The following is a 72,089-nucleotide window of genomic DNA, read 5'->3' as shown; positions in this document are numbered from 1 at the left end:
CCACACCACCACACACCCCACGCCCACACACCCACACCACCACACACCACCACACACCTCACACAACCACACACCCCACACAACCACACACCCTCACACCACCACACACCCCACACCACCACACACCACACCACCACACACCACACCACACCACACACCTCACACCCACTACCACACTCCCACCACACACACCTCACACCACCACACACCCTCACACCACCACACACCCTCACACCAACTGGCCAGCTTTAAGCGAGGGAAACTTTTACCGGGGCAGTATCCCCCCACCCCCCCGCTGTTGTTATGTCAGGCCGGGTTAACCAATACCTGCCTTCACCTGTAACTATGTCATACCTATGTTAGAACAAAGGTGTTGTGTCGGCCCATTAATTACCTGTGTTACTCTTGTGTTAGGTGTTATGTGACCCAGTTATCTGTCCCTCTGATAGTCTCCAATCCCTCTAATCCGGCCTCCAATCGGGCCTCCAATCCCTCTAATCCGGCCTCCAATCCCTCTAATAGTCTCCAATCCCTCTAATCCGGCCTCCAATCCCTCTAATCCAGCTGCCACTAATCAGACTGACATTCCCTTTGGCCCGGCTGACAACATTACTCCTAATCTGGCTATTTCTATTTCTAATCCGGCTCAAGTTTAATATCCGACCGCCATTACCACTAATCCACCGTCTAGCTCTCTCTTCGTGACAAGTGTGAAGGTGCAAGAGAGAATTCAATGAAGATTGACATATGAGAGAGAGAGGAGCCAGGGTTCAGCTGCAGCAACAGTTCTCTAGTGGGTCATTAGTTATCTTGTTCACCCCCCACCGGTACAGCGGCGGGTGGGGGAGACGTCTTGGCCAATACGCTAACCATAATCTACCACCCACGACCCCACCACCACCCACGCCGTCCCCACCCGACCCCCACCACCACCCGACCCCCCACCACCCGGCCCACCACCACCCGACCCCGCCACCACCCGACCCCACCACCCCCCCACCACCCGGCCCCCACACGACCCCACCACCACCCGGCCCCACCACCGACCCACCACCCGCTACCACCCGACCCCACCACCACCCGGCCCCCCCACCACCACCTTACCACCCGTCTCCTACCATGACCCCCACCCGGCCCCACCACCACCCGGCCCCCACCCGACCCCACACCCCCAGCCCCCACCACCACCCGGCCCCTACCACCCGGCCCCCACCGTCTCCCCAGGCTTGAGTAATGTTCCATAAACCCTTGAGTACGATGGCTTATCCCTGTACTCATGGCATTTAAGTCACTGTATTCAAGGCATTTAAATCACTGTACTCAAGGCATTTAAGTCACTGTATTCAAGGCATTTAAGTCAGTGTACTCAAGGCATTTAAATCACTGTACTCAAGGCATTTAAATCACTGTACTCAAGGCATTTAAGTCACTGTACTCAAGGCATTTAAATCACTGTACTCAAGGCATTTAAATCACTGTACTCAAGGCATTTAAATTATCGTACTCAAGAGGTTAAAGCTTACAAGACTCAAGACTTTCTCCAACAAGCTGGACGTATTTTGGGACTTTTCTTTGTTGACGGTCTTGAGAGCCTTGGGACTTGTACTACTGAAAGACCTTTAAAGACTCAGATGAACCCAGAGAGTCTTGGGAGGGAAGGAGAGGGAGGGAGTGAGGGTGAGGAGGGAGTGAGGGGGAGGGAGGAGTGAGGAGAGGAGGGGGTGTGAGAGGAGGGGGTGAGAGGAGGAGGGGGAAGGAGTGAGGGTGAGAGTGGATTTATGAGGGGGGGTGAGAGGAGGAAGAGGGAGAGTGAGGGAGAATAGTTATGAGGGGAGGGAGTGAGGGGGAGGAAGAGGAGTGAAGGAAAACTTTACGCGGTTACAAACAAACTTACACACTTGGTCAAACTCGATAGGTGAAGTTTAAAGATTTCTCAAGAGGATACAAATATTCTGGAACACAGCCCGAATGTTCCTTTAGTTACTTATATACCACCTGACTCAAGGAACACCGCCCGAATGTTCCTTTAGTTACTTATATCCCACCTGACTCAAGGAACACACTAACTTATATCAGGTAACAATACTTCAAGCTCTCCTACACACCTGGCTGAAGCTAACAATTAATTCTTTATTTACCTGTGAGAACGACAAGAATTTCTCAGAGGTTTAAATTGCCACAGAGACTCTCAGGTAATATTATTTTAATATTTTATAGCCATACAAGATAACGATGTTGTGTTTACTGATAGTTAGGTTAGGTAAGTGGTAGGTTAAGTTAGAGGCAGGTTAGGTTAGAGGTAGGTTAGTGGTAGGTTAAGTTAGAGGCAGGTTAGGTTAGTGGTAGGTTAAGTTAGAGGCAGGTTAGGTTAGAGGTAGGTTAGTGGTAGGTTAAGTTAGAGGCAGGTTAGGTTAGTGGTAGGTTAAGTTAGAGGCAGGTTGGGTTCAAGTGGGTTAGTGGTAGGTTAGTTAGAGGCCGGGGGTAGGTTGGTGGTAGGTTAGGTTAGAGGCAGGTTAGGTCAGGTTAGGTTAGAGGTAGGTTGGTGGTAGGTTAGGTTAGAGGCAGGTTAGGTTAGAGGTAGGTTGGTGGTAGGTTAGGTTAGAGGCAGGTTAGGTCAGGTTAGGTTAGAGGTAGGTTGGTGGTAGGTTAGGTTAGAGTTAGGTTAGGTTAAATAAGCAGGTGTATCTAATCTTCAGGTGATTCGTTAGTTAATTTAAAAGGATATAATATAATTTAAGTAAAGGTTATCTCACTATGAACACACACACACACACACACACACACACACACACACACTACACCTTCCGGCAGTCATTGTTCTCACTTCACACACGACTCACTAAAACATTTCTTACTGGGTTGGTGTAATAAAATAATATATAATAATAAATATACAATATTCCTCACAGTAAATATTTGATTATAAAAAAACATTTAATATAGATAACTAAATATTCCATCCAGCGGTCAGGACTAAACACTAATGAGTTAAATCTTCCTTACAGTATTAATTACACTCATTAATCATTATACATCCTTCACCAACTATTAATATTTCTATCCCATCATTAACATATAAAACAATTCCAAACCAGCGCTAATATTAACCTTTTTCACCCAGCGCCCAACACAACCAACTCTTCATCAACAATACTCTTCAACCAGTGTTATTTTCAGTCATAATATACCATATACGTTACACAACCCGACGGTCACATTAATATTCATAACTTCCCCAGAAACATTAACATTCTGAATTAAATACCAAAGTCTTTTAATAAGTCTACAGCGGCCAAAACATGACGTCACTCACCCTTCGCCACTAACTTGTATCAACGCGCCATAATATTTCTTATAACTTTTCTTCCACTGCTAATTTCTAATCTCTCGTTTTTTACCCACCGATTAATTAACATTCCTGGTCCCTTTCACCCTCCCTCTCACCACCTACCTCCCTCTCAACACCTACCTCCCTCTCAACACCTACCTCCCTCTCTATTTCTCTCCCCAGCCTTTCGTTAACTATTTCTCCTTAACTTTCCCTCTACTCCCTCTAATTTCTCATCACACATTATACCCACTCAATTAACATCCCACTCACTATTCCCCCCTTCCCTCCCTCTCTCCCTCCCACTCACTTCCCTCTCCCTCCCTCTCCCTCCCACTCACTTCCCTCTCCCTCCCACTCACTATTCCCCCTTCCTCCCTCTCTCCCTCCCTCCTATTCACCCCTTCCTCCCTCTCCTCCCTCAGCCTCTCTCCTCCACTCACTTCCCTCTTCCCTCCCACTCACTATTCCCCCTTCCCTCCTCTCCTCCCCTCACTTCCCTCTCCCCTCCCTCACTTCCCTCTCCCTCCCTCTCCTCCCACTCACTTCCTCTCCCTCCCACTCACTTCCCTCTCCCTCCCTCTCCCTCCCACTCACTTCCCTCTCCCTCCCTCCATTTAACCAGATTTGCTACGTGCGTTTCCCCCTCCTAGAGCGAGCCTTGGGGGAGACCTACACAATAGCCACCATTATAACCTCGTGTTTGGTCAGGTCTGCTCAGTCTGCTTCAGTTTTCCCTTCCGTTCCCTTTTTTTCTCATTTTGTTTCGCTGTTTCAGAAGTTTCAGCGACTGTTTACTTTTGTATAGTTTTGCTCACAAGAAAAGAGGAAAGTATTACTTATTTTTCTTTTGTTTATGGCTTTTGTTAGTAATTATTTAGATATCAAAACATACAGGTATTTTTTTTAAGAGATTAATATACTTAGGCTCGTGGTCCCTTGAGAGATCTTGTATGTAAAGGTTTAAGGCGAGATTCTGGGGTCACCTAACTAGTCAAGAGCGGTGGAAATATTACATAAAATACAGCCATTATGTGTATACTCACCTTCGTCTACACACTCCCATTTGTACGTATACATACATACACACTACCATACATACTCATACAAACAAAACATTAAGCGACTGGTTAAGGAATACAAGGGCAGGTAGGTTGACAGGTACACACGGGCAGGTAGGTTGACAGGTACAGGTACACACGGGCAGGTAGGTTGACAGGTAAGTACACACGGGCAGGTAGGTTAACAGGTACACACGGGCAGGTGGGTTGACAGGTACCAGTGCACACGGGCAGGTAGGTTAACAGGTACACACGGGCAGGTGGGTTGACAGGTACAGGTACACGGGCAGGTAGGTTAACAGATACACGGGCAGGTAGGTTAATACACACACGGGCAGGTAGGTTGACAGGTACACAGGGCAGGTGGGTTAACAGATACACTTGGGCAGGTAGGTTGACAGGTACAGGTACACACGGGCAGGTAGGTTGACAGGTACACACGGGCAGGTAGGTTGACAGGTCAGGTACACACGGGCAGGTAGGTTAACAGGTACACGGGCAGGTGGGTTGACAGGTACAGTCACACGGGCAGGTGGGTTAACAGGTACACACAGGGCAGGTGGGTTGACAGGTACAGGTACACACGGGCAGGTGGGTTAACAGGTACACGGGCAGGTGGGTTGACACAGGTACACACGGGCAGGTAGGTTGACAGGTCAGGTACACACGGGCAGGTGGGTTAACAGGTACACACGGGCAGGTAGGGTTGACAGGTACACACGGGCAGTTGGTTGAAGTCAGGTACACAGGGCAGGTGGGTTACAGGTACACGGGCAGGTGGGTTGACAGGTACAGGTACACACGAGCAGGTGGGTTAACAGGTACACACGGGCAGGTAGGTTGACAGGTACAGGTACACACGGGCAGGTGGGTTGACAGGTACCACGGGCGGAGTGGGTTGACAGGTACACACGGGCAGGTAGGTTGACAGGTACACACGGGCAGGTGGGTTGACAGGTACACACGGGCAGTAGGTTGACGGAGTTACACAGTGGGCAGGTAGGTTGACAGGTCACACGGGCAGGTGGGTTGACAGGTACAGGTACACACGGGCAGGTAGGTTGACGGTACAGTAGGGCAGGTGGTTAACAGGTACACACGGGCAGGTAGGTTGACAGGTACAGGTACACGGGCAGGTGGGTTAACAGCACAGACGGAGTAGGTTATGGGTACAAGTTCACGGGCAGGTGGGTTAACAGGTACACACGGGCAGGTGGGTTGACAGGTACAGGTACACACGGGCAGGTGGGTTGACAGGTACACTTGGGCAGGTGGTTGACAGGTACACGGGCAGGTGGGTTGACAGGCACACGGGCAGGTAGGTTGACAGGTACACACGGGCAGGTGGGTTGACAGGTACAGGTACACACGGGCAGGTAGGTTGACCAGGTACCAGGGCAGGTGGTTGGGTAGGTACACACGGGCAGGTAGGTTGACAGGTACGACTTGGGCAGGTGGGTTGACGGTACAGGTACACACGGGCAGGTGGGTTGAGTGGTACACACGGGCAGGTAGGTTGTGGTACACAGCGGAGTAGGTTGACAGGTACAGGTACACACGGGCAGGTGGGTTGACAGGTACACACGGGCAGGTAGGTTGTGGAACGGGCAGGTAGGTTGACAGGTCACCGGGCGGTAGGTGACAGTGTGAACACGGGCAGGTGGGTTGACAGGTACACACGGGCAGGTAGGTTGACAGATACATGGGTGGAGTGGGTTGACAGGTACAGGTCACACACGGGCAGGTGGGTTGACAGGTACACGGGCAGGTAGGTTGACAGGTACAGACACACACGGGCAGGTGGGTTGAGGTACAGACACACGGTGGAGTAGGTTGACAGGTACACACGGGCAGGTAGGTTGACAGGTACACACTGGGCAGGTGGGTTGACAGGTACACACGGGCAGGTAGGTTGACAGGTACACACGGGCAGGTGGGTTGACAGGTACACACGGGCAGGTGGGTTGACAGGTACACACGGGCAGGTAGGTTGACAGGTACACACGGGCAGGTGGGTTGGGGGTACACTGGGCAGAGTGGGTTGACGGATTACACACACGGTAGGTTGACAGGTACACACGGGCAGGTGGGTTGACAGGTACACACGGGCAGGTGGGTTGACAGGTACACACGGGCAGGTAGGTTGATCAGGTACACACGGGCAGGTAGGTTGACAGGTACACACGGGCAGGTAGGTTGACAGGTACACACGGGCAGGTGGGTTGACAGGTACACACGGGCAGGTAGGTTGACAGATACACAGGGCGGTAGGTTGACAGGTACACACGGGCAGGTAGGTTGACAGGTACACGGGCAGGTAGGTTGACAGGTACACACGGGCAGGTAGGTTGAGGGGTAAACAAACAACGGTAAAATAAATAGTATAGAAAATCCACAACATGAAGTCAATTAAGTTTACGTCAATTAGCGGCCAGCGGAACTATTGCTGTGTACACCAGGCAGCCGCGCACACACACGGCCATACACTGCGACACACACACACACACACACGGCCATACACTGCGACACACACACACACACACACACACGGCCATACACTGCGACACACACATACAGACTCACACAGCGACACATCCACCTCACAACAACATTATCCCTCTATAATGTCAGATGGTTGTGTACACAGCCTCTGACCTATGGGATAATGTTACAATGTTACCCAGCCTTTGTGACACTACACTACGGTATCAACTGTCTATTATTTAACAAGAGAACAATAGCAGTGTTACCAGCTGGTTTAAAAAATGACTTTGTTTATGTTTCCTCATGTGAACGATACATATTGCTGCCTCTCATACATCTGTTGATAGAAGAACTAGGGCGTGAGTTATAGTGAAGCCTTCATATAACGAACGAAAACAAAGTAAAGAGCAAAGAGAAGAAACAGCAAGAACGAAACACACGTATGAGAAATTAACAAAAGAAGTGAAGGAAGGAGGGTGGCGGGGGGTACAGGAGGAGGAGGGGATAGGAAACAAGTCAATCGTGAACCTATTCACTGACGGAACGCACCAAGATCATTTTCCCAACTGATGACACACGGTGAGACTTTCCGAGAACAGATCAGGTATAAAGGCTCGCAAGTTACCTGTAACGTGGAGGGCAGTGCAAATATCTCCCCTGCAGGCTCAATCTCCAGTCTCAATACTTCGTCCCTTTTTATTTCCCTCGCTGGGTACGTGTATCTCTGTTATTTCCCTCCCTCGCTGGGTACGTGTCTCTGCACCATATGACACCCTCAAGCAGTGCCATACAGACTCAGTTGTGGCGCGGAGTTAGATCTCTCACACACCAACATAAGGAGTCCCACAAACTACATGCCTGAGCCTTAACTCTCAAAGGCTCGTACGATTACTCATCCTCCCGCCTTAGTGGTGGCTGGGGGGTGCAAGGAGGTGCTAGTGTGTTGAACGGGCTGGGGTGTAGGTGGTGGGAGGATGGTGGTGGTGGGTCAGTTTCCGTCTCTGTTAAAAATCTTCAAAGATACTGAGGTAATTAAGTCAAGTTTGTGTCTGTCATTAGTTGTATTATTTACCCGGCAAAGACTCCTGTCCTGGCCGTGTAAACATTAAACTTAAGACGAATACAACTCCCACGATCTGTTGATGCTGTCCTGCTGCTCATAATACTAGCTTCTCTCTGTCAAGGTAACAGTAGTCCCTCTTGGTAATACTAGCTGCTAATAGAAGGTCCTGCTGATGACTTTAATTCAAGCGTTGATAAGTGTTGTTGCCAAGAGAACCTAACCTAACCTACCCTAACACATAACCTACCTAACCTAACCTAACTAACTTCCCTAACCTAACCCCACAACCTAACCTAACCTACTAACCTACCTAACCTAACCTAACCTAACCTAACCTACCCTACCCTACCCTACCCTAACTTTATCTACATTGTGTTCTACGACTTTTTCCCCGAGCCAAAATGCTGACTTTTCTTGTGGCGTTATCCGTACACCTCCTACACTACATCTGTGCACCATTATAGATCATTATGGCTACACTTCCTAATGAAATCCCAAGTTTAATAGAAAATTAAGATTAAACCGATAAGTTTGTGTGTTGGCAGGACAAGGAGCCTAATGACCACCTGCCTTAATGATTCCCAACAAAGAGGTCTCTTTTTTTTTTTCTTAACAATTGGGAAATAAAAAACAAGACTATCCCTAAATTTGTCCAGTATAGTTGAGGGTCAGTTCATACATATCCCAGTATAGTTGAGGGTCAGTTTATACATATCCCAGTATAGTTGAGGTCAGTTTATACATATTCAGTATAGTTGAGGGTCAGTTTACATATCCCAGTATAGTTGAGGTCAGTATATCATATCCCAGTATAGTTGAGGTCAGTTCATACATATCCCAGTATAGTTGAGGATCAGTTTATACATATCCAGTATAGTTGAGGATCAGTTATACATATCAGTATAGTTGAGGATCGGTTTATACATATCCCAGTATAGTTGAGGATCAGTTTATACATATCCAGTATAGTTGAGGGTCAGTTTATACATATCCCAGTATAGTTGAGGTCAGTTTATACATATCCCAGTATAGTTGAGGTCAGTTTATACATATCCAGTATAGTTGAGGTCCAGTTTATACATATCCGTATAGTTGAGGTCAGTTCATACATATCCCAGTATAGTTGAGGATCAGTTTATGCATATCCCAGTATAGTTGGTGTTTTTGTTGTTGGGTGTTTTGTTGTTGGGGGTTGTTGTTGGGTGTTTTTGTGTTGGTTTTCCGGTATAGTTGAGGGTCGTCATACTATCCCAGTATAATTGAGGGTCAGTTTATACATATCCCAGCATAGTTGAGGTCAGTTTATACATATCCCAGTATAGTTGAGGTCGTTTATACATATCCCGTTGTTGGGTGTTTTTGTTGGTTAGGTCAGTTTCATATCCAGTATAGTTGAGGGTCAGTTTTGTGTTGGGTTTTTGTTGTTGGGTTTTTGTTGGGGTGTTTTGTTGTTGGTGTTTGTTGTTGGGTTTTTGTTGGGGTGTTTTGTTGTTGGGTGTTTTTGTTGGGTGTTTGTATAGTTGAGGTCAGTTTATACATATCCCAGTATATAAACATGAGGAAATAACAGAAAATTGTATAATAATGACACAGAATTCTTAACGAAGGTAAATTTAACTTTCTCTTAAACAACTTAAGTGTGAACAAAGCTACAGAAGAGTTCATCACAACAACAACAGCTAAGTTCTTTATGACTGAAGGAACCTCTGGCAGTGTCAACATCTATACTATATAATATATTACCTGTTGATGATATGAAGATAATTATATATTTCAAGATATATTAAACAGTTGTACCATATCAGTAAATATATCGTTATTTTCCCTCCTCGTCCACACCTTAATAAAAAATGAAAATAATTAGTTTTTTCCCCTTTACTGCTTTTTAATTACTTCAGTAAATGGCATCCTGTGGCGTCATCACATCGTCACATCTTGGGCGTCACTTCAACACATCCTGGGCGTCACTGGCATCCTGGGCGTCACTCACAACACATCCTGTGGCGTCCAACAATCCGGTTACTCACAACATGTCCCGGGCGTCACTCAACACATTCTGGTGTCACCACAATACATCCTGGGCGTCACTCAACACATCCTGTGTCACCTCACATCATCAGTGGGTGGACGATGAAACCGGTGTAGAGTTACCAAAAAGGCGAGAAGTTACGTGTTATTAAATTATTAGAGCAGCGGTGGCGGCCGTGTGAGCAACAGCCCAGCATCAACCTCGTCAAAGTGGTGTGTCTGCCCGTCACTCGACCTGCCCTGTCATCATAAAATACCTCGGTAAAGGTAAGCCTACGCTCTGAAATTATTGCTATGTCGAGAACGAAATAAAATTACACGGTTTTATATGTAAAAAATGTGCTTCACCATGACTATATGACTGTTAAAATGTTCAGTTTTGTTATAAATACTGTAGTGGATAAAGACGTCACGCACCCAGCTTCAGTTCCTAGCACTGACCGACAAAAAAATTGAACTATTATATTTTCTATTTCTGGCATTGATAACTTGTGTAGTTAAAGTGAACCACCTGGTATCTAAATATACTACAACTGAAATATTTTACACAAATTCAAAAAAACACACACACACACACACACACACACACATGTCATCAATAATATTATCATTGTGTCTTTATTTTTCTCTATTGTTTATAAGAAATGAGGAAATAAACTTACGCTAGAAACAACTATAAGGGGTGAGGTTACTGATGGGTACCAGTGGACAATCAACTTGCAACAAAGTAATGGGTGAAGACCTGCCGCCCGGATAGCTAGTAAGCTATGGGTGAAATGATAAATTAAACTGTAATTTAATCGTCACTGCCTATGAACCAACCACATGAACTAAGAACTTAAATTTTCCTGCCTTTGGGACGATATGAAATCGTTCCATTATTTCCTTTGTTTTGCGGGTGGGCGTTTAGAGCCATGTTTATGTGTAAAAAAAAAATGGTTGCCCCTCGTGTAACGAGGATGGCTGACCCTAGGGCCAACTAGGCGTTAATTTGCTTAAGGTATAGAAGAAGCTTGCCAACACAACAACCACACCCCCGAGTTAACGAGCGTGTATGATCCAGTGTCGTTGAATAGTCCGAGAAGACCGACAATCCCGTCAACTGCACTCGCTAACCATTACCCCGGAAGACGATCCGCAAATCAATTCTATAGGTCCTCAATTGCTGCTGGGTAGACAGAGGCAAGTGGCGTAAAGAAATTTTCTGCGCCACCTAGCGAACCACATCATGTTGGGTGGTGGCACTGAAACACAGAGGTGAGTGTAGTTCCTAAATTTGGGATGTTTGAGCCTATTATTCATTATCTGAAGGATATATAGACTTATTTTATTTGTGTATATGACCTGAGGATAAGTTAAGTATCGTCAAGCATCTTTTGTGTTGAACTTACTGTTTGCCTCACGAAAATAACTGCTTCGGGGTCCCATCACTCCTGGTTGGGTGTTGTGACGTCAACATTGCCCCATGGAAAGTGAATTATCGCTAAGAACTCTACATGGAAGAGTAAAGAAAAGATAGTATTGGACGGAAGTTCTTTGAAGACCTTGGAGTTGGGAGAAGATGAGTCTATTATGTAGAGTGATGAAGCCAAGGGAAGCAAAAGTGAGAAAAATTCAGCTGGCAAGAGGACAGTGAAAGCGGAGAAGTAAGAGAGGAGAAGAGACAAAAAATCTAGGACAAAAAACGTGTGTGGCTGGTAATAACAATGGAAATAACAGAAAGGAGATAGTGGAGAATGGATCAAGAACAGAGCAAAGTATGGAATTTGAAGGAAGCAGACAAGAACACACACAAGGTGAAGTTGGTCGTGTCAGGAAGAGATTAATTTTTCCACAGTCATGCCTGATGACCTTCCTTGAAAAATTAAAATGGGCAGTACAACTAGGACGGGAGCATCGCAGCTTTGAGCCTCTTTTGAAAGAAGGCACACACAAGCCTTATCTTACAGTGGGGACCATGGAGGCTGTGGAATTGTTGACAACTGTTGGGTACAAGGGATTACTGATGGTTTTGCCAGAGGAGAGCGACATACTACTTACAAAGGTTATAATCTTCAGGTACCCTGTAATACTAGATCCAGAATACTTATTGGATGACGAAAGATTTGTTTGGGTCAAGAGGCATTTAATAAGGGGCGAAGAGAGAAGCCAGGTTATTGCTCTAATGAGAGGAAAGGTTCCAGAGAAAGTGTTCATCACAGGAGCAGGGTATAGGAAGGTGGCACTATATGTGGAGGGACCAATAATGTGTCTCAAGTGTTGCAGATGGGGACATAAGGCCTGGAGCTGTCAACTGGACCCACGTTGTAGATTCTGTGGGAGAAGCACGAATCTAGCAACTGTAAGGACAAGATCAATGCAGGAGAGAAAGTGAAGCCTTGTTGTTGTAATTGTGGTAAAACTCACAATGCTAGTTCAATTGCATGCGAGATGAGGCCACGTATGAGAAGTGACCAACAAAGGAATTATTCAGAGAACACTGAAGAAGTACGCTGTGGTCTGACAGTGACAAGACAGCAGGAGAACACACAGACAGTGGAGACAGTGATCCCTGAGAATGCCTGGCATGAAGATTCAAGAAGGATAAGGACTGCGCTTGTGGAAGGAACTAACAGGAACTATACTACAAAATGTAATCTGGCAGACTGGTGTACAGCTGTTCAGAAAAGTTGTATGAATCCACCCTGGGAAGAACGAGATGTAGAGTTAGACGTAGTGCCTCTCACAATGAAGAAATCATTACATGAACCAGGACAGTTAAGGGCTTTATATGGGAATAAGATTAGTAATTTGCCTAAATTAAACACATTGCATGTATATTGTGACGGTTCAGTTATGTCAGGGCAGGGTGCGGGATCCTTATAAGACAGTACACAGAACAAGGAAATGATGACATCAAAATTGGACTTCGGTTGAGCAGTTTTATTTCATCAACACAAGATGAGTTATATGCAATGTTAGTAGGATTGGAAAATGTTGTAAAGAGGTATAAAGATGCATATTTTTTTGTTGATAGTAGGGCAGCTTTGGATTCTTTGAACAGTGGGAGTCCAGTCTTTGGACACATTATTGGTTCATGTAGAAAATTAGTAAATACAATAAGGAAAAATGGCCATAATGTTCAATTTGTATGGGTCCCTTGGGGATTGATCTTAATGAAGTAGTAGATATAATAGCAAAAAGAGCCACGGAAAAGGCCGAGATCGACGTAATATGTACTAAAACCTTGAAGCAATTAAGGAGCAAATTACGGAAAATACAATCAATACAAGATAATTTCAAAAGGAATGAAATATACGAGAAAAGTGAACATTACCATCATGAACACAAAATTTACATATGGGAAAGATAGGAGTAGGTGGAAAGATTCAGTGTATATGAGGTTAAGATTAGGATATAAATATTATTGGGAGCTGAGAGAAGTGAACAGGATAAAGAATGTAGAGTTTGTAGAACACCCAGATCCCACATTATATACTGGAATGCCCATTGCTTAATGTATATAGAAATGCCCATATAAATAATGTCCCCATGCAAATAGAGTGGATGTTTGGAAATGGGAAAATCGATGAAATATTAAAGAAATATAGAAATTTTGCATCTAGAATATAACTATGTATTATAACTAATTATATGAAATATTAGGGATTTATGTGAGTCCTGAGAGGGACATTCCTGGACTGGGGATGACTTATGTCACTTCATCCCTTTAAGATGTATTAATGTTTTTTGTATCTTAATAAACGTATCAATCAATCAAAACCTAGCGAACGTTGAAGTGAGCGTGAAATATGTGAACAGACCGCCGGCACACCAGCGACATTTATAAAGCAAACATCCAAGTGATAGGTATGTCATGTGAACAGCCCAACCTAATAGTTATTTAATTCTTGGAAATTTGTCTTCAGGATTAGTTTTCTGCACAAGTATTAATACAGTGGTAGTGGTGGTGGTGGTGGTAGTATAATGGTTATTGAATTCTTGTGAGATTGTGAGGGTGTTGTAAACAAAATACTCATCACCAATCAACCACAGTCCTCCACTGAAGTGAATCGAATTCAGCGGCTGGAGGCGTGGTGCCGCCCCTTCCTATAGCTCAGCTGGCGGTGCCTAAAGAACCTTGGCGGCGTCCAAGGACTATCATAAGGAACTATTACTCTTGCGGGAATAATTCAATCTGTGGTGGAATTCTGTCGATTGAGAAATTATTGGGCAGGGTTTTTATCCATGTGTTTTTATCCTGAGGAGAATTTTGTCTATGCGCCACAATATCGTGTAAGCCTCCCCACTGCTATGGCTTACATACCATTAGTTCATGAAGAATTAGCATAATATATATACATATGGGTTCGTACCCTCTCAACCTGTTACTCCTACGGCCCACCCTCCATGGTCCCTCCCTCCCCTTCCCTTCCTTAACCCTGACCATAACCGGATACCCTGGTGGCTTATATCTTAACCACCACCAGATAACTTAGCTACCCGGTGCTCCAGTGAGGATTTTCAGCTTCTCGCCCTCAGTTACGACCGGTGTGTGAGGGTCGTTCAGTGGCTGGATTCTCAAAAAGTTCTTTCATTTAACTCTACGTTCACTAGGAATAAGGGAACGCATTTGGCTACGGTAGAATTATTAATATAGTTTCAACACTAATTTACCAGCCATTTCTTAAATGTATATTCATTCTCAGATCTCTATTTAAAGAGAAGGTATAGTTACGATTTTTTTAAGAATCCACACCCCGGTTTTTGTGAGTTCGGTGTAGCCTCTCCTACTTGTAACATCTTTAATAATTGTAAAGACCAAAAGAAAACAAAACTATCCAAACGAGCATAACCACACATCATTATCTGGAGAGAGAGACTTGTGCTCTCAGCTCGAGGCAGTTGCGTGTTGTTCATGTCAACATTACAAGAATCAGCTCTCGTGGTGGAATAAAAAAAAATTATTAAAGAAAGTTGTCAAAACACTGACCTGGTCTTATCTTCAGAGAGGACTAACCACATAGCTACAAGGTATATCCCGGTACACAACTTGTTTACTTGTTTCTTCTGTTATTTAATAGACAAGCACACACACACACGCTCATTAACCATCCAGTACAACCTATTATTCCCACTTGTACAGTACTTAGTGATTTTTTTTCGTTACACAGTTACTCAAGAAAAACACTGTTATATCAAGCGGAATACATTATTTTTGTCATATTTTTTTTCCGTTTTGTGACGCCCGTCTGTCTGTCCGGCTCGTAATTTTTGGTTTCCGAACTGTGACGCTGTTTCCACGCATCACCGATCATGTGACTGCCGGGGTGTTCACTGCGAGAACCAAGATCCTAATGTGGAGCCCATCCACCTTTGGTCTGGGCTGGTTCAATTTACCACTTTAGTGAAATACTGTACTGTATTGTTTTATCTGGTATGAGAAAACTTATAAACGACCCAAGTCAGCCTGAAAGCAGACAGTATCTACTGTATATATTCACTTCACCGCGTAAGAATCATCACTGTAGCCTCGTTTGATTGATTTGTTTATAATTTGCAGTATAGGAGTCATGACCTTGATTTTCAGGCTCAAATCCGCTTTGGACAGACAACCTAAATATTTAGCGAACACTCGGTGAACTGGCTGACACTTCTTCTTTGATTATATAATTTTTTGCACAGCTGTAGCCTAAATATATATGTATGTGTGAATTGTGCGCGCTAAGAGTGCGCGTGATTAATAGAAGGTTTCTTTCTCACGCCATAAAGATAAAATCACGAAATAAAAAGGCTGGTTTGGGGCAGTGTGGCCTGCAATGCTCGCCACCTCCACTTCCCCAACTGTAAGTTAGTTACCCATTCACACCTGGGTGAACTGAGGGCGCCCGGGTGCGTACAGCCAACCCAGAGGGGTACCCTGTATCCCACTCGGCCGCCTCACCCAGATAAAATAATAAACGCAACATTTAACCAATAAGTTTAATCAACTTCTAAACTTAAGACTAGAGATTAATATATGAAAAACGCAAATACTCCAACTGCAATAACAATAAGAATCCTTAATTCAACATTCATTCTTCAGCATAGCAAAATCTAGACTTACCGGTTCAAAAATATACCACTATTGTATTAACAAAAACACAAACTCCCCCGAGACCACATTACGACACACCGCAGCAGAATTATCGCAAGTCGAAATGGAACATAACGGGCCAGGTGAAGATAATGACAGTTATTGACGTATTATCATAATGAATGGCTGGTGACGGAGCATGAAGAGCTGTGTGGCGGTGTGGATATGAATTCATGACTACAAAGGAACACATTGGGTCACTAGATAAGAGGAGTGAATGTGAATGCCAAGGCCTGGGTGTGCCATTTCTCGATAAATGGATGGAAAATGGATTTGTCATTTAAATGTGAATGGTTAGGGTGTGTGTGTGTGCCTGCACATAGATAAGTCACCGGAGAATGGATGAATAAATACGCTTGTACTGCACTTTGCTGGCTCTCTCTGCTTTCTACAGCTACCTTGTGCCACTTAGTAATGACATCAGACAGATAAATAAATAGATGAATGCTTGCGTCTGTGTGGGTATATCACTATAAGTACACGAAGTTATGTCAACTGAAGGTACACTGTCCCTTACGTTCATCGTTCTTTAGCCTATTTATATAATTATCCATGACGTTCAACCCATAGACGGAAGCTGCTGAATTATGTAAGAGCACTGATGTACTATATTCGGCCTACGTGTTATGGTGGTCTATGTATAGTATGCATGTATGCAATATAATTATGTACGTGTTAGGAAGATGAAGTATAGTATGTATACGCCCATATATCCATTATGTTAAACTTGTGTATGTACTAGTTTAAACCTTTGTATATAGTCACAGTATATGCTGGACGTCAGCCTATGAATGTGTTGGATTTATGTGAATATTCATATTGGGATCACTTGAAGATTAGACACCCCAGCTTATTTCATCCGAAGGTCAACCACTCTAAAGTTAACCTAACCTAACCAACCTCCACACCAGGTACCATTAAGTCTTCAAGTATAAGTGTTGACAGACTTATTTTTATGAGAGTACAGATTTATGTGTACATATGTGTTGTGCGTGTACGTGGTGTATGTATGTACGATGTGAGTGTATTTAGGTACGTGTATATTAAATTACGCACAGTGCCTCTTACACCATTACCACCGCCACAAGCACACCATTATTACGTTACCATCACAATCAACTCCACCTAACACACTGCCACACGATCACTATTGAAATGTTACCACATCTCGACACACTAAAGTAACCACAAGCTTCTCTACATTACCACAGCCTTCACACAATACTGTTATAAAATAAAAGTATGTTTAGACAGAACTTCAAATTATTATTTTTTTCTGAAAACGTTTGAATGAGAGGCGAAAAGAGTTTCTCTGCCAATTCACCATTTTTTCTTTTAAAGAATAAATGTCAACACAACTTAAATAATCTGTAAATTACAACATTACAAAATTCTCTTATTTTAATGTGAAGATAAATCAAGGAAGGGGCTGACCTCAAACACGTAATATATTTTCTGAAGATAAATAGCAATACACTGTTATCGATCATTCTCAACCAGCGTCAGACTCATACCTAAATAATTCAGCCTTCATGTAATCAACAATGAGAGTTTTTAAAGGAAGCGAAAGTAGTAGTACTTACCATGATAACAGTAGTGTATGGTAGTCCAAGATGCTAAATGTACGTTTTATTAAAAATCTTCCACCTAAAGCAGTATAAACAAAGTCACAAAAACACCACAACAACATATGTCTTCTTCTCTAAACACAAATAATTATCTATCTTCAATATTATCACCACTAAACATTAAACGAAACACTCATCCACTGAGAAATGTTGCTTCTATCCGCCCGTCTAATAACCACGTCCTCTACCACCACACTGAGATCATCAACAGCGAGGAGGCCTTACAGGGACCTCCATCCTGGCGACCTCTGGCAACACTTAACTATCCATTCGACCGTTTTCTCTTGTTAAGACAAATGCATTCTTTTTTACATGCAGTGTAAAATATCGCCCAATATATTTACTTTTATATCTTAACTTAAGATTCTACTTTATATTATTCGAATGTGATGAGAAATCATCTTTATATATTCGTAATAGCAGCACAACTAATTCTTCTGCAACCGTTTTCTACTGTCGGTGTAAGGTTTCCTTTTGCAGACTTGTAATAAATTTATAATGGTATTTCAGCACCTTTGTTGGGTAGTCTCTGTTTAGCTACCATAATCTGAATTAATTTGTTGTATAAAAGTCCAGTGACGGTTCCTTGTTTAGGTTCGGGAAGATGTCCACGCCCTCCCTCCCTCCCTCCCTCGGCCACACTCGAGAGTGTTGAAGGTGACAGGCCACAAGGATGTCTGTATTGTATGATCATTAATTCGTTTGAGTTTAATTTTGTTAAGTGTTCCGTGCACTTTATTTTATATAATACATTTGGAAGAAGATTTTGTCAACGTATCTTTCTGTAATGAAAAAAGTTCATGAGGTCATGAATACTCACTGACAAGACGGCTGCTGTTACCGCGTTAGATGACTCGGTTTTAATTTACTTAGTCAAATGATTTGGTTTATATATCCATTACTAATAATGGCTCGAGAAAGATCAAGACTTATCGATTAACTTGGAACCACTAGTGGTTTGACTGTAATCAAAGAAAGTGTTGACGACAGGTGAAATGCACTCTCTCTCTCACTCATTAGGTCCCAGTTTATTTTATTAGATGTTTATTCTAACAGATAATATACGTCAACACAATGAAGCCGAACACTTACGGATTTCTGTAGTGTACATTGATGGCGTGAGAGGCAGCTATTTGGGTGACACTAGGCACGCTTGCAGGACACCAAGCCAATTGTACTGTTTCCATGTACGATATATTTGTACACTTTTATAGATTCTCTCTTCGGAAGAAACAATTTTAATCAAGAACTACGTAATCTGATACTATTGCAAAATGAGTAGAGTACTGTTCTTACGCAATTAATTTGTTGACTCAAAATAGGCTTGATTTCCAAGAAAATTAAAGTTGAGTGTAACATTATGACCCAGGTTTAGTGTAGCGGGTTTTGGCATCACTGAAGCCGGGGTCCAGCAGAGCGCTGAACCCCTGATCAATAGTTACTTCCGCGCTCTCTGTGTGCGTATGGTGAGGTCCGGGAATGCGTATTATTGGATTTGTTTATGCGTACAATTGGGTTTGTGTAAGTCAGGGTGTGTACCTACTGCTAGATTTAAGTGTAATTTGTGTGATTCATTATGATAGTCAAAGCAATTTATTATTATTTAAACGTTATAATTAGAACACTACTGCAACGTTTTTCCCGTAGGGCAGAAGTTTGGTTCCAATAACGTTTCATTAAACTCATTAAAGCAAAGTTCCAGAAACGTGGAGATAAAACTTATGCACACAACTATGTCTAATATTAACCTAAAGTAACGGTAACATAACATAATAACCCTAACCAAACAATATTAACCTAACACAACCTTAAATCATTCACTGATAATAACTTGACTATACTGTACTGTGATAATTGTTTATTCTTTTTTTCATAATAGAGATTATTATTTGTGTGGTAGATTTAGGAGCGTAAATGAAAGCATATGTTCACTGTAAATAATTTAACCATGACTAGAAAAGTAGAAGGAAATGAATACTACAGTTGTTGTAGTTTGACCTGGGGACGATACGACACATCCAACAGTGCTGAGAAACACCACGGTTGACACTCACTAGCCAGATGTACTGCTGTAGAAGTGAGGTTAGAGCTACAAGTAATAATAACTGTGGTTGATGTGACTGTAAGGTAGGTGATCACTGGTTATAATGATAGACTGCTACTGGTATTAGGAGACTGGTGGGAGAGGAGTATTTCTCATTCCAACATGAAAAAGAAACACCACCCACACACACACACCACTATTCAACTGTTTAATGACCTGTGAGTAGTATTTTTTTAAGGGACAGTCAAACTGTGGCTATTTCATTTAATGTATGGTAGTGTTTCAGTATGTGTGTGTGTGTGTGTGACATTCCGCATGAAAAATAGTGTTTTTGCTTAATTTTCCGCCTATTATCAAGTTTTATATGTTGATAACCACAAGGAAAGAAGAAAACACCAAGTTCCCAAGCGCTTTCATGTAATTCACATCTTCAGGGGTGAGTACAGACTGTACTCACCCCTGAAGATGTGAATTACACGAAAGCGCTTGGGAACTTGGTGTTTTCTTCTTTCCTTGTGGTTATCAGCATATACCTAGATCACGCGCACCTACAGTGATTTACTTGCATATATATGTAAGAGTTAATGTTTTCATGGGATTAGGCACCTCGGTCCTGCCCTGAATATATTATGTTGGCAAGAGGATAAAGTGAAGCACAGTGAAGTAAAGCACAAGCTCATTAAGTAGTATTACAACCAGAGAACCCGATATAAAAAGCCTACCCCGGAATACACTTAAATTACGCAAATATAAACATAAATCACCAAAATTAACCAAGAAATTAACTACTTTTTAAGGTATCACAGGAGAAGAACATTTAAAAACCCCGCCATTGGGGTAGTTTAAAAGTAACATATTTTGAAATTTAATTAAACTAGCAACTTAAATGTTATAGATGAAAGGTCAATATTACATAAATTATGGATATTTATGTATTTAATTTATTTTAAAATTATCATCAGCAATTCATTTTAATTAAATAAAACTATGAGAAAGTACAAGGCCTTGGTGCGGCGGTTTGTTTTGGTCCCACAATCCTCAGCGTTCTTCTCCCATCAGCTGCGAAGGTGAGGAACGAGCTGCTCCACTCCTTTACACCTTTCTCTCTTTTTTAACCATAAGTAACTCAATTGCTCCTCAAATACAGGGTTCAATATATTTTTAAACACTAGTAGTAGTGGATAGTTGACATATATTTGTTGTATCTTAACCCTGTGAGAGGATGATGAGTGATATAATACAGGACACAGGTTTTCAGAGAGGAACGTTATCATTCTTGGGTTGTTTTTATTCTGTTTGATTTTAAATTGACGGTAGAGTATAATTAATTATGATAAATATTACCTTCAATGTTGACAAAATTGACAGGTAGATAGATTTAATGAAAGTAAAGGTGAAATACGGTAGAAAAGGTGATTAAGAGGTAGTTGTCCACATGTATCCCCGTAATGTTAGGTTTAGGCCTATGGTCCCTTATCAAACATTGAGGATGAAAACAAATTAATAATGAACTGGGTAATAGTTTATGACGTTTAAGCCCCTTCGCAAACATCTAATGGGAAGGAATTATTCTTAATGTATCTAGGAGTTTCTCTGCCCTGACCACCCTGGTGCTAGACGGTGTATCCATAGGTTGTCTGGGATGCTGCCCAACACTACTGCCTTATAATGAATACCAGTGATGAAATGAACCATGTCAAACTACCTAACTAACCAAGGTTGTTAGGTTTATTCGTTTTGTCTGATGTATAATGTAGCAGTAACTAAGAAAGTTTGTGGATGACACCAAAATAGGGCGGCAAATTAATTCAGGGCAGGATGCAAATGCATTACAGGAGGATCTAAATAAACTGCAGGAGTGGTCTGAAAAATGGCAAATGAAATTCAACACCAGCAAGTGCAGCGTACTTAATGTATACAGCCTTAACATCAACCTAGAGCAGTCGACTTGTGAAAGAGACCTAGGGGTACTTGTAAGCCCGGACCTACGGCCTAAAAAACAGTGCGTTAATGTTCGAAATAAGGCAAACAGAGTATTGGGTTTTATATCTAGAAGTGTAAGTAACAAGAGTGCAGAGGTCTTATTGCAACTATATCTTGCGCTAGTTAGGCCACACCTCGATTATGCGGTTCAGTTCTGGTGCCCCTATTATAGAATGGATATAAATTCACTAGAGTCGGTGCAGCGAAGAATGACCAAAATGATTCCGGGACTTAGAAACCTTCCATATCAGGATAGGTTAAAGAAACTTAACTTGCATTCCCTAGAAAGACGAAGAGTGCGGGGAGATATGATAGAAGTATTTAAGTGGGTGAAAGGAATCAATAAAGGAGATATAGATAAAGTTCTTATAATATCCGAGCAGGATAGGACTCGGAGCAACGGATTTAAGTTGGATAAGTTTAGGTTTAGGAGGGAGATAGGAAGGAACTGGTTCACAAATAGGGTGGTGGACGAGTGGAACAAGCTTAGCAACTTTGTAGTACAGTAAGTGCTGGAACTCTGGAAAGTTTCAAAAGGAGGCTAGATAGATTCATGGATGATAGAGAGTGGTAGTAACTCTCGACAGGAGCTGCCATGCACAGGCCAACCGGCCTATTGCAGACTCCTTATTTTCTTATGTTCTAAGTCTAGTGGGTAGCTGTGCTGTATGCTTTGGATGGAAAAGTTTTAAAAGTATTTTCAACCAATTTGTCTCGTGATGTTTTATTCTATTTTAATATTGAAAACCAACCAAACCTAAAATTAATAACTTAATTAGCAGTGTGGGGTCCAGGAACTGGCTCGAGAGGCTGAAGTCTAAACCTGTTGGTTGAAAATGCAAAAATACCAAACGTGAATTCTGTAATTATTCGGATCGTGACTGTTTGCCGTTTTTTCATTAAAAATGGGTTTACAAATACCCAGTTTTTACTTATTTTATTATAGGATACTGGATTATGTGAGGAAAAAAATGAAATCGTGTGCGAACCTAACAAATCCTAACCTAACCTTTTTCTTAACTTGCCTATATCTATATTTAGAAAATACGTATTTACACAAGAAAATTAATAGAACTGAAAGTAATCAATGTAAAAAACTGTAAAAAAAACACCCACCATAATTACTGATCTTGATGGTTATTTGAAGGAATGGCCTTATATTTCCTGCACTAATGCATGCTGAATGAGTTATGACCATGATTTGTGTAAGTCGGTAGGGCTTTGAAGATGTGGGGTTAAAACAAACAAAAAGCCATTGAAAGTCTGACCTAACCTTTCCTAATCTGTGATAGTCCTCCTAGTCTTATAAATAAATACCTGCCTTACATGAGGGAGGTGAAGTAACTTATAACAGGAAATGATGGAGAATTGCATTGATGTTTTTGTTGCACTTGAAACAAATATCTTGCAAAATATAGCCAATAATGTTCCTTGTTATTTCTTGTAGGGTACCCAACTTTTAATGCCCTTCCAAAGTTTGACCATTGTTTTGTATATGAATGCCAGTCTATGGATCCACAAAATGTACACTGATTCACCATTTTGTGTGTAAGAGTTAACCAAGTGTATTATATACCCTCTATAAATGATATTCCCAGGGTTTACAAGACGTTGAATTAAGATAAACAAGTTTCAGCGCTCCGGTCACGTACAGGTATAATAAAAAAATATATATATATATATATATTTTTGTCTCTTGCCTCCATGTCATCTAATTCCCAAACTCCTCTGACCACCGTGGTAGCTACAGTATATTGATTTCCCGAATTTACTTTCAACTTCCACAACAATACCAGGCCTTCCAATTTGTTCTTGGTCACCTAACAAGTTCTTCCAAGGCATTAGGCATAAATACAGAAATAAAAAAATAATACCAAAGAGTATATATGTTGTGTTGTCAAAGTAAGAGAAACAATTGAGACGCTGCAATTGTGTATAAAGAGGCAGAAAGTCTGTCAGATCCGCAACCTGGGACGTCACAATTTAGGTAAAGAAAGAGGGAGATGTGAACTTGTGTAAAAACAAAGACCCTTATTGGTGGTTATGTCTCTGCTTTGTGTAAAGAAGCTTGCCAATGACCTCTACACAATATCAATAAATTTTGCAGTTGTAGGATGTTTCCATGTTTGTTGCCCTTAAAGTAAAAGGGGTTATATTTACTCCTCAGATGCAGATCTTCGTGAAGACCCTAACGGGTAAAACCATCACCCTTGAGGTGGAACCCTCGGACACTATTGAAAATGTGAAGGCCAAGATCCAAGATAAGGAAGGTCAGTTTGGTTCAGTGCTTTGTAGTACAGTATCCATACACAGTGCAGTGAAACCCTGATGTAACAGACATACTTTTCCATATAATTTGTTGGGGGGGGGGGGGCTTCACATCTAACGGACACTCAATATAATGGGCTTTCATCTCTGTATAGATTGCTAGCTCTTAATTATTTTTAAGCTTATATATATATATAAAATGGGTGGGAGGTATGTAATATGTTTGGTTTTAGTGCATATAGGGCATATTATGCAGCCTACCTTTCACTTAAAAGTACAGTACTTTATCTATGTAGGTAATGTATAAAGTGTTCCTAACTTATGTGATCTCGACAGGTATTCCTCCCGATCAACAGCGACTCATCTTCGCCGGAAAGCAGCTTGAAGATGGACGCACTCTCTCAGATTACAACATCCAGAAGGGTATGTCTAGCTTGTGTGTTTTGTGAAGTGAGCGGGTAGTTTATGTAATGTAATATTTATTATACCTACATCGGTCACATCTGTACCAGCAGTCCTCGAGTTACGACACCCACACTCGAGGAACACGTCCCGGTACAGTGTTTAAGTAATTTGTTACGTAATGGATATTATTGTTATTAAACATAAATTCTGAGTAAATTTTACCTCAATCTAGAGAACACGTGTCAAAGATATCAAACTTGAATAACTTGTTCATGCCTTTTTGTGTATGTATAAAAAATTATTAATCTTTTAAAATATATCTACAGAGTCGACTCTCCATTTGGTTTTGCGTCTGCGTGGTGGTGTAATTGAGCCTTCCTTGAAGCTTCTGGCAGAGAAGTACAACTGCAATAAAATGATCTGTCGCAAGTGTTACGCTCGTCTCCATCCAAGGTGGGAGCAACACGCTATAGATGGGTTTTATAAGATGGCTTTCTCTTTTTTGACTAAAATAGAGATTTCAGGTACAGGATGTGTATTTGCTCAATTCATGAATACTGTATCCTTATTCCTTAACCCTTTCACTGCGATTCCCGCCCTTTATAATTTTATTCTGGCTTCTGCCAAACTTTTATTCAGCTTAGGGAAACCACCAACGGCCATAGGCTGTTGAAAGCGAGAATATAATTAAACAAAAATTAGTGTGAAGAAGTTGGGTAAGGAGTACAGTTATGAACTGTATTGTATTGTCCTTTTCTTCAAAATAAGAAAGGTTAATACTTAAGGGGAAAACAAGGCTTGAGATTCCCTATGAACTTTTGTTCACAGGAAAGGAGTTCAAGTAATGATTAAGAAATATATAGAGTGAAGAAGTTAGGGAAGTGTATGGAAGTTCAGTCAACTCTAGTTTTTTTTTAAAGACAACAGATATGTGTACTGTACTCCTTCCCCCCCCCCCCATGACCGACCGCCTTAATGCAGGAATAATGCCACTATATACATTTAGTTAGATGCTGGTGGATCTCCTTCAAACCAGTGAGTTCTTGGTGTGGCTAATTTTTAATCTCCAGAGACCCCTTTCATATTATCTACTTCTAGCTCGGCCTGTCAAATATCCTTAACTTGGGAGAGTTGTAATTTCGTTTTTGTGAATTCTAGTCTTATTATGATAGTAAGTACAGTACAGCAGTCAATAGACATGATAGTTTGTTTGGTAGAGAACATTTGGATATGTCTGGTAGTAATGGCTTTTTTATTTTTTCCTGTGCATGATGAGCTACTGGAAGGTTCCCTCTTCTGAGGTGTTTTACCCGACACAAAACTATGCTGTGAAATTTCCATCTGAGGTTAGGATTTTGTTGAACTTTGTTATCGATATTTCCAATGGTTTTTATCAGCTCTCGTTTAATTTCAGAGCCACAAACTGCCGTAAGAAGAAGTGTGGACACACCTCCAACATTCGCCCCAAGAAGAAGATCAAGGGTTAAATTTTGTGTTGATAGAGTTTATTACTCATTAAAAAAAAGTGGAGATGAAATACTATTAATTTTGTGGTTGAATTATCAAATAAAGGAAGTAAGTCTCCAATACAGTAATTTGTTTTAATTCATTGACCTTGTTAAGAATGTATGAAAGATAAGTTACATTTTAACTGAAAGAAAGACATAAGTAAGGAGATCAGATAAATGGAACTACTGTAATTAATGTGGCAGACAAATAAATCTAGAACAGAGTATAATATAAACTAGTACTGTGCAGTAACTTTGGAACACTGAAGTTTAAATGACAACATACAGCACAGTTTTCTAATACATCATGGAGACTGGTTTATGGTCAGTTTACACTTGTGCAGGTTAGCTGTGATTACATGATGGCAGCTCTCCATGTAGTAGTCCCTTTCAAGTCTGTTTTGGGGTTTTTAATGTAAACCTCATAACCTCTCCTCCGCGCATTCAAACATGCATCACTTGACCCAGCAACCCTTGGTATTGTTTTTTGTTAATTTTCCCAAAATAAGTATGAGAAAGTACTGTACATGTGCCAGTATGTTATGAAATGCTTAAATTAATGGATAATAAGTAAAACAAATTCTAATAAAAGCTCTTCTGTTATATTTAGTGAAGAAACATTATGCAGTAGTCTGACCTGACCCGACCCCTCCACTATGAGAGTGCTGACTGGGTTACCTGTCCTCCAGAAAATTTAGAGGCACATCTACAACTGTGTACTGTAGTGTTTACAGTACTGTATCTGAAACAATACCTGTTTCATTGTACAGCTGATATTAAACTTTAAGGTGGAACCCCAAACCAGAGGAAAGATATAGTACAATACTGTATAGGTATACCTATACAGTATCTTGTAAGACATAAGAACATAAGAATGGAGGAAACTGCAGCAGGCCTATTGGCCCATACTGGGCAGTCCTATTTACACCCAACCCCTATTGCTCATATAAGCATCCAACCTATGTTTGAAGCTATTCAGCGTATTTGAGTTAATGATGATATTTGGTACCTTGTTCCATTCATCCACTACTCTGTTTCCAAACCAGTGTTTACCTATTTCACGCCTAAATCTAAATTTGTCTAATTTAAAACCATTGTTACGAGTTCGCTCCTGGTTGGATAGTTTGAGTACCTTTGTTAGCCCTGACTTCCACTTATACACCTCTATCAGGTCTCTCGAGGGAGTGCAAATTAAGATGCTTTAACCTGTCTCTATACTCAAGGTTCCTAATGCCCAGGATTAGTCTTGTCATTCTCCTCTGAATTCTTTCCAATGATTCTATGTCCATTCTGTAATACGGTGACCAGAACTGAACTGCGTAATCCAGGTGTGGTCTGACAAGAGCAAGATACAGTTTTAGGATGACCTCGCTAGTCTTGTAACTAACACTCCTTTGTATGAACCCAAGTACTTTATTAGCCTTGTTATGAGCAAAAACACATTGTTTACTTGGCTTAAGGTTCCTACTTATCATTACTCCTAAATCTCTCTCGCAGTCGGATTTCTCTATGGCATCATTGTTCATCTGGTATCTGGTTTCCCTGTTTACATCTCCTATACTGAGTAATTTACATTTGTCCACGTTGAATTTCATCTGCCATTTTTCAGACCATTCGAAAAATTTGTTTAGATCTTCCTGTAGTTTTGCTGAGTCCTCGTCAGATTTAATAACACGTCCTATTTTAGTGTCATCAGCAAATTTACTTATATTGCTGTCTATGCCGATATCTATGTCGTTTATGTATATAATAAATAATAATGGTCCAAGTACTGAGCCTTGGGGAACTCCACTTGTGACGTTGCTCCAATGGGACTTAGTGCCGTTAATGCTCACTCGCTGTTTCCTGTCCTGTAACCACGCCCTAATCCATTTAAGGATGTTACCTTTGATGCCATGAGCTTCTACCTTTCTAATTAGTCTTTCGTGGGGGACTCTGTCGAAGGCTTTGCTAAAGTCGAGATATACCACATCATAATTGTGCCCCTCGTCCACCGATTCGAAAACTGATGAAAAGAATGTTAATAGATTAGTTAGACAAGAACGTCCGCTTGTGAAGCCATGCTGGGAATCATTGATCAATCGGTGCTTCTCCAGGTGATTTCGAATAGAGTTTGAAATAATTGCTTCCAGTAATTTGCCTACTACTGATGTTAGACTGATTGGGCGGTAGTTAGAGGATAGTGATCTATCCCCCTTCTTGAAAATCGGTATTACATTCGCTATCCTCCAGGATTCTGGTACTACACCTGTTTTTAAGGACATGTTAAACAACTTTGCTAAGGGCATACTAAGCTCTTCCTTACATTCCTTTAATACTCTGGCAAATATCTCATCGGGACCAGGTGCCTTATTAGGCTTTAGTTTGTCTATTTGCTTACTAACATCGTTACTAGTCACTACTATCTCACTTAATTTGTTTTCTTCACTCTCTCTGAATAGAGTCGGTGCCTCGGGTATCATTTTTAAATTTTCGGTGATGAAAACTGTTGAAAAATATTTATTCAAATTATTGCTCATTTCTCCGTCGTTATCAGTGAGCTCGCCGGTATCTGACTGTATTGGTCCAATCTTTTCTCGTGTTTTACTGTACAGTAGTTAGTTATAACAACAATTGGCTGAGCATATCTGGGAAATGCCTTGTCAATACTAATGTGTGAGCTGTTGAGTGAAACACTTAGTGGCTTGAAGTGGAATGCCATACTCACTTTAGTTGACAAGACTGCAATGGATGGAGCAGAGGAAAACATAGCCCAGTACCAAGGTGTTTACATTGAGTGGAACATAGTACAGTAGTATGAAGTCCTAAGCTGACTTTTAGAAGTAAAAATAGTGGCAGACTTAGTAAATGTCTCTTGTAACATGATATAGGGAAGGGTAAGAGGCAGACTTTGGGTTAAAGATCATGGTTACCAAAATTGATATCTATGAGACTACATGAGGGGCTACCTTGCCTTGGTCTGACTTTTCTGGTGAGTTGTAGTTAATAAGTTCCTGAGTGACCGTACACTGAGCCTTCGGCACTCAAGAGGCACGTGACTGGCCCTGCACTCAACTGCCTTCACTTTTGCCTTCCATAAAGTTGGGTACAGATACCCATCAACAGCTGGGTAGACATGAGACACCCCAGACATGAACCAACAACCATAAGTTGATTGCTGTAAAACTAACAAAGCCGCTATCCTTATGTACAACTGATAAACTAACAAAGTATTGTGATTTTGAAATTGAAACGACTACAGTATTGAGAGCAGAGCTGGAGTGTAACAAACCAGAATGCTGTTCCGGTTATCTATTTTTTTATAAAATCGTTCCTGCTGTTAGAACTACTTTAGCAGATGGTGATCCTGCTTCTACATTTAAATTTTTACACAATAAGGCAGTGATATAGGTAGTGTGAAGATCTACATAGGGGTGAAAGTAGCACTACAGTAGAAGTAGTGAACAGATAGCAAGAAATACTGGTGCTATAAAAACAAATAACACCATTTCCCACATTCTTACCATTGTAATTTGTACAGCATTGGACTAAAAATGGGATATCAAACCTGACTGTACCACTTGGTAATTACTTACAAAAAGATCAAGAGTAATTTTTTTAGATTTCATGTGCAAAGCTGACAAATCTGCTGACACCTTCACAGAGTGAGCGTTGTCAGCTTCCACCAAATGGCTAGTCTGCTGTATTCAAATTGTATCTTTAGTAAACTCTAATTAGCACTTGTAACAAAAAATAAGTAGGTAAGCTTTATCTACTTACTAACACTGAGGACTGCATGACATGGCCAAAAAAACCTTCAGGAATTAGAGGTGCAGCAGTAATCTCTAAAGTTGTATGCGTAGTACACACAGGAACCACCTGATGAGTGGGAAGGAGCAACTTGGAGTAGATGTCTGACAACCATCAAGGATAACTCAACCTTGTTTACTAAAGGGAACGCCTGTGCTGTTACTCTCCTGTGAGGGTGATGGCTGTTAGGGAAGACACACTAATACTAACATTAAAGTCAGGTCACTTTAACACAGTTGTGTACAGTACTGAAGAGGGATGGGGGTATTAATGGAGATAGATCTCATAGTGATGATTACATCATATCTGTACATTTTCTGATTTGGTCACATAAATCATTAATGCAGGTATATACAGAACTGTACATATGCATAAACTCCTAATCTGAGAATAATGTACAATAACATTTACATATAGGTACAGATATTCTGATTTTCATCTTACATCATTCTGCACCCAAGGAAGAGTCTGGATGAACATGAAGGTCTGGCTGAACCTTAACAGGTCTTCCCAGATATAATAAGATTCCAATACCCAAGATATTCAACGACATCATACATATTACTGTCCGCCAGCCTCCCGCTCTCTCAACCCAGCCGCGGCTGTTGTACTGAAATTGTCTGAACCTGAAATGTTAAAAGAAATATCCTTAATACAGATGTTTGTATTTAACTATCAATATGGTCATTTTTGTCAAGACAAAAAAAGTGAAATATGGTAAAGGCAAGTGAGGTGCAAAATTTATTAAAAAAAAATATATACATGTACTGTATATATTTTTCATTTAACTGAAGCTTTCACTATGACATAGACACTGATTTTACCATAAGACTAAAATACCAATTATACAATAATAAAACTTACTTTATGAACACAACACTATACTAAACAAGTTACAAACCTGAAGTGTTTGAGCCAAGGAAGAGGCATGTGTTGACTGTTGTGCTGTTGTTCGTACTGGCGTCGGCGTCCATACAACTCCGAGAACTTTTCCCGTACCTCAGTTGCCAATTCTAAGTTACATGTAAGAATAAGATAAATACAGGTATTGAATTACAGTTTAATCCCCCATATAATGGACGCCCCTCAACTTATAATCAGTGAGACAGGGTTTCACATTTAATGGACCCTCGATATATTGGACTTTTACCTTCATATAGTTCTTTAGATAGAGGTTTCACCGTACTAGGTCAATGTATGCACAGTACTTACTTTATGGACTACAGTAATAACATTATGAACATAAGGTAATGTTTAGTTCTTATGTTGTAAGAGTTATGTTTGTTCTCACTCACTGGGACAAGGCATGCACTGGCCAATTATCTGCCTGCACATAGGACAGAGTGTGTGGGTGGGATTTGGTCGCGCCAGGCGTCGCAGACAGGGCTCGCAGAATATGTGTCCACAGGGGCGGGCAACGAGAGGACTGTACAGCACGTCCAGACACACGGGACACTTTAGGTACTCAGGAGGTTGGTCTTCATCATCTGTGGTCACCTCGTCTCCTTCATCCTGTATACAATAACAACAACAACACTTTACTGCTACTTATAAGAATGTACTGTCAACTGCTAAAGTCCTCTCCCCATGAACCACAAACCCCGAGATTCAGGCTCACGATTCAGAAACGTTTATGGACAGAATAATGTATCAGTCTACTGCTTTGGGTTCACGGGTCTTAATTTCGAGGTTCGTGGTTCAATGGGAGAGGTGATTCGGACTAGTAGTTGACTGTACTTCATCCTGTCTCAGGCTTTTCACACACTGGTATGCTACAAAAGGTGTGTTACTATACCTTAATGAGGAAAACACTCATTATATATACAGTACAGTATGTGTGATTGTTATTATGTTGTGGAATACTCTTGATGGGTTTATGGTCGACTTATTCTGTGAACTGCAAAAAGTACAGCAATATTTAGATATATTGTACTGTATACCAATCACTTCCAACCAATTTTGAATAAGTAATAACAACTGCTTAATTATAATTCCATATTTACTTTATTCATATTCAGACTACAGTACCGTACAGTATTATCTATAGTCTCGTTACTAGTAACCAAGATACTATAAACCGTCTTACCCAAACAATCATGTACAGTAGTACTGTACCTTCGTCTAGCCATTACCTTCCTTACAGTACGTGTTTATAATATTATACTGTAAAGTCACTCAAAAACTATCTCTACTTGGGGTCATCGATGAATTTCAGAATGAACACTGCGACTCCTGTTGTCTCAGTAGGGCTGTCAAATCCTTTGCCCATTGTGTCATATTGTCTAGACAAAAGTTTGTAAAGATAGTTTTTTAAAGCAACTGTACAGTGATTCTTTAAATTATGATTTGTAAATCTTTGAGATGTTACTTTGTAGCTTGTACAGACTACCCAGAACCCCAAACAAGGCAAGTGTAATAACAAGAACTGTCTGGCTACAGGGAAAATGCTGTTAACTAAGTACTGTACTGTACAGTGCAACCTCCATATAACAGACTTCTCTCTTCATATAATCTGTGAGGGGCGGCGGCTCATATCTCACGGAACTTCGATATAGTGGTCATTCATCTCTTTATAGTTCATGACGTAGACAGAGGTTTCACATCTCACTGAACTTCAATATAACACTTTCATCTCTGTACAGTCCGTTAATAGAGGTTTCACTGTACTGTATTGTATATACTACAGTAATAAATAAAACTGTATCCATATAAAACGAATTATAGCGTGTTTACTAATGCCTCAGCTCAGGTATTATAACTGTACCTCAGTTAGTTCTTCTTCAGCTAACACTTGGAATCGTGATGATGACACAAGCAACTCTTCATCAGTGGAGGCGCTCGTTACTGTTGTGTGATCATTTTCAGTTTCCTCTCTGGCCTTACAACGTCTACGTCTTGTACTATGTCGTCCCGATTCTCTTGCTTCACCACTTTTATATATTCCTTTTTTTGACTTTGAGGAAGTATCACTTAAATCTGTTTTGAAAATGTGAATGCTAATTAATATGTTAAACTCCAATTTATTATGAGCAAACTCTTCACAAGGAATCTTATAATATGTACTGTTCACATACAATAATATATCACCTCACAGTTTACGATAATCTTGAAATGACATAAAACTGTGATTAAAATTCAAACAGCCAGCATGCTTGGCTTCCCAGCTCCACTCTTCACACTGAACTACTGTAGCAGGTACAGCATTATGCCTTGTTCAGGGAACAGAAGGATTCCTGGTAACTCATAATGGGATATCATGCTTCAGTCCTACATTCATGGCTCATGGTCCTTTGATGAGTAACCTGAAAGATCTAAAAACCAGTCACGAGAGTTAATGAAAGCGCTCCAGGCCAAACTAACAAAGTCAGTAACTCTTGTAATATAAACATTAAACTAAACTTACTTTTGGGGAGGTGAAGGTTGAGGCTGAAGACCACAACCCTTAATGGCGTTTATTAAAATTTCTCTTAAGATGACCATGCCACAGAAGGGGTTTACCCTCTATGATGCCTCACTTTGTAGTTTGGTTGAGTGATCTTAATTACTCAAGTATTGAATTTATAAATGTATGATTTGGATGAACAAGACTTAAGACATGTAAATGAAAATTAATGAGTTCCCTTTAAGATGCCTGCTAATGTTATACTATGATTTTACAGCATGACCTGGGCAAAGAGAGAGAGGGGCATTTGCTATTTTTAGAAGATGAGGCTGAGAAATAAAAACATTTACAGGTATGTCTAAACTTGGAAATCATCCAAAGGGAATTAGATTCTGATGATCTCTGTTAACTGCTGGTACAGTTTATTATCTACCTAAAACATTATATCTTTCCCCTGTAATTCATTCCACATTTCCAGAGGAATATTCCAGGAACCAAAAAGTTCACTTAGATTCGTATGGAAGTTGTTTATGGCCAAATATTAGTCTGCAGAGTTGTGTCTAAAGAGTGGCAATCTCGACCCTGGGGTAATACATCAATAGAGAATGATAAAGTTGGCGATGGATATTTTCCCCAACCACCAAAAACTGTATTGTTACCGTTAAACATAGCCTCATGAAAGGAAATATAAAGTATTGCAACTAATCCATTTTTTTTTTGCCTTAACTTCAAGACATCAACGTGCAAAAAGAATTTACTCAGAGAAATAACTTGAGGCTGAGACTAGCTTGCCAATAACTTCTGCAGTGTCTGTGAGAGACTCAACACCACACAGTTATGTCCCTGACGAGTAAACATAAATTCTGTATATTGGGAGTTGTTCTACCTTGATTATGGTACAGTACTCTAAGGCAAGTATAATATAATACTAAAATCTCTGTTTGTGTTAATCAGGACTTTTTTCAAGTTTACTACAAAACACATCACAGAAAGATTGAACTTCCTTTCTGTATGTCTTCCTCTTTTTTTGTATTGATTGATATAAGTTTAACCAATCATCCAGAGATAAGTTTTCTTTCAGATAACATCAACCTTAAGTCCAGAATGGTACACTATGAAGTGAAGTGATTGAAGTTGGTACATAGCCTTGACTAACTGCAAAGTATGTGGGTTTAATATTACAACTGACCAATAGAACTGTCTGCTATTACCCAATATCCCATTACACATTTACTCAATTTTTCTTTTCAACAACACCTACAGTACACCTCTCTCACTACCTGGATATACAGACATTCATTTTCACTACTGCTAAATGAACTTGTCCATCTACCTCAATAATACCAAAATGCTTCAATACAACTTTTTCATCTCCTTATAAACATCTATCTGCAGGTAAACCTCTATTTAACGTACTATATTGAGGGAAAAATGAGTTATATCGAGGGTCCATTACGTGTGAAAACTTCATCAAACGGATTATATGGAGAGAGAATTCCGTTATATGGAGGTTTCACTGTATTGAACTTGCTACCTTCATATAATTTCCTCACATAACAAGTTCCTATTTTGAGGATGTGTCTTATGTTGGCTCATTCTTAAGCTTTCCAGACTGATGTTTATTATCCAAGGCTTTGTTCTGCTCTGAGAGCATGTGCTAGCTCTCAGTGGCTCACCATCCACATACACTGGACATAATGCAGTTAAGACACGATTCCAACAATCTGTCTACAACACGGATATAAAATGAATTGCCCAAAAATGACTAAAAGAATTTATTTTCAGCTACCATTACAGTCGGTACGAGGGGAAGGTTGCTCAGCCGGACAGTCCATCTTGTCACCAGAGAGATGGGTTGTAAGAGCCCCACTGTCAGTTGTATCATCACCAGGAGAACATGAAGATGTTGTGACCTCAAAGGGCAGTGTAGTGGCAGACAGAGCAACAGCACGGTCAGGAAATGACACAGGATTGGGTAATGCTTCTCCTACCTTCATCCAATCCACCTGTGAAAGAAAAAAATATGAGAATAATATACTGTATTCAACTGTATATAGAAATTGGTGACAAATCTATTATCATTCTTTTAAACTGTCATCCAATCGGTTGACGACCGACACGATTATGGTCTGATAGTTCCTGTACGTACATTGCACTAAGTTATATCATGAATTATCATAAGCAAAGCACAGAGTGTAAAAGGTAATAGCATGATTCTTGTATGCAATACGAAATTGCATTACATCATAAGACCCTTGTGTAATGGCAAAAGGAAAAACAAAAAGTGCCAACTCTTTGTTCTCCCCCAGATGTGAAATTACAGTTAGTGTACACTAAAGCATTATGAAATGTATTTGGACTATTTGGTAGTGATGGAGTCTGGTTGGTGACTGGAGGAGGAGTGTGGATGGTGACCACAGCATGAAGAGGTGTGAGCTGAGGTAAAGAAACAGGTAGTGTTATGATGTAAAGAAATCACAATGTGTGGAAAAGAAGTGCCTGAAGAGGGCTGACTGGGTCTGCTAAGGTGGTATAGACATAAAGATAACACGAATAATAATGTTGGCAAATGAAAGAATAATTCAGAGGCTGGATGGTAGGAGAGTGAGAACTACAATGAGTAAATGTTTTTAACTTGCCTTAGACCTCAGTATGTGAACCTGTGGTAGAACATGAGAGCCACAGGCACACTGGCTGCCTGATACAAAGTTGAATGATCCAATTCGAGCCTGACAGCCTGGACAATGTATCTTCCCTTTGGTCCAGGAACTCTGTAAATGATCAGTTCATATCAATACATAAAAAGTGGGGAATAATCTTGAAAACACATTTTATAATAAAGACAGTGAGGAGCCATCAATTAAAGATCCAGTACTGTACATGATAAAGGTTGCAAGGTTTTCCCAATGGAAGGCGATGTGTGACCAGAAGCTATCTAATGGCTACGCCACTCCCTGATGTCAACGCCTGCATAAATATTATGGATAGATACATTTTAGAGCGTGTACCAGCCCTGACATGAGACTTACCTCATTTATTACAGTAAGTATGAAGTCCGGGAAAGATTCCTCGGACAAATATAGGCAACTGTGATGGTCTACTGATGTACAGCCTCCACCATCAATATTTTCCTCTGAAAACATGTAAGAACACCATTAAAAACTTGGTTTAAAATTACAGTCACTCAAACAACAATCTTTACAAAATTGTGTTGAGAAAATATCACACAGTGGATAAAGCATTTTGACAACCCTGCCAAAATTAATCGACACCCCCCCCCGAGATAGTTTTTGAGTGACTGTACAATACGTTATACATCACCCAAATGTACTGATTTGAAAACTTAGTCAACAACCTTAAATATTTAAAAATTAATCAGTTATTCCAATGATTTCAAATCTTGTTACCCTTGTAAAGTTATCATTACGGCTTAATTAATTTTTAATTGCAATTTACGGAACAAAATCTCCATGTGGTATAATGAAAACAACAGAATATTATGTTATTCTTTTCTTAAATGAAATAAAACCTTTATTTAATGGCGAGGAAGGTCTGCTATAACAAGGGTTCATTAGATGTGAAACCTCTAATGAATGAACTATATAGAGATGAAAGTCTGTTATATCGAGGATCCATTAGATGTGAAACCCTCCACCTAACAGACTAATGGAGATAATTCTGTCAAATGGAGGTTACACAGTATCCAAAATGTTAGAAAAACCATTAAGTAAAACTGACGTGTATCATGGTAGTCCTGGCTGTGGGCGTCAAGAAGGCAAAATTCATCTTTAGACAGCAGCAGTTTGCGGCACTTCCTGCACCTCACCCGCTCACTCTCTGCCATGCTTCTAAATATACCTATAAGAAAAAGATGAAGTTAACAGTAAAACTTTAATTTTTATAAGTCCAATGTGGCAAAGAATTGACAATAAAGACGAAATGTGTTTTGGTGCAAGAACTGACTGTATTCTTGCATCCACAAAAAACGCTGTTTCAAGATACAGACTTTCCTCGACTTACGACGGGGTTCCGTCCCGACGACCAAGTCGTAAGTCGAAGAGGCAAAAATAATACAGCTCCTCCCAGACTTACGACCTACTCGACTTACGACCTGCCTCAGTCGTACCAAAAATTTTTCAAATTACGTTTTTTCGAGTCCCAACATCAGTAGAGAGAGAAAATTTTCGTTTGTAATTCCCTTTAAAATGGCTGGCAAGCGTAAAAGTGAGAGTTTTGTGGTGCTGAGAAGAAAAAGAGACACCCATTTTAGATTTTCTATGTACAGTATTATTTAAGCATTTTCGACTTAAGACCTGGATTTGGGTCTCTAACCCCGTCGTAAGTCGGGGAGGAGCTGTACATAGGAATTTCTAAAATGGGTGTCTCTTTTTCTTCTCGGCACCACAAAACTCTCACTTTTACACTTGCCAGCCATTTTAAAGGGAATTACAAACGAAAATTTTATCAGTACACGCGCGATCACTAATGTCGGGACTCGAAAATATGTAATGTGAAAAATATTTTTTACGACCATGGCCGTATGTCTGGTCTTTAATAGTCTGTGGTCTGTAATAGTCTGTGGTCTTTAATAGTCTGTGGTCTGTAATAGTCTGTGGTCTTTAATAGTCTGTGGTCTGTAATACTGAAAATTGGAAACCTACGGACAGCCAATGGACGAATATTAACCCAATTCCATAAATTATTTCTAATGCTATGTTCTTCACCTTTACTGTCCAATTTATAAAGAGCTGATATATATATAGTAAGTTCTTTCTGTTTAGTATACCGGGGAGGTTAGGTTAGGTTAGGTTAGGTTTGCATGGTTTGTTAGGTTAGGTTAGGTTAGGTTAGGTTAGGTTTGCATGGTTTGTTAGGTTAGGTTAGGTTAGGTTTGCTTGGTTTCTTAGGTTAGGTCTGTTCTTACCCGCTAATGTTAAGTAGCGTTTATTTTTAAAATATTAATTTTTTAACATCTTTCCACAAACTACAACAGTGTCCACTATAATATAACATTGAAAATCCGGCGTTTTTATAATTGTTCTCAATCAATTCGGTTGCGGGTTAGTCCTTCACCTCAACTACCTGGACAATAACTTTAAACTATCACCAAAAGCTGTGGTGCCTCTACCTCCAGACCTAAGGCTGTGACAGACTACACCAGTAACCAGGTAAAAACACTTTATTAAACATTTCCCTTAATAATGCTTTATAAGAGGCCAATACAAAACTGACCTCATTCACCTATCAACCAATTACCTTTGATTATATCTGCAGTTTACACACCTGTATCTCTTAATTACTGCACAAGGTCGAGTTTTATTTGAGCCTCGAGTCTGTGGTCCGAGGCCGAGGCCGAGTGTTATGTGTGACGTCATCGTCGTCAGTTGGATCCGGATCCCTGCCTCTCGGTCGTGACGTCATACACCCACTCTACACTAGTACATACAGTGCTGCATACTAGCCCACCAGGGGACAGGTCAATGACCCACATCGGAGCCTGGTGGCGAAAATATAATAATAATAATAATAATAATAATAATAATAATAATATAATAATAATAACAATAATAGACCCTGCTGCTGTAAGTCATCGTGACCAGGCCCCAGGTTGGTGATCTGTCTCTCTGCCTCATTAACACACAACTGTAGGTCTCAATTGTTTCTCTTACCTGGACAACACAACATACATAATGTATATCGTTTCTCACTCTTGATTTTTTTTTGTATTTATTTATGGTTATCATTATCATTATTTTGTTTTTATTAATTTGCTATTAATTTTATTAATTGTTGTAATAATAATAATACGAGATATTATTATTATTCATTATTATATTTTCGCCCCCCAGGTCCTGATGTGGGTCAGTGACCTGTGCCGGGTCAGACTAATTACCCAAATGTAGCCGCAATGAAGTCAAATGATGATCCTTCAAGAATAAATTGAACTGCCAATCACTTCTCGACTGGTATTTGGTGTCACAGTCACAAAAAATTGGTAAACTTAATTTAATCTGAGTTAATAGATCGAGTGCATGTACCTAACCTAACACACCTCAGATTAAATTAAGTTTACCAATTTTCTGTGACTTTATGACACCAAATAATAATCAAGAAGTGATTCACAGCCTGATTTATTCTTGTAGGATCATTATTTGACTTCATTGCGGCTACATTTGGGTAATTACTTGTTCCCTCGGTACATGCACGCGATCTATTAACTCAGATTTAAGTAAGTTTTCCAATTTTTTGTGACTTTGTGACACCAAAAACTAGTCGAGAAGTGATTGGCAGTCCGATTTATTCATGTAGGCCCATTATTTGACTTCATTGCGGCTACATTTGGGTAATTAGTCGGACCGCCTGTGCCCGGGTGGGCTAATCCCCGTAAAAAAATAAATACGTAAATAAAAAATAAATTAGGTTATGATTCGTTTTAGGTTGACCACGGAAGTTAATTTTCCTATTCATATATTTTGTTTCAATATTTTAACTGATATGACCTCCCCCAATTACCAACAATATTGATTGTTCAAAGTGGGCAGGGCTTTGAAGTAGAAGGAAAATGTGGGACAGAATATTAAAAGGAACACAAATAAACATTTTAAAACCTTACCTTACCTTTCCTAATTTAAAAAATCCTAAAAACATAGAAGCCTTACCTTAATCACATTTTCGGTGTTAAGTATGTGGTGTTTCCTGTGTTCAGATGAGGGACCCATAAACTCAAAAGCAGTTTTCAAGCTTTTTACAAGTTAGGAAAGGCTAGGTAAGATTTTTAAAGTTTTGTTTACTTTTACTTTTATCCTCTTTGCTACTGATCGGCTCATTAGCCGCTTGGACAGTCAGTCATGTCTCTGATAGGCGCTGTTGGCAGATACTGGGCATGCACTGTCTCCTGAATATATATGAACCTGCTCTAGTGTTGGTCAAGTCTGGCCTTGAATGAGCTCACACTCGGTGCCATCACAACACTCTTCAGCAGATTGTACCAAGAGTTCACAACTCTCACAACAAAAATTTGCCCTCACAGTTTTTTGGACTTGTGTCTTCTTCAACCTTGAGCTGTGACCTCTTGTGGGGCAGACGTCTGCTAGCTCCAGGTGTTCTTTTGAGTATTTTACATCTACTTATGATAGGTTTATGATTTATTACTACTTCAACGGCTTCGGACACAGTAGATGCGCTTCGCTGAACTTCCGTTTCTTGTAAACAAACTCGCAGGTAGACAACATACAAACTAATGGTGGTACCAATGGTAATTTGGATATAGACCACACAAGCAATTACGGTAATACTTCCAGCAATTTTTGAGGCTTTACTAAAATTTGTACAGTACAGTATTTATAGTACAGTACTGTACAGTATGTTGTATCCCCATTTATCCCGAGTTTAACAATAAGTTCACTTAACTTTAGGTTTTTTCAGGAACACAACCCCTTTGTTAAATTAGGGATACCTGTAATATTGTGGTTTTCTTGTCATTGGGAACCAAACCCTCTTTTTTCCTATTAATTATGTTACTGGTGTGCCAAAAGTTTGATACCCTGTACAGTATTCAAATTGTTTTCAAGGAACCTAAACCATCCAGATAGTGAGGGACGCCTGTCATGTCATACTACCTTACTTCTGGCACCTGCACTTTCAGCTAATTCATAAAAGGAGACAAATTCTGAACTGTCAAAGTTTGGAAATGATGACTGTGGTCACTGCTGCTGCCACAACACCCTCCTAGCTGATGACTGTGGTCACTGCTGCTGCCACAACACCCTCCTAGCTGATGACTGTGGTCACTGCTGCTGCCACAACACCCTCCTAGCTGATGACTGTGGTCACTGCTGCTACAACACCCTCTAGCTGATGACTGTGGTCACTGCTGCTGCCACAACAACACTGCTGCTGCCTCCTAGCTGATGACTGTGGTCACTGCTGCTGCCTACCCTCCTAGCTGATGACTGTGGTCACTGCTGCTGCCACAACACCCTCCTAGCTGATGGCTGTGGTCACTGCTGCTGCCACAACACCCTCCTAGCTGATGACTGTGGTCACTGCTGCTGCCACAACACCCTCCTAGCTGATGACTGTGGTCACTGCTGCTGCCACAACACCCTCCTAGCTGATGACTGTGGTCACTGCTGCTGCCACAACACCCTCCTAGCTGATGACTGTGGTCACTGCTGCTGCCACAACACCCTCCTAGCTGATGACTGCATGACAGTGATGACACTAAAGAATTTTTGTTGTGTGGTGCACATACACCTGTACTCTTAGTTACACTACATGTATGTATTATGGTTTCAAGTATAAATTTATGCATATAAATACAGTTGGAGGCTGGTAGATGGTGGGGGGGGGGATTACTACTGTTATTCTGTAAAAATTCTATACAGCAAAAGGTTTGGTGCAGAGCTTTGTAAAGAGTTGAGGCTACTGTATCATGATTTGTCCCCCTTATAGTACAACACAGTTGGCTCATACACCATCAATGCAATACACATTAAAAATAACTTGTATATACAGTATAGTAGTTTTATTTTAATGTGAAAAACATAAAATCATTACAATAAGAATGGTCTTTGGCATTATCTAATGGAATGAATATAACTTTGTATATAAAATATTAAGATAAAATGTGCTTTTAAGATGTTTAGTAAGAAACGTTCAACACCAGAGAAACAAAGTTACTGTATCATGGAAGTCAGCTTGAGACTCCTGCTGATACAATTAATGGTTTAACATAATAAAATCAGACAAACAAGTCTTGTTTCACAAAGGTGTACAAGATAGTGACTATACATCTCACCTTTGTTACACTCTGCTTCATGAAAAACTAGCAAATTTCCTATACATGAGAAGATCTCTGTTGGCTGGTGGTTGAGATCCTTTTGATGCCATGGAAACATAACCATTATAGAGGTCTCTTGAGCGGCGACCAACAGTAGGGGGATCTGTCTCTACTGAAGAGTCTAAACAAAAACTGGAGCGTTGAATGAGCACCAAGGGAGCTGTAAAAAAAGATATAATTATTGTAAAATGATCCAGAACAAGTTGGTAATAATTCCAGTACTGTTCAGAAATCCTATCGTAAGGCCGAGAGCTCATAATTAAGCATATGTACACCAAATGCACACAAATGGCCATTTTCTGTATACATTTGAAGCAGTAAGTCCGAAGAAAAATTCTGAATCTCGGGTATTACTTTTAAGTATACTAACAAATTGATTCGTCAAACTCAAATACACATAACTGAAAGGATTAATGATACGTTCATTCAATTATCCTAAGATTATAGATTATCTTTACCAATTAAACACACTAGTTTTCATTTTCCAGAAAAAAAGGCATTTATTGTCCCGAGGACAACTGATCTTGCATTTCAGTATGTGAGGTCAAAACATAAATTTTGTTCAAATTTCAAACAAAGGCGCTCCTTCACATGTTGGTTAAAGATCAGGGATTAAACCTCTTAAAATTTGAGTAATTAGTGTTAATTAATGATCCTTTAAATTAATCCTTAGACTCCGCCATTTACAGTGTGAGAAGCCGGCTCACTGCTGTATGTATGTACAGTACAGTACGTGCAATAAACAAACAATTTATAATTTAAAAACTTGTTTTATTCTTACAAAACTAAATACTGTACATGCATAAAGAAGAAACACAACACAACAAAAATAATTTACATACAAGAGTAATAACTAAACCTGGTACAGTACGCCCGGATAATTCACGGATTTTTATTTTGCGGTCCTCTATCATTCGCGGATGACACCCTGGATGTACCCAAGAATGTCTAAGAGTAGTTTTAAAGTTGCTGGCATTTTTGTGGCCAGGACAGGGAGCCATTCATTCTGGAAACAGTAATTTCCTTTACCTGTATTGTAGATATGTGTGTGTGTGTGTGTAGACACACACACACAAAATACTGTACATACAAATTAATAATAATGGGAAAATCCTCTCACAAATAATTAATAAATTTATTAAAAATGTTGAGTCTACCCTCAACTCCATTCCGTGCTTTGTTATTAATAAAGCACGGAGTGCACTTGAGGGTAGACTCAATAGTTTTAATAAATATTTGTCTGATTATTTGTGAGAGGATTTTCCCATTATTATTTATTTGCATGTATTTTGTGTGTGTGTGTCTTCACACACACACACACACACACACTGTATATACAGTATAGGTAAAAGTAATAATTGTCCTAAGGGCAAATACAAAGGGAATATACATTTCTTTGTACACAAGTAAAAATGCACCCCCGTCAGCAAATGTTATTTGCGGATTTGGCAATTCACGGCCATTTTGAGAACCTAATCCCCGCGAATTTGAAGGGCCTACTGCACAGTGAAACCTCCATATAACAGACTTGCCTCTCCATATAATGGACTTTTATCTCAACAGTATATAGTTAGTTAGATGGAGGTTTCACATCTAATGGACCCTTGATATAATGAACTTTCTTCTCTATATTGTCCGTTAAACAGAGGTTTCACTGAATACTGTACTGCAGTTAGATCACAGGTATTACATTATTTGTGGAGAGTTAAGGCTTATATCAACACCTACCACACCTTAAAAAAAAATATATATATATATATATATATATATATATATATATATATATATATATATATATATATATATATATATATATATATATATATATATATATATATATATATATATATATATATATATATAATTGAACCAATTATTGTTTCTCTGATGAACACGTTTTTGTTAATAATAATAAAAGGTTATATTCTGAATAAGAATCTTACTTTAATTAAGAAATACACATTGGCTCACCTGCAGGTCCAGTACTTTGGTTCATCTTGATCACCGGACAACTTGTTGTTTTGTAAATCTGTTCATACCTGCAATATTAAATACTACACAGTTATTCAGGAATATAATTCTTCTATAATTTATATGTACTTATAGACCTTTTAGTAAGTATTTGTGAAAAAAACACCTATGATAGAAGAAAATTTTCAAAGAAGAGTCCCAGAAGTGTGGAACAGTGTACAGCAGCCAGTCAGAGTAAGAGGGGATGTGAGAACAATCTGAAGTAGACAGGTGGAGAGCAGTAACATGATGAGGACTAAAATATGGACAAGGTAAGAAGTTCTCGATAATAATGACATCAGGTGGCTGTGTGCACTGAATATAAAGGCAATAATAATAACAGCTAGAAATACGTAAGAACTACTAATGGAGCGTTCACACGGAGATCTTTAAAAAATTCAATTAACAGCACGAGAGTTTACGTACACATTTTCAGTTTATGAGCACCAATTGTCAAGTTTGGGCAAAATTCTGTGAGAAACAAAAGAAGAATTTATTCTATCAAACTACTGTGTAATAATTATAATCATCAACACCGATTACTCAGCATGTCCAGGTATTTATTTTATTCACAAATAATCCCATCCAGAGTTACACCGAACAGATGATCTCTTTTGTTTTGATTGGTGCCCGTATTCTTCTGCAATGGACCGACGCCGTGCTCCGTTAGGCGTGTAGGGTAACCTGGAGCTGGCAATACAAACCTTAAAGACTCATTAATAACATGTAACAAACTTGCCTCTTATAGATACTATTGTCGGCTCTCGATGGTTCGTGGAGGTAGTCCCCGTACGTCTCGGTCATGGGCGGGAAGAAGGACACCAGGGAGAGGCTTGGACTGTTATCACCGTCGTCGTCACTTGCGGTGGTAACCACAGACAGTTCATCCTCGTCACTTGCTTCGCTCTCGGTTGAACTAGAAACGAACGAGTGATCCTAGAATCACTTTTTTGTGGAGCTCACAGCCAGGCAGCTCCTTATAACACAGCTGCAAACTGAGGGTATTCTATCTACAGTACTCTGAAACATTCCCACTCAATCAGCCCTCAGAATACATCAATCATCCCCTTTTACAGGCTAAGTCTACACCATTCAACACTACTTCTTGTCATTACAATGTCTCTTACCATATTGTTGGTTGAATATTGGTAGTAAACCTGCCTCGCACAACTGCATCCCAGGTTCAATCCTGGATCAGATGTGAGATGGGTGACATCCAATGAGACCCTACCAAATATTGCGGGTTTCCTCCGGGTACTAACACAGGACAAACTCATCAGGAATAATGGAGAAAATAAATAAGTTCTTTTTCCTTACCCTGTCTAAGGGAAAAGTAATTACAAGATCAACTCCATATTTCTGGTTAATGTCTTCTGCCAGGTGGCCCCTCATAGTTGAGAACCAGCTAGACAAGGGAGGAAGTGGTGGTGTTAGGAAAAGCTCCAGAATTACTGTACTTTAAACTGTGAGTATGATTGTTATTTCTATACAGAGAGTCGAGTCCGAGTTACTAAAGTTAGACTTCTGAACACTCAGATGTGCAACCCAGACAACGCATTATCCAAGAGGCTGAAAAAAAAATATAAACGACAAAGAGAAATCTACTCTTTGCTCTGTGTATTTGTTTATATAATTATTACATCTTTATTACCACTTTATAACCTCACCTGGTACCACTCGATGTAGTGGAGGATGTAGAGGCTTGACCCGTCATGCCTGGGTTTTTTTGTGAGGAAGAGGTGGAACTCTGGTTACGCGACAATTCTTCCTGACGTTTCCCAGGGCGACGACGAACACTGAATGGACTTTCATCGGTGGTAAAGTTTGGCATGTAGTCTCTATAAAACAAGTCGTGGGAGGTAGTTATTCTCAAGAAGCACGAGAAGAAAATACCAGACTGAATTATACTGTACAAACCCACTTTATGGGCAAAGAAATGACCGAGTTAGCTAGTTATGCACCTTAGTTGTTGAAGTGCAGTACTGTATTAACATTATTACCCCACCAGATCACTCCTGGCACAGTCTACCTCCCCAGTCACACCAGGTTTATGAAGCAAGTTCTGAGTCTGACCCTGGTCTTGTGGCTGCTTTAATCCCTTCATTATGGGGGATGCCACTTTGAATATTTTATTTGGCGAAAGTCAGATCTTATTCAGCTCAGATGCAACCCTATACACAAGGGGCTAAAGTAACAGACAGGAACAAACACCTATAGTCATCAATACCTTATCAGGTGGATCTCCTCCTTATTATCACATACCTCACAGAGTGGCTCATGTGATAACTAAACAATTCTGATAAAATGCAGAATTCCGAAGGTCGATGGTGGTCAGTATACAAATCAATCTGAAGATCAAGATTGTCAATAGTTAAAATTGATGAAACTTATATATTTATAATGATAGATATAGCAGTTTTTTAATACATGAGAAAGAAGTCAATTACTTTACAAAACAGAAACTAAAAAAGCTATTGTTAATAACGTACCTTTGGTTCTCCTGATGAAACAGGCAAGAGGAGCGATACAGATTTTCTGGCTTGTTCAACTGGCACCGGCAGAGTCTCCATCACATCTGAGTCCCACCACTGACTTGTACTCCGACTAAATATAAGAAGAAATGAAAGTTTACAATAGAGAGAACAATTTACTCTCTACATATTCCAACTGGAGAATTACACATCTATAAGAGAAGAGAGAAATAGGTTAAAATGCAGTGCCACAATAGCCCAACACATACTGTTAGGTCACTACTGTTGCTTTTGAGAAATAAAACACCAACAATTATTATTATACAACTATAATTATATGAAAACTTAATACAAATGAAAGTGCAGCAGCTTAAAGGAATGACAGATGTAAACCATACTTGTTCTAAAGCTAAACTATCCTGTACAGTACTGTTCTTAGCTATTAAATTACCTCAACAGTTTAAGCTACTGTTTTGTAACAGTAAATAACAAACCAAACTGCTACAAAGAAAGGGAGACTGATAATACTTAATTATTGTAAATGAACACTTCAAGAGTTCATGCTTCCTAAGTACAGGTACAACAAAATCTTAAGAGTGATGACGGTACCTGTGACAAGGGCGCACCCCTCGTGTCAGTGTGTGGTGAAGGAGGTAGTCCGAGGATAACTCCCAGATGGGGACTGGTTCTTCACGAGGAATATACACACCCAGGAACAAATTTATTGCATTCTGCTTCTCAGTATCTGTAAGAAAGAATGAACATTTCTTTCAAATTTTACTTCGTAAGATTATATAAAAAATGAAGGGCTGATTCTAAAATTTAATTACATGATGAGTAAAGACTGAGTAAAGGGCTGCAGGCCCTGCTAGCCTCTAGACTATTGGCCCATATTCCTTCAGCTATGGCCAATGATGTGGTAGAGGGGTTACTCCCCATTGAAACCAATCCCCTTTTTCCATAAGCCCAAAGAAATATATTCACAGGTTCACCATTTGCACACCTCAGCACACAACCCCCCCATCAATACCAAAGGTCTCATGTATTATCTATTATCATAACAAACACAACATTGTAAGTGTAGAAAAAAATTATTCCACAATGAACTGTAACATAATTTACCAGAGAAAGTGTTGCTGTAGTATCTGGATAATGTTTGCATGATATCATTTCCCTGGCTCGTCCACGGGGCGGTGCGTCGGTAAGTTTTGATCCTGTGAACCAGCTGAGACCCTCCGTACTGTAGGGCAAGGGTGTCTCCGTGGTCCTCGTACATTTCTTCCAGCATACGGACACAGTCGCTGTCAAACTCCAATGCAGGACGTTCAAGGACTCCAAGTGAATACAACTGAAATTATTTAAAAAGTTAGAAAATACCAAAACCTCATCTATAATCTGGATAAAAATGAATGTGAATGTGTGCAGTCATCGTCCCTGAACTCTTAATTCTCCACAAAGGTTGACACAGTCCCCCTGACAACAATTGACAAGCCTCATTAATGCCAAGTATATAAGCTTGAGTTATCACAGAGACCTGTGGTACAATGTAAGTGAAAGTGAGTTCCATTGGTCTGATGACCTATGAGGGAGTGTTGATACAGTACAGTAAAACTTCCATTAAATGGATATCAACCTAACAGATGTAATCCACTGAATGGAGGTTACACCTCTAACAAACCTCAATATAATGGACTACACTCTCCCTATAGTTTGTTAAAGAGAGGACTCATAGTACTGTACACTACAAACTAAGACAATAATGCACAAAGAGGATGTGTGGGTAGCACCTCACTCAAACACCCACACATCTCCAAGTATAAATTTAAGGACTCATTACAGCTGGGTAGACTGAGGGTGCCTTAGGCTTGAACCAGCAACCCTCAGAACAGGAAATGAGTTCATAGGGAAAAAGTGTTTAGTGTAGTATGCTTATAATGCCGTCAACACCAGATTTAATATATTATACAAGCTACAGGTCATTCTGGTGAGTGTGAGATGGTATTCCTTCATGTTTTTCACACAGGCAAGATTGATAATGCTATGCCCAACTATGTAAGAACAAAGTTTAACCTATTATAAAATACATTTTTAGGGTAAAAAGTAAGTAGGTACAGTAATATATTGTATTGTATGAATCCAATTGCTGATACAGTAATACAATCTATTATTAACTACAAGTGTAAATACAGTGAATACAGTAATTGATATTTTCATCTATTCAAAATGTTGAGATTTGAGACTACCTGCACAGTACAGTACAGTATTATATTTTAATTCTCTGAAACTAAAATGCATTTAAAACTTTTATAACCTTCTCAGTAACAAAGTTTTAATATTAACAATGGCAATACAGTATATATACCTGTACTGTACAGTACTGCTAACCTGGAATGCAAGGGCACATTTTCCAAGGCAGAACTGGGCGGTGTTTGTCCGGTCAAGACAATCAACGCAGTTTACCCGTACAACTCCTGTTTGCATCCGGCCGTGACGTTCAGTTAGCGTGAAATTTCTTTGGGAAATAAACACGGTAAAATCAACGTTTCTCCTTCATATTTAGTATTCAATAACATGTATTTTGATCCTTAAAATAAATAAACTTTGCAGATGGTCCTCAAGTAGACTACTCTGAATCAAGGGTTACAGTACTCTCCTAGAAAAGGCCACAACAGCACAGTAAAGTACTGTATATAGTGAAACCATATGATTGACTTCACTCTCCACATAATCAATTCGATGGGAGCTTCCACATGTAACAGACCCTCTATATAATGGATTTTCATCTTATATTCATTATATGTTTTTTTTATACATCTAATGGACCCTCAATATAAGACTTTTCTCTTCTATAGTCTGTTAAATAGAGGCTTCACTGTAATACCCCTAATTAAACACAATATTCACCCCCAAAAAGTTCAAAACAGTACCTGCGGGAACCGAAGTTATAATTGCCCTGCGTGCTAGTCCTCTCCATGTGACGGTAATGTGTGTTAGGGTTGAGATGGTGACTGTAGTATGGGGGAGCACTCTGGAAGATGCCCGTCTTCTTTACTGCCCTATAAGCAATATCAGACAGCCGACTCATCACATTCTCGTCTTTCCTGAGGGACGATCATACACATTAGGTCTTTTTCTGAAGATTTTTGTGATGAATATATTGGGATCCCATTCATAAGTGCAGGAGTTCATAACTTGGGGACTGCCTGTATTTTTTAAAACTTTATAATTTCCTTTAGTCTACTTTCATCTATTCCCATATTCAACCACAAGTTGTTTTTTTTACTTTATGCATTTTACAAGAAGAGAGAGTACGGTATCAGTAAAGTTTCTGAAATTTACCAAAATCTTGGAATGCCTTATTCACTCACCCAATTTTCCGAGGCAGTAACACAATATTTATACGTGATCTCTCAAAAGTGTCCTATACAGCATATGCCAGTCTGTTACCTGAGTTACTGAAGTCTCCACAAATCTTGAATGGTGAAGAGGATGCATGCAAGTTACTGGTTCACTCATAGTTTCTGCACTAATGTGTTATACAAAACACAGTAAAACACAAGAGTAAAATCTGAATTACTCCTCAGTGGGTTCAATGATTGTCTAATATATTACCAGATGATAAACTTTCTTATTTTTACTTACTGTTTGTTGATACGAGCCATATCAACAGCTACATATTGGATGTGGTGCTGTGGAGGAAGAGTGATGTTCAGTTGGTCGATGAGACGACAATAATCTGTGTTGAGGATGGATTCATGAGGCCGACGCTCTCGTCTCTTCACAAGGTTTAAGATGATGATGGGCGACCCAAACCTCCGCAGTAGTTCGTTAAAATGCTTCCCTGGGGTATGAGAAATCCATTTATATATCACCAGCATAAAATATGGTTTAATATGTTGATGAACTTTATCTCATCTATATATTTATTTCTTTAGGGAGAAAAATGAGAAAATCCTCAAACATTTCTATCAACCACAAACTTAGTCCAGTCTACTCAATCGGTTTATACCATATAATACCACAGAGTTCATGCACCCAATACAGTACATACCAGAAACAGTAGGAAAATGATAACTAGCATATTACCGACTATACAAATATTGGTACAGTTTATGGGGATGCCAGTTAACTGTTGTTTTTCTCAAGCTCTAAATATTGTGTACGGTCTCTCCTCGACTTACGACAACCCGGACATACTACGGCCATGGTCGTATAAAGTATTTTTCACATTACGTATTTTCAAGTACCGATGTTAGTGATCGCGCTGTGTACTGACAAAATTTTCGTTTGTAATTCCCTTTAAAATGGCTGGCAAGTGTAAAAGTGAAAGTTCTCGTGGTGCTGAGAAGAAAAAGAGACACCCATTTTAGAATTTCTATGTATTATTTTCTACTTACGACCTGGTCGTCGGGACGGAACCCCGTCGTAAGTCGAGGAGAGACTGTACACTGGTGTCACTTCTGTGCATTTTCATACATTGTTCTCTCTATTTCATTACCACAGCACAATGGCATTCTACAAAAAACTCACCTGCAGTTTCTGCAAATGGATCCATTACATCAAAAGTAATAGGTGGTTTTGGTACCATCTTGCTCACATCTTGTGACCAGTGGGATGGTATGGAACCTCGAATCTGTAAATAGTATATAATACCTTTTATTATAAAAACAGGATAGATTTAAATTATTGCTAATTACATTACCACTATCATTAAGAATTATCCATTTTTATTTATGAAAAGAGCCAAGGTTCAAATACAGTATTATAGTGGAGATTATGACAGGATGAGGGAGGAAATAAGGGGTGTTCATTGGCCTGGCTTGTTGAGAAATAAGAACACAGATACTACACTGAATATCATAGCCACTAAAGTGAAATATTTGATTGATAAATATATACCCAAGACCAAACCCAGTGGCTCCAGGAATACAAGGAGACCACTACACATGAACCATGCGGCGGTTGTGAATCTCGTTCTCATGAAAATAATATAAATGGCAACAACTCGTAGTTAATACAAGGTGGGATTTAACTTAAATGGTTCTTAAGGACTTTCATACCGTGTCTACGGCAACTCTACACTCAAAATAAAACTTAAACACAGTACCTGTTCTATATTTTGAATATTTAAAATACTGTAAGGAGAAACTGAGGTGTTTGGTTCACATACCTGAACAAATGAGGTAAATCTGCCCATAAGAAGAGAAGTTACATGGGCATCACACACCAGCTGTTCTGTCTCAACTTCATTAGCTACATCACCCTGAAAACCATCACAGATGTATTAACATAATATCCTCTGTACATTTATACTTGTAGTATTAATATAATATCCTCTGTACACTATACTTGTATTAATATAATATCCTCTGTACACTATACTTGTATTAATATAATATCCTCTACACTAACAATAAACAGTATTTATGTCTCTTTTCAATGATAACATAATCATGGTGAGTAAAGTATAATGTGTGTCCCTTGGCCTTGTTTAATTACACAAGGAGGCAGCAGATTGGTCGACACTACTTAATCACCCTTCACTTCCCAACAGTTGGGTGTACTGGGTATGACTCTGTATCCCTTAGGAAAATACTGTACTGTACACCCTTACAAGTAAGTTATGGAATTAAAAAATATAAAACATCTGGGTAACCTGCTTTTGAGAGAGGATTCACTGGCAATTTGCATACAGCATATCACCTTCAAAATATAAATACAGTAATAAATAAAAAACTTGAGTTCTCTCACCTCAAAGTTGGCTCCTCGTTTAAGAAATCTTGTGCCAGCATAACGACAAGATCTCCTTGCAATCAAAGTCAAAAAGAAAGATCGTCCGTATACGGATATGTTGCTCTGAAAAGAACAAAAAATAAGAGTTTGAAAACCATATTGTAACTTATCATGATATTAATATTATACTATGACACAAGGACACACAAAGCCATCATTTTATTTCTTCTTTATACTCAAGTTACTGAAAGATGACTGGAAAAATGTTTACACAAATTTTTCCTACTGTTGTTGTCATACTCAATCTCATTACAACGTACTATACTACATGTGTTCTGCTATGACTCTCTCCTTCCTCAACAAGACACTAACTCTGGTTTACCGCTGCCACTTCAGGTATTCTAGCAGATATCTGAAGTGCTCCACACCATCCATGCCAGTCAACACTTTCATCTCTTCTCATCTCCCTTGTCTTATTTTTTTAGTTTACATTTATTAGTGTTTTCTCTTCCAAACTCTTCCCTAAGAACTGGAACTTTTCATCTGAAGACACCTGCTGACTCGCCTCAAATTTACATATATCTATGAGGATTACTAATTGAATTGTAACTTATTCCATCATTCTTGCTTTCAACTCTCTTACTACCCCATCTATTAAACAAGCCTGGTGACAAACAATACATACTGTATATCTTTAACCCAGTCTTACTTTTCTTCTTCCCAACAAAATCTTACACATGATTCACTCTCCTCCTGAGAAACTCCCTGACTCCATTTAACAATTCTCCATGCATCTATATTTTCAATACTTGTTATATGATGTTTCTGTTTATACTATCATATATTTCTGACAAAATCTATGCCACAAACTGTTCCCTCGCCCCAAAACTTATGTTCTTGAATACAAAAACCGGTTTATGTATACTTTGTCTACACCCATTATGTCGACTCTAAAATTATCACATATTCCCAGAAAGACTACAGTCAGTTAATGATGACCTGACCTAACCTAACTTATTGGGATGTTACCCAAAAAAGCATTAATAATCCTCACATTTCCCTTATAAACATACTGTAATTACATGTAGAGTTAACCTTACAGTATAATATATTCAAGCAATACAATGGTAACACTTGGGAGCATTTACCTGCGCAACAAACCCGTGGGTAATGGGTAAGATCCAGGCTGGATGTAAACGTCTTTCAACCGGCTTCAGAAGGTAAGCGTTCCACACATACTTGTTGTTAGGAATATTACGGATCCCATACGAGCAAGGAACTTGTTTCTTTCTTTTGCCAGGCGGTGAGGTCTGACTCTGGCTCTCAGAAGCAGTTGTTGTATCATTGCCATTACAACTGCTTTTTATATTTGATTGAGAACTGTAAAACACAAAAAAAAGAGTTTGAATATATTACAGACCAGACTCATGCCTGTTGCGTCAGCCCTTAGCTTCGATTAGAATTCTCAAGAGATTAAAAATTGAAGAATTCCTCCTTAAATCAAGTTTTACAACTGACTCAGTATTAGGCAAATCCATACAGTTAGCAAGTCTATGATCCGAGCTTCCTTGGTGTCTCAAACCTGATGTAAAAAATTTTCATCAGGCCGGCACAGTCATGCTAAAGAAGTCGGAGGCATCCCATCATTCATTATCTTAAAAAGGGCATAAGAAACCCATAATGCAAACAGACGATGGTTCTTTGACCGGCAATTGATTACTGTAATAGTCATAGATGTATAATAAACTCTGATACTATGACTGATCACTGTCCTGTCTGCCAGTCAAATGGACTCAGAAGTGCTGGAAAATATAAGCCAACCTTGCAACTCAATAATTACACGTTATAAATGTACTTTACTAAAATGATAACACTTAAACCTGTCAGCAAACAGTCTGTAATAAATAGACCAGGGCTGAGACGATCATGACAAAAGTTTGCTGTGTTTATTAAGTGAACTAAAACTAAGAAGTGCGTTGAACCTGAAGTTGTACAGATAAAGGTCACTAGATACAGAGAAACCTCTATTTAATGGGCTATATGGAGAGGAAAGTCTGTTGTATCAAGGGTCCATTAAATGTGAAATCCCCATGTAATGAATTACAGTACAGGGTATATATAATATATAGAAAGAGAAGTCCCTTATATGGAGGTTTCACTGTAAAAGAAAAAATTAAACAGTTACACGATTCCCCAAATACATGAAGCATAATAATGATCTGGAAAAATATTAGTAATGATAAATACAAAACTTACATACCTAAACCCTTTGCCTGGCTCCTCACTTGAATCCTTGGAATTTACAGATAAATTCAGAAAGTCCTCGGCCTTCTCTACTTCTCCCACTGCAAGACAAGTAACACATGTAACAGTGAAAGTAAATCTTCCATATTTACTACCTTAACTTGGACAAAAAATGCAAATACTGTACATGGTAAAAAAAAATCCAACACCTGTGTGGCACTGGTAATGAAATTTGAGAAAAATAATTTATTACAAGATAAAAGCCCAGTGAGGCATCACAATTATAAAAAACAACAAAACATATTCTCCAGGTACCTGAAGTGAAGAAAGATCCACGAGATATATAATGGAGACTGGGTAAGATTAAGTAAGCTTCAAGAACAGATGAAGCTCCAAGTACTGCACTGTATCAGGTAAATCTCCATAAGCTTTCCTCTAATGCTAGCTGTATAATTCCCTAACAATATAAACAACAAGAAGTTTTCATGACTGGAGGAAGAGGAGTCTTACCATCAGGTGATGGAGACTTGAAGCGTAAGAGCAGCTCATGTGGTATGTCTCTGGGTGGTGACATATTATACTGAAGGCTATGTGTTAGGTCATAGCTGTAGCTGCAAGAACAACATTTTTAATTAAATCATTTATATTTAAATATAATTAATTTCATGAATAATTTCATTGTTATACTAATATACGGTATGTAATGTATGTTAGTTTTTTCAGTAACAGACATAACAGACTATAACCAAGAATGTCTCTGAATTACATCTGATCATGGATTGACAATGGTTTTTATTTTCTGTGTGTTTGAGTTTATTGTGGTGTGTGCACATACTGTACATGCATCAAAGTTTGCATCAATGTGAAAAATTCCACTAAAACTGATTACCTAAGTAAACTTGTTACGGTACATACATCACCTACACACTGTATGATGCCTACTAATGGAAACTATGTGAAGGCAAAGTGGAGTAGTAACCTGACATAGTTGGGTTCAGAGTCGGAAGTCTGAATGTTGGTATACTGTATAACTGTACTGTACTAGGAAGGGATGTACAGGGGAGGTTTGTCAAGACACAGCAGTAGAGAGATAGATATTATAAAATCACTGCATCATAGGAAAAGACTAAGAAGACCAGGACAAGATTGATGTATGCCATTTGACTCATTTTTTAAAACTACCTTCATGAAACCCTGTATTTCATGATGAATCCCTCTAGTATTTACCTTCATTTTGGGGCCAAACGAAAATGAACACAAACCTGAAGTAAAAGTTAGAAGAGAGATCAATATTCTGAAAGAGCCGCACATATTTAGGTTCATCGTCGTGGTGCTTCCTGACAGAATCGTGAGGGATGTAGATCATTGTCGTGTCCTCCACCTGTAAGACAATAAGATGCAAATTAGTGTATAGTGTCTTCAGCCTCTTAGAGAAAACAATATATCCAATTTCTAGAGGCAACACTTCAGTCATATCATTTAAAATTACAGTACTAAGAGTTTATATTTGCAGCATCTATAATGTATTCATACACTGAAACTGTAAAACAACTGTATTCCAATCACATGATATACAGACCACAAACCTTATAAATAGTGTGTAAGCCAATCACAGCCACCTTCCTTCTCTTAGTCACCAAGATGATGTAGTATCCCTCTAGAAACCGTACAAAACCGACAATACCAAATGCCGACACTGTTCTGGAGAGACCGAACATCTGCCGCTGCCCAGACTGTGCCCGGTTACCTTCATTGATCATAGACAATAATTCTTTAATTTGCCTTTGACTGTATTCCACCTGTCAAACAAAATGGAGTTGTAAGTATCAAACTTAAACACATTACTTCCCATATTGCACTTACAGTACTGTAATTAGTGTTAATTAATGACCCTTGAAGTAATTACAATAAATTTAAAATATTTAAAAAGCCAATTATGCTATGCCTGTAATGTTTTAAATCATATTCTTATAGTTCATATATGTTTTACCAAGAATATAGACTGACTTTCTTTCACACAACTCAGTCCCAAAAGCATAATACCCCAAGTGCCGACCCCACTGTAGTCTCCCTTCACTTGTACCAGAGTGAATCCATTATTCACTCACACTCCTTACAGTGAAACCTTCATATAATGGACTTCTCTTTTCAAATAATCAATTAGATGGGGATTTATACCTAACAGACACTACATGGTCTTCCAACTTTGTATAGTCTGTTAAATGGAGGGTTTACTGTATACTGGGATTTATCAATACAGTATTAGGCAAGTAGTATTATAACACTAGAATCTTATGGACAATTTAGTTACACTGGCTGACACAGCTGTGTGATGAGCCGCAGTCTCTGCATGCAACCAACTTGTGACTCGCCCAGCCTATATTAATCAAGAGGATCCCCTTCTGCTTGGATACTGTCATGAGTGTCGTCCCAGTTAGCAGAATAAAATTGTACACTGAATGACACATTATCAGTTTAGTATCACTGAAAAACACAGATTATCAGATTAGTATGCAGTACAATAAAGAAAATCTGAAAGGCTAAGTTTGGTCATTCAAGAAGATAACAACACTCAGTTCCTTACCTTGTCATCCGTAATATTCAACGAGTGAGATTCTGTACGGTCAATTTTCAATACTCTGAACTTTGTCTGGGTGTTGTTAGAGCCGATTAGGTACAACCTCTGAAATATATCACACAATAAATATTCTCTAAAGTCAGTAATGTTCAATACTAAGAACTACAATAACTTTACCTAATACAGTGCAATGAACAAAAACCCAAAAGATAAATTTTAGTTACATTTATGAATCCTCAAGGCCAAATATTAAAAGTTTTCTTAATATGATCATCTATAACTTATCTTTTAGTTGACATATGGAGACAGAGGCTTTAGTAAGCAAGTATCTGTATTCTATGCTATAAAGGATATGAAAATTAAGTAGAGTCGAGTACAGTTATTAACCCATGTATTTGTACTAACATTGTTATTGATAAATCTTTTCAAACTAAAAGCCAAATGATAAATGGAGCATATCTGTTCACACAACACTTTCCAACTTACAGACACCTTATATCATTTTATAAACATCTTCATTATACTGATGTAATTTATGTCTACTCCGAAGAAAGGCGTTACCCCCAAGAGTAAAGATATTCATCCTACAGTGCAGCCATAACTGGTAGTGTAGTGTGCCAGGCAGGTTAATGGTGCTACAGTATACAGTCTATTTACCTTAAAAATATAGCCTGTATTGTGATAAACTGTACGGTATATGGCATTATGATGACCACAAGCTCGACACTTACCGCCTTTGTCTCGTACAATGCCATCTTCTGTAGTCCATTTATGATGGGATAAAACTGAATATTGTGTTTCGTATCCTCCATTTTGTCTTCTGGGTTTCACCATGTCTGAAGAAGTATATTATATATTAAAAAACCCAATAAACACACTTAGGGTTTAATACAAGACGTTAGCTGATCGAGTGTTCGTCAGCGGGAGGGGGAAGATTTATATCACATCTAGAGAGTTTTCCCAAGACCTTTTCACAGCTTCATTATATATTACACAATCCAAGGAAACTTCTGCAGCGGCTACATCTTAATTGTGCGTAAAACTACTTGGGTAATTATCTGTGCTGCTTATGAGAAAAAAAAGGTTCTAGAACATTATTTTCCTCACAGGACATTTAGGAACCTAGACACCCACCCTACACAAACTGTATCCAACAATTATTGTCTGAAATTACGTGTAGTACCTGACCTAACCAACCTGACCTAACCTAACCAACCTGACCACCCAAACCTTACCTAACTTATTAGACAGAAAGAACTTACAATATTTTATCTGGCACCAATGAAAACTGGTAAACATTGGTCACAGCACTGCTTCTCAACCTAACCTAACCTAACCAAACCTAAACTAAGCTACTATAATTTGCTGGATGACCAAACCGACAATAATACCCTTTATTGAAGCGGCATTATGTAATTTTACGTCTATCATTTGTTGCAGTGTCTGTTCTCTCCCTCACTTAGCCTAGAGACCATGACCACCTGTGGCTGGGTATGGCATCACGTCGTTACCTTAGTTATATATGTCACCATTAAACTTTAGACCACACAGTGAAGTAGTAAAGCCACACTACTCCTCAGTACAGTATTTTACCTTGACTCTAGAAGCCTCCCACTGAACAACATCACCTGGTAACACTCCTTCACATATGATCAACCCGACCGAGTGATCAATATAATTATTTATATTTCATACTTTCATTTACACATTTCAACGTCATTTATATTTATCTGATAATGATTTCACAATATGTATTTTTTATAAACTTTTGTTACTATAAAACAGCTCCTGTGTCTCCCTAAAACTGTGACTAAAGGAACGCATGATTTGTTTTAGAAAATATCTCGACTGTCATTATTTATAAGTTACACTTAAAATGTTTATATAAAAGCTGAACAAATATATACCGAGAGATAAATAGGTACAAAGAGAGAAAATAGAATGAACTAAGGGAGAGGGAGATCGAGAGATAAATAGACAAAGCAAAAGAGAGACAGACAGACAGAGAGAGAGAGGGGGGGATTCAAACAGTCGTTGAAACTTTTGGTGACTTTACTTTACTTTTTACTTTTATATTCTTCGCCACTGATCGGCTCGTTAGCCACTTGGGCGATCGGTCACGTCTCTGTCACGCACTGTTGGCAAATACTGGGCATGCACCGGCTCCTGAATGTACCTGAACCCGCTCCAGTGTTGGTCAAGTCTGGTCTTGAAAGAGCTCACACTCGGTGCCGTCACAACACTTTCTGGTAGATTGTTCCAAGAGTTTACAACCCTCACTCCGAAAAAGTTTGCCCTCACGGTTTTCTGGACTTGCGGCTTCTTCAATCTTGAGCTGTGACCCCTTGTGGGGCGAGCGTCCGCCAGCTCCAAGTAAGGACACTCAACTGAGTAGTGCCCCTTGAGATGCTTATACACATCAATTAGGTCGCCCCTTGCCCGTCTGTAGTATAAGCTAGGCAAGTTCAGGCGCTCCAATCTCTCAGGGTAGCTGAGGTGCTGTAGTGCAGGCACCAGTCTGGTGGCCCTCCTTTGAACATTTTCAACCAACTGACAGTCCCTAGTATATCTCGGGGATCAAATGGGGTGACAGTACTCCAGATGGGGAAGCACTTCACTCCTGAAGATCGTTACGAGGGGCGGACCGTCTAGATATCTGAACGACCTTCTTATAAGACCCAATAATTTATTTGCCTGATTTACCTTCTTCTCGCAATGGCCCGAGAACTTCAGCTCATTGTCAACATACACACCTAGGTCCTTCTCACATACAGTCTCAACTAGTGCAGTTTCTTCATCCCGTTGGGACATATGATACGCCTCCTTACCGTTGGTACGCCCCAGGTGCATCCTTTTACACTTCGTGACATTGAATCTCAGCAGCCATATCTTCGACCATTCCTGGAGTCCACAGAGGTCCTTCTGCAGCTCTTCACAGTCCGCTTGGTTCTTAATTCCCGAAATAACTTGGCGTCATCGGCAAACATTTGTATGGAGGAGTATACAACGTCAGGCATGTCATTTATGAAACAAACAAACAACAGCGGGCTCAATACACTGCCCTGTGGTACCCCACTTGTGACAGGTACAACTTTTTCGGAGTGAGGATTGTAAACTCTTGGAACAACTTTCCAGAGAGTGTTGTTGACGACACCTGAATGTGAGCTTCTTTAAGACCCCTCAGACTTGACCAACACTGGCGTAGATACACACTTGCCAACAGTGCGTAAGAGACGTGACCTACGTGGATAGTAAGAACAAACTTTATTTCCTTATTTAATTTCACTTAAAATGTTTCAAACGGAAGTGATCAAAAGAAACACGACTAGGCTAATACAAGCCACTGGCGCTAACATATTTCAATATTTCTTCGGCCTCGAACCTTTTATTTTCTCAAACAAACTTAATAATTTGATCAGTTTTTACAAGACATGAATAAAAACCACGACACATTTTACTTAAACACCCATGTTCTTTGTGTTCACTTTGTTAAACTTTCAAACCAGAATTGTCTAAACAAATATAGCAATGTCTAGCTTAAGCTGATAAGTCTTGAAATATTTATTAAATGGTTAATTCCTATTATCTTTTTTTATGAATATTGATAACGTCACTAGCAATAGTTTACGATATACACCATAAAAGATCTGTGTTAAGTCACATGGCCCTGTCAATTAATATCAGACCTCACACCAGCAGTAGTGTTAAAGCCAAAGAACAACTGCCAGTATGCAGGAGAAGGCAGTTGTGGTAAATCTTGCATATGGCAAGACCTACGGGACAGTCTACCAGCATAGCCGTGGAAGAGAAAAATAGAGGTTTTAAAACAGCCCTTTAAAAGACTATCAAGAACAATGGAAGAATCCTGCACAGGTCATTTGCTTTTTCCCCCGTCATGAGGACACTGTAGTGGATACTCTCCCCTACAACTGCCACTGCCGTTAGTTGCTGATCAGCCGGTCCAGAGTCAAGTTTCTCTGACAAGCCTCGCCGTCTAGACTCGCGGAGGGGGTGGGCACCAGCGACTCTTACTTCCGGTTTTACTTCCGGTGGACGTGTATATAAGCTCACAGCCTCGCCGTGAAAGGCCTTCATGATGGCCATTAGAACAAGCAGAGAAATAGAGATAATAAAAAACTGAAAGAAAATGGAAGATAAAAACCAATGTCCAAAAACTCAAAATAATTCACATCGCAAAAACAAACCCCTACCCTATTATTGCCAATAACTAACAAATACCATATGCTGCCAACGGAAAAATATTAGGACTTAAGATAACCAGAAACGGAATAATCCCCCACATTAATGAAAGAATAGCAATTGCAAAATCACAACTTACAAAGCTCAGAAGATTCCGCCAATTAAACACCAACACACAACTGCACCTATACAAAGCACTAATCAGACCACACTTAGAATACCCTCCGACACCTCTGAACACAATCACATGAACAAATCAACTTAAATTTCAAGCAGTGCAAAATATAGCCCTCAGAAGAGCGGCAAAACACCAACCACCATACACACAAACAGTACAAGACATACACCAGAACACGGCATAGACCCACTCAACACCAGAACACGGTATAGACCCACTCAACACCAGAATACACACCCAAGCTAATGCAATATGGGAAAAATCCAGCAAGAACAGGATCCCATATTAAACCAACTAATTGAGGAAAACAACAACACATCACACAGATGGTGGCCTAGAAGCAGGAAAACTGATAACGAAGAACCAGAGCCTCTATATACACCATAAAAAAGAACCAAAAGATGGGAACAGCTCTCCAGTCACACAAGGACCTGGAGGGACCCCACAAGCAAACAAAGACCTAAAAAGTTCACAAACACCCACAATAAAAACTAGAAAACGAAAAAGATGGGGATCATCCCTCCAGTGCCACAAGGACCTGGAGGGACCCCCCCCCCCTAACATAATATGCCCCAAGGAAACATCAAATAGAACAACTTAGTCTAGCTTGGCTGAGACCGGCCTTCTCAAACCGCAGTCCTCTAATGCAGCACTGTTGACGGAAGTCAAAAATCTCGTCTCCGCAAGGTGGATAGCCCACCTGCTGTTAACCTCCTCCTATATTTCCCACTTCTGAACTTTACCTTGTACTGTACCCTTCTTGCACCCTCAGAGCCAATGCTCTCTTCTCTCCGTATCACCGACCGACCGAAAGGCATTCTACCAAGAGCTCTGCAACACACAACACCTCCTCTAAAGAAGCTCCGGCACAGCAACTCCTCTACCACACAGCAACTTCCCAACACCAGACTGTTTTGTATAAAATATATTTATATAGAGAAAACGCCATAGCTGAGTTCCCTTCTCACCTCCATCCTGTGTGCGATCCAACATCACGAAACCCCACAGCACCCTTTACGATACTGACGTAATAGATAACCATAGAATACTTTGCTATCCGCCATTGTGGTACACCAGTAAGAACAGACCGTCTGCAGCAGTGTTTACAGGGGTTGGTGAGTGCAGAATCTTTTTAAATATATAAGTTGTTTGCACATTTAGACTCCTGTTATCAGTACTGAACGAAATTCCAAGTAACGAGTGGCTGGTGGATATCCCAAATAAATGGCTGATAATTTTATACATCTTGTGGTCATGTACAGTCGTAATGTAAAGTTACTGAAGGTGGTGAGTGTTGTGTTTTTCTGGTCAGGATCGTTAAGGAACTGACGCCTGACGGTGCACGATGGCAATTGGCAGGTAATTTGACATTCAACGCAAGAGTAGAGTATCTTTGATTCAACGGTAGCTGGTAGGATGGGCGCGCAGAATTTAACTAAATTCAACCAATATATAACTCCCGAACTAAATTTCTTACATTACTTCTATCTTTCCGCTATTCAACATAAGATAGTGGTAGACGGGTGTAGTGGTAGACGGGTGTAGTGGTAGACGGATGTAGTGGTAGACGGATGTAGTGGTAGACGGGTGTAGTGGTAGACGGGTGTAGTGGTAGACGGATGTAGTGGTAGAGTAGTGGTAGATGGGTGTGGTTGAGTATACACCCTGACCTTTACACAGTCCTGCCTCACAAGGTCATCACTCAGCCGTGCACTCAACACACACAGATCCTCAATCATCAATACATAATATCAGTATCTATACACACACCAATACATAATATCAGTATCTATACACACACCAATACATAATATCAGTATCTATACACACATCAATATACAAACTAAACTTCAGTTAATATAACAAATATTTAGTTAATATTATTGGAAACTGTTTAGATATTTATAGGAAAAATCGTGCATATTCTCTGTTGTTTTCTTTTTCATTTTTCTCTCTAAAGAGGTGAGAATTAAATTACAAATGTTTCGTTAAGTTATAACAAAACTGTAACATAATGTGGCTTTAGGTACTGAGATAAATTGTTGGAATAACTTGATCTATTTTTCCTATTGTGCAGTGTCACTTGTTTGTGAGAGGAACTTTAGGGGGAATTACTGGGGAGCTGATAATGGTTGTTTTGCTGTAAATAATAAATGCAACGTGATCATTAAAGCTTTTAGGTGCTGCTCGTGATCTAACCTAACCTAACCTAACACTACCCTAACCTAACCTAGCACTACCCTAACCTAACTTAACCAAACGCAATAGTGGTCACAATAGAGACTGAGTACTTTCCACCCCCCACCTTTTATTCATATATTGTTCATGGTATGGGAAGGGGCGTGCGTATTGTTCATGAGATGGTGAACTTTGTACAGTACATTGTTTATGACGAGAGGGTTGTTCATTGCGTGGGGCCGTTGTACAGTACATTTTTCGTGGTATGGTATGGTGGGCGATGTACATTGTTCATAGCATAGTATGGGAGGTGGTGTTACTGTACATTGTTCATAACATGGGGCTGTGTACATTGTTCAAGGCACGGTAGGAGAGGGTGGTATACAATGAATGTAACACAATATCTGGAACACAAATACCTTCTTGTAAAAAAGAAATCCTAACCGACTCATAACATTTTCAGAGAAGGTCTTGTTGGACTTGAGCCGCGCCTGCAGTGTCACACATCACCCAATACTCACTTGGCAGCAGATGCGTGGACTGACTGACTGACTGGCATATATTTCTGAGTGGCCAGTAAAAAAGAATCTGGAGGACATGACGAGGCGGCAACCCAAGGAAACGAAAATTTACATTTGGTTGGCGAACTGCCCTGTGAGCATTCACAACAAAGTTATCCTGAAGACGAATATTGTGGTGGAGAAACTTGACCAAAAATTTAATTACGTTATAAATACCTGACCCTTTATATCTTTGTCTTGATTATCTTATTAGTAAACATATTTGTTCTGTTCCCGTGAGTATGCATTATATGAATCTTATTAGTGGGTACTGTGCCTATTGACACCCTTGATACTTCACAAGGCCTTCATATAGATGGTCCATCACAGTGGACTATCACCAGATATTCCTTTACTTTAAAATATATATCAAACACAGGTTGAGGCTGATACTGGTGTTGGCACTCCCTGGGTTAAGAAAGACATTGTATACGCTGGATTAGTTGTTATTTGTGGGTTACTCCAAATACACTACTGATGATGTTCTGTCTTCCTGACCACATTATTGTGATGACCTTTATGTGAGTCCGGTTTGGTGACTGTCAGGTGTTGTGTCGGTGACTGTCACTTGTTGTGTTGGTGACTGTCAGGTGTTGTGTCGGTGACTGTCACTTGTTGTGTTGGTGACTGTCATTTGTTGTGTTGGTGACTGTCAGGTGTTGTGTTGGTGACTGTCAGGTGTTGTGTTGGTGACTGTCACTTGTTGTGTTGGTGACTGTCAGGTGTTGTGTCGGTGACTGTCACTTGTTGTGTTGGTGACTGTCAGGTGTTGTGTTGGTGACTGTCACTTGTTGTGTTGGTGACTGTCTGACACGTGTGTTGTGTTGGTGACTCACGTGTGTTGTGTTGGTGACTCGTGTGTTGTGTGTTGTGTTAGTGACTCACGTGTTGTGTTGGTGACTCCAGGTGTTGTGTTGGTGACTCACGTGTGTTGTGTTGGTGACTCGTGACTCAGGTGTTGTGTTGGTGACTCACGTGTGTTGTGTTGGTGACTCACGTGTGTTGTGTTGGTGACTCACGTGTGTTGTGTTGGTGACTCACGTGTGTTGTGTTGGTGTTGTTATGGTGGTGTTGTTGAAGGAACAGAGAGCGTAGCGGGAGACTGGCTTACTGGCAGACGTTGTCAAGTAGGGAGATAGGAAGGAACTGGTTCACAAATAGGGCGGTGGACGAGAGGAACAAGCTTAGCAACTATGTAGTAAGTGCTGGAACGCTGGAAAGTTTTAAAAGGAGGCTGGATAGATTGATGGATGACAGAGAGTGGTAGTAACTCTCGACAGGAGCTGCCATGCACAGGCCAACCGGCCTATTGCAGACTCCTTATTTTCTTATGTTTTTATGTTCTTAACACAGTGGTTAAAATTATTACACATCTGACCTCCAGAAGATAATACATTGTTGTAACTTCCATACAACTGTTGTAGTGAGAGTAATGAGTAATAGGGAGAGGTGAAGACATGTTCATAAGCTGTGGCGTATTCCTTCCAACTCCTTACTTGTAGTGAACAGTCATAAGAGCATCTCTGGCTTCCCCCTAAATCGTGCAGGGAGGCGGTCAAGAACTGTCCCGCCACACACACACACACACACACACACACACACACACTTCAGTAGATTGTTATAATCACTTAATGTTTAGGTGGTGAGACAAGGTCAGCACCTCAACATGTAGTAAGCGAGACGCGGGTATTAAAAAATGGTATGGGCGGCTGTGTTGTGTATCATACGATTCGTTTTCCTCAGGTCATCTAGTTTTTGTGAGAAGATACTGTCACTGAGAAGGTCATCAAATACGGTGTTGGCTGCAAGGTCGCTGTAACTCCCGACAGTTTGGTTTGGGAAGATAATTCTATATCTAATGGGATGAGGATGGAAGCCTTGATTCTGTTCGAGACGAGATGTCATCCAACTTAACTGTTACTAGTGTACAGTAAGCAAGAACTGGACGTTGAGTTCACTTGGCAAAGTGTGTGCGGTTCCCTTAACTATAAAGCGAGGGAGTTACCTTGAGGACACCATCACGCAAGTGTTTTATGTTATAAACAGAACCTTTACAGCAGCAAGACAGGAGGATGGGTGTGAGGCAGTAGTACTGTTGAGCGGCTTTCGTCTCTAGACTTTTTTTTTTTTATAAAACTAAAGGTTTTCAGGACATCTTTTTGGGGGTCAAACCTTTTCCTCTGCGGCGATGTGGGTTTGTGTTGCATAGGGTGCGTTCTCGCACTCTTGGCGAATTCCAAATAAGGGTTGTGTTGTTTTTATCCTGGAATAAGTTTGTTGACGGACTCTTCTCGTAGTCGCCCTGGCAACAAGGTGGGGGAGAGTTGTCATCGATGATTGGTGTTTCCTCACAGCACAGAGATGCAACACAAGGTCTGCCGAATTGATTTAGAACTTTTGCTAGCCAGGTAAATATTAATAAATTTGATGAGTGTCCAGGAGATATACAGCAGCTATAATGATAACTTGTGATGTTGATACTTTAACTTGTGACACCACCGACGGAAGCAAATCGTGGCTGACTTCTATGAATCTATCTCTTGGTAGTGTGAGGCAGACGGTCACTGTCTGCCTGGGTGTGTTGTGGCGGGTGTTAGTTCATCAGCACTGGGGAGTAACCTGATCAACTCGACTCTGTTACACTCTTATACTATGTCAGGAGTTGTCAAGTTTCCCCCGACGATCACTGTGAGGACGACGTCATCGGGCAGCAGATATTGTTTACGAGTGACTGGTGACGTGAGGGTCTTGCCTGGTCTTGTTAGGACGACGGAGATCATTACCATACAAGAGAACTTCGTTTATATCATTATTATCTAAGTTAATACCAAAAGCCTTTGTTAGTCAACGCACAGCTGCATTCTTGTCAAACTTCATTAATAGATAAATGCTTCACAGAATTAGTTTAAATCAGAGGCATAGGTTTTCGATCACCAGAAGCCTTCGGCTTTACCGAGAAGTAAGGAAGTGGACCCACAAAAAATGGAACCTGATGCAAGAGTTGGTAAAAAGGTCTGCCAGGTACACAAAGATTCCCAAGGCCAAGGTCACTCCGTAAGTTTGATGGAATAAGTCCAGTTAATAGACACACATTACACCATAAGCCTCACACACACACACGCGCGCACACCTCTACGCCATACATAATTATGGCGCATACGTGTGGAGGGAGGCGGGAGGAACAACAGTTTACAGTAAATTAGGTGCAAAATGGCAACCTAAGGCCCGGGTGAATCCCCGCCCGGCCTGAGACTTGCACATCCCCACCCTCACACACACACACACACACACACACACAATTAATGACGAAATACCAGAATAGTAAAATAAAATAAAATACTGTACACTGATAATAATGCAATTGGTTATAAGTTTGAAGAGGATGGCGATACTGGTCCAGGAGCAAGTACTATGCTGTGTTAACTGTTTAGTGTGTATAACTGCCACAGTCTGTTTGTTCGTTAACTGCCACAGTCTGTGTGTTCGTTAACTGCCACAGTCTGTGTGTTCGTTAACTGCCACAGTCTGTTTGTTCGTTAACTGCCACAGTCTGTGTGTTCGTTAACTGCCACAGTCTGTTTGTTCGTTAACTGCTAAAGTCTGTGTGTTCGTTAACTGCTAAAATCTGTGTGTTCGTTAACTGTCGCAGTCTGTGTGATCGATAACTCCCTCAGTCTGCTGTATGTGTTTGTTAACTGCCACAGTTTATGTGTTTGTTAACTGCCACAGTCTGTTTGTTCGTTAACTGCCAAAGTCTGTGTGTTCGTTAACCGCAGCGCAGGAATTACCTCAACCTGTATACAGTCGTTCACTTATAAGGAAAAAAATTGACTTGTTCTTGTTTTCTTCCCCGGGGTGAGGTGTGACGTAACGCAGGGGGAGAGGAGGAGGAGGAAGGTTGGTCGGTTGCCACACACTCACGCGATCAACACATCAGAATCTAACATATTATAGGAACCTTGGCCTCCTATGTGACCTGAGTCATCGCCTTGGCCTCCTATGTGACCTGAGTCACCGCCTTGGCCTCCTATGTGATCGAGTCATCGCCTTGGCCTCCTATGTGATCGAGTCATCGCCTTGGCCTCCTATGTGACCTGAGTCACCGCCTTGGCCTCCTATGTGATTTGGGTCACATATGAAGACCTGGGTGGTGTGAGTCAGGGCAGTGATGGCTGGATGGAATGGGCATGGGTAGTTCGGGGCTGGGTGGGTGAGGTTTGATGCTGGGTTGAAAACAGCGTGGTACACGGCAGTGTGGGCATGGGCAGCGAAGGGCCGGGTAGTGTGGGTCTGGGGGTGCTGGTGGTAGAATGGTACCGCTCTTGCCTTCGCAAGCGAGATGTCACAGGCTCGATTCCCGGGCCGGTGGAAGTTGTCTGGACATACTTCCTAGCCCCCATTAGTCCCTGTTCACCTAGCAGTACAGTTGGTACCTGGTGTAAATCGAAAGTTGCGAATTCGTATTCAGGGACAAGTTGTTGGAGCTTCCAATAACTTGATGACATAAACCATTGACTCTTCAGGCTTCTACGCCCTTAACTCATGAGACATAAAGGCAAGCATGACCTTAGCATGCTTCCATGTTGGGCACTGTAAACGCTTCTGCGCTTCACCTTACACAAGGATGTAGGGGAGTGCCCAATAAAAAAAAAAACTGTGGGTCTGGGCAGCATGGGGCTGGGTGGGACGAGGCTAGATGGCACATGGTGAATGATTGGGTGGCAAAGGACTGGGTGGTGCTTGATTGGGTGGCAAGGGACTGGGTGGTGCATGATTGGGTGGCTTGGCGCTAGGTGATGCATAATTGGGTGGCGAGGAAATGGGTGGTACATGATTGGGTGGTTAGGCGATGCAGGGTTGGGTGGCGAAGGGCTTGGTGATGCTTGACTGGGTAGCGAGGCCCTGCGTGGTGGTAGTGTCAACACGGGGAGCAGAGGGCAGGCAAGCAGTGAGTCAGCATGTGTGCCCCACCTACAGGAGAGAGGCTTCCTGGCAGCCCTCAGGGGTACTGTTCACATGCACACTGCCTGGTCTCCCTCTGCAGTAAGTAAACATCATCAATAGCTGGAAATTTCAATGCGGTACAAGTAAGAAGCTGCGGTATAGTGTGAGGGGCAGGGAGGCGGCTGTCCATCACGTCGTAATTGGATTGTCTTCGTCTTCGTCTCCGTCAACTGCCGTCCTTGCCTTGCCCTTGTAATATTCAGTTTTTCGTTCTTCTTTGTTCAGGTAATTGATCTATACATGTACAAACTTCAGATGTGTTTTCTGTACGTGAAATATCTACAATAGTTTTATCTTCTAACGATATTGAAAAACAACTGAGGACTCATTAGTTTGGCAACAATGTTTATTCACTTATGTCATGGTTGGAGAGTTTCCTGGTGAACGAGGTTAATGAAATATTAGGGTGGTACCCTTTTAAGTTCAGGGAATTGAGGTAGAGCAAAGATTACTAGGGTAATATTTTAATTAAATACACACTAAGCTGAATTGTGATTAATCTGAGGCACTGCAGCAGCGGCCTTCACAGTGATGCTTGTGTTGATATTAGCTATCAGACCATGAGGCGAGGAGCTGCTAACTTAAGTATCCTCCGGCGCTTTATAAGGTGGTGTTGTTGTTAGTGATAAGCGTATAACAACACGTAACATCATCAGGTAACACCAGCACCTCACAGTATGTAACACCAACACCAACACGTAACACCAACACGTAACACTAACACAAGTACTGAAAAGTAAAACAGGAAATACCAAAAAAAAGTTACATTGACTCTATAAGGACGTGACAAATATCAAAGTATTATATTTCGTTCCTGTCTCAGTAAGGGCTTGGTCAGGAAGTGGGTGGAGGAGTGTGGCTGATAGGAGCTTAATATGTTAAAAAATGAATTGATATAAAAACTTGTCTCGTAAAGTTTATTCTAAGATATTTAGTGATTTGATTTTCTCCTTAGCCGCCATGAAGTCATTGAATGGTGGAAAGGAAAGCACGAACTAGAATATCCAGTGTTAAATATAAATTATAATAAGTATACTTCATTATCCGTGTTTGATTGTACTTGTCGAGGATAATTATACTGTACAGTATATACCTGGAGTGTGACAAACATTACTGGTGCGGTGTACTGTACAGGTGACGCTAAGGCTCATATGTTTACAGAACACAACTAAAGAAGTCAGAAACATAACAATATTAAAATTTGTGTTTTATTTTTTAAAATAGGTGAAAACGGCAATAATTACGATAACTAAGAGATGACACAGGTATGGAGTGTGTGTGTGTGTGTGTGTGTGTGTGTGTGTGTGTTGTACAGGTATGACTTGTGTGCAGGTGTGGTGAATCTCTGGTATTTCACAACAGTGGGAAGTTAGCTGGGGGTAGGGACAGGAGCGGGGGCTGGGTGTGGGGCTGGAGTGGGTAGAATGAATGTGACTTCAAATTTCAACTGGATATGTGTGTGTTTTTTTCTTCCCATTTCGTCCAACATAAACTCGAATAGAAGCGACGTGAGATGACCTTCATCGGTGGCCTCTTACCCAGTGTTTGTCTCAAGTTGACCAAATATGACCAGTGGTAACTCTTGGCCCAGGTAGACCAGCTCTAATGTTATTGTAAAAACAGATGGGGGCTGGAGTGTGAATCTCCAGTGAAGAGGGAATGTGTGTGTTTGACAACCAATGTTTACCAGCACTTGTACAGTACTTGTAGTATAATGCTGTACCCACTTAGTTCGTAAGTATTCAGGCCACAGGGAGAGACACACCTGTCGCATCTTAAACTGTGTGACATCAGGCCATAGTGGGTCAGTGGCGTCATGGGTCGACTATAATTAAACTCCCTGGTGTATATATAAAACAAACCTGACGCGAATATACTGTAGGGTCGGTCATCAGACGGCCCCTCCTCCGTGGGGCCACGAGGCACAGAAAGAGAGAAGCAATAACCGCTCAACCCAAACCTGACAAAGGCAGCTGACATAATTACATTAGGAAAGTAAATGTTGAGTGTGTGTGTGTGTGTGTGTGTGTGTGTGTGTGTGTGTGTGTGTGTGTGTGTGTGTGAGAGCTCCTCGTTGTTACAGCCAGAGTGGTGTGTCGCCATGTTCTGTGTGACATCTTTCGCAGCATCTACCGTGTGAGTGTTGTACAGGTACGAGCAGCATCCGTTTGGTAATGATGTTATGCCACAATCTGTCTTGATGTATCCCCACAGAAAGAGAGAGAGACATATGTTGTAAGTGGAGGTCGGGGATCCTTGCAGGTTGCACTATATCAATGGTGCTGGCGATGTGGCCGATCCACTTTACTGAGGATGCTCCACTCAAAATGTTTTCAACCACAATACTGTATATAGACCCTGCTCATCCACCCTCTGTTATCTAGAGAGACAAACCCAAATAACTGACTTGTGGACTCAAAGATTCGGCCATGTATTATCGTTTTTATTAAGGGTTGATGATAGGTGTCTGACATAAGTAGGTTGTGCCGTGAATGGTGAGGCGGGCGTGAGATCGGGGCGAGGATGGCCGTGAGGGTGGCAGCCGAGGCTCGAGACGGGTCCTTCAGGCTCCAGTGTGCACACGGCAGTGGCCAGGAACGGACGCGTTTAGACAGCCGCCGCCTGCCAGGCCTTGGTAGCACCCGGGACAGACAGATCATATAATATTGTGTTTCGCATAAGGTGATAAATCGTGGCCATAAATTAATCTCCGCAGATACAAAGTGATAAAGTTAACTACACAATAAATACCTTGTGTTGTATAGTGTAATGTTAGGAGTTGATAATTTACGTGAGGTTCTGCTACAATAGTGCGTTTTTCTAAACAGATAACGGAGACTAATACTAAACCCTGGAAACCAAGGCCAAGTTTAGAAGTGAAGCAAAAGATTACTGGCGGGAGGGAAGACCCGCTCTATATGTGTGCTAACAATACCCAAATTACATTGAAAACAACTCGATCACCTGAAGCGACCGACCAGATATTGGAACTATAGTGTGTGTGT

General features: G+C 40.3%; 4 protein-coding genes and 1 long non-coding RNA gene across 10 annotated transcripts in view; 2 read left to right on the top strand and 3 right to left on the bottom strand.

Moving 5' to 3' along the window:
- LOC121876315 overlaps positions 1-17,961 on the bottom strand; it is a 78,623-nt gene extending 60,662 nt beyond the window's left edge. The window contains exon 1 of the long non-coding RNA XR_006090752.1: positions 17,663-17,961. This is a non-coding gene — a long non-coding RNA (uncharacterized LOC121876315). The remainder of the gene's footprint in view (positions 1-17,662) is intronic.
- Positions 17,962-19,148: 1,187 nt separating this feature from the next.
- Positions 19,149-25,998, top strand: LOC121876203 (ubiquitin-60S ribosomal protein L40). 3 transcript variants are annotated; one of them, XM_042381175.1, is made up of 5 exons: positions 19,149-19,228; positions 23,902-24,004; positions 24,339-24,425; positions 24,734-24,860; positions 25,822-25,998. In XM_042381175.1, exons 1-5 carry the CDS (start codon positions 19,187-19,189, stop codon positions 25,892-25,894), a joined length of 432 nt encoding a protein of 143 aa, XP_042237109.1. In that variant the 5' UTR covers positions 19,149-19,186; the 3' UTR covers positions 25,895-25,998. The 3 variants fall into 3 exon arrangements, with proteins under 3 accessions (XP_042237109.1, XP_042237111.1, XP_042237112.1); XM_042381177.1 differs by lacking the exon at positions 19,149-19,228 and adding an exon at positions 20,767-20,818; XM_042381178.1 differs by lacking the exon at positions 19,149-19,228 and adding an exon at positions 20,852-20,872.
- Positions 25,999-28,408: 2,410 nt separating this feature from the next.
- LOC121876174 lies at positions 28,409-38,523 on the bottom strand. Of its 2 annotated transcripts, none has more exons than XM_042381130.1 (9): positions 38,370-38,523; positions 36,825-36,944; positions 36,116-36,219; positions 35,726-35,857; positions 34,876-35,092; positions 32,469-32,680; positions 31,000-31,216; positions 30,606-30,717; positions 28,409-30,330 (listed from the first exon to the last, which is right to left on the bottom strand). In XM_042381130.1, the coding sequence occupies exons 2-9, from the start codon at positions 36,928-36,930 to the stop codon at positions 30,150-30,152; spliced, it is 1,281 nt and encodes a 426-aa protein (XP_042237064.1). In that variant the 5' UTR covers positions 36,931-36,944; positions 38,370-38,523; the 3' UTR covers positions 28,409-30,149. The 2 variants fall into 2 exon arrangements, with proteins under 2 accessions (XP_042237064.1, XP_042237063.1); XM_042381129.1 differs by having other exon boundaries at positions 38,343-38,511.
- A 3,078-nt stretch (positions 38,524-41,601) lies between these two features.
- On the bottom strand, positions 41,602-58,721 carry LOC121876190 (polyphosphoinositide phosphatase-like). Of its 2 annotated transcripts, none has more exons than XM_042381154.1 (22): positions 58,558-58,721; positions 57,696-57,800; positions 56,971-57,069; positions 55,973-56,185; positions 55,649-55,767; positions 54,897-54,997; positions 54,403-54,487; positions 53,291-53,522; positions 52,161-52,265; positions 51,580-51,672; positions 50,940-51,042; positions 50,052-50,250; positions 49,337-49,510; positions 48,795-48,921; positions 47,532-47,757; positions 47,019-47,154; positions 46,428-46,542; positions 46,201-46,286; positions 45,606-45,776; positions 44,678-44,854; positions 43,900-43,967; positions 41,602-42,088 (listed from the first exon to the last, which is right to left on the bottom strand). In XM_042381154.1, the coding sequence occupies exons 2-22, from the start codon at positions 57,774-57,776 to the stop codon at positions 41,904-41,906; spliced, it is 2,895 nt and encodes a 964-aa protein (XP_042237088.1). In that variant the 5' UTR covers positions 57,777-57,800; positions 58,558-58,721; the 3' UTR covers positions 41,602-41,903. The 2 variants fall into 2 exon arrangements, with proteins under 2 accessions (XP_042237088.1, XP_042237089.1); XM_042381155.1 differs by having other exon boundaries at positions 58,476-58,568.
- Positions 58,722-71,670: 12,949 nt separating this feature from the next.
- The window catches only part of LOC121876183, a 50,952-nt gene continuing 50,533 nt past the window's right edge, over positions 71,671-72,089 (top strand). For both annotated transcript variants that reach the window (XM_042381145.1, XM_042381144.1), the window contains exon 1: positions 71,671-72,089. This exon is cut by the window's right edge and continues 45 nt beyond it. The gene's annotated coding sequence lies outside the window, so the exon portion shown is untranslated.

Source organism: Homarus americanus, unplaced genomic scaffold (genome assembly GCF_018991925.1).
Source record: "Homarus americanus isolate GMGI-L3 unplaced genomic scaffold, GMGI_Hamer_2.0 scaffold34921, whole genome shotgun sequence".
Taxonomy (NCBI): Eukaryota; Metazoa; Arthropoda; class Malacostraca; order Decapoda; family Nephropidae; genus Homarus; species Homarus americanus.
Note: the sequence above shows the minus strand (reverse complement) of the source record. Positions and strands in the feature narration are given on the sequence as shown.

What these genes read in the sequence shown, in the direction of transcription:
- LOC121876174 (XM_042381130.1), bottom strand. Translation starts at nt 36,930, where the DNA reads ATGGCAGAGAGTGAGCGGGTGAGGTGCAGGAAGTGCCGCAAACTGCTG. An exon ending in TACTTACTGTAATAAATGAG is followed by an intron (nt 35,858 to 36,115) that starts GTAAGTCTCATG and finishes GATCATTTACAG; the next exon opens with AGTTCCTGGACCAAAGGGAA. An exon ending in CCCTCGTACCGACTGTAATG is followed by an intron (nt 32,681 to 34,875) that starts GTAGCTGAAAAT and finishes TTTTCAAAACAG; the next exon opens with ATTTAAGTGATACTTCCTCA.
- LOC121876203 (XM_042381175.1), top strand. Translation starts at nt 19,187, where the DNA reads ATGCGTATTATTGGATTTGTTTATGCGTACAATTGGGTTTGT. An exon ending in ATGCGTACAATTGGGTTTGT is followed by an intron (nt 19,229 to 23,901) that starts GTAAGTCAGGGT and finishes TTTACTCCTCAG; the next exon opens with ATGCAGATCTTCGTGAAGAC. An exon ending in CAAGATCCAAGATAAGGAAG is followed by an intron (nt 24,005 to 24,338) that starts GTCAGTTTGGTT and finishes TGATCTCGACAG; the next exon opens with GTATTCCTCCCGATCAACAG.
- LOC121876190 (XM_042381154.1), bottom strand. Translation starts at nt 57,776, where the DNA reads ATGGAGGATACGAAACACAATATTCAGTTTTATCCCATCATAAATGGA. An exon ending in CATTGTACGAGACAAAGGCG is followed by an intron (nt 57,070 to 57,695) that starts GTAAGTGTCGAG and finishes GATATATTTCAG; the next exon opens with AGGTTGTACCTAATCGGCTC. An exon ending in GGGGTGCGCCCTTGTCACAG is followed by an intron (nt 46,543 to 47,018) that starts GTACCGTCATCA and finishes TCTTATATTTAG; the next exon opens with TCGGAGTACAAGTCAGTGGT.